Raw genomic sequence first — 72,089 nt, forward strand, 5'->3', positions numbered from 1 at the left:
TTTGCCTGGGGTGACGAGCCGTTACCAGGGATACCTCCAGAATACGCACTTCATCATCTTAATGTGGATCCACGAATGAAACCGATTAAGCAGAAAAAGAGATCTTTTGGCCCAGACAAAAACAAACATATAGCTGATGAAGTGGGAAAGCTCATAAAGGCCAAATACATCAGGCCTGTTTCGTACCCAGAATGGTTAGCAAATGTTGTGTTGGTCCCAAAGACCGGAGGGAAATGTCGTCTTTGCATAGATTTCACTGACTTAAACAAGGCATGCCCTAAAGATCTATTCCCTTTGCCTCGAATCGATTTGTTGGTCGACTCGACCGCGGGATGCGAATTGCTCAGTTTTCTGGATGCCCACCAAGGGTACAATCAGATAGGATTAGCCCCAGATGATCAAGAAAAGGCTAGTTTCATCACTGATCGAGGGATCTATTGCTATAAGGTAATGCCATTTGGACTCAAGAACGCGGGAGCAACATATCAGCGATTGGTTAACAAGATGTTTGAAAACTTGATTGGGAAGAATATGGAGGTGTACATAGACGACATGCTTGTAAAAAGTATCCGAGCGATCAAGCATGTGGAGGACCTTGAAGAATGCTTTGAAATATTACGAAAATATCGCATGAAGCTAAATCCAGAAAAATGTTCTTTTGGTGTACGAGGTGGAAAGTTCCTTGGATTCATGGTTTCACAGAGAGGAATAGAGGCAAACCCCGAAAAGATAAAGGCAATCTTAAGCATGACTCCCCCGCGGAGTGTGAAGGGAGTACAAGAATTAACTGGAAGGATGACTGCTTTGAACCGTTTCATCTCTAGATCTGCAGACAAAGGCTTGCCATTCTTCAAAGTTCTAAGGCAAGGAAAGGGGTTCAAGTGGACTGAAGAATGTCAGCAAGCATTCGAAGACTTAAAGAAGTATTTGTCCACACCGCCACTCCTAGCAAAACCTCGATTTGGGGATGTGTTGATGCTTTATTTGGCAGTCTCACCTGAAGCGGTTAGCGCTGTGCTCGTGGTAAATGAAGAAAGAGAGCATAAACTTGTGTATTATATAAGTCGGACCTTACATGGAGCCGAACTTCGATATACCAACATTGAGAAATTAGCGCTCGCCTTAGTAATTGCCGGAAGAAAATTACGCCCATATTTGCTATGTCACCAAGTGGTGGTGCTCACCAATCACCCTCTGAAGCAAGTGCTATCTAGTCCAGAGGCATCGGGTCGAATGGTTAAGTGGGCCGTTGAACTGAGCGAATTCGGACTTGAGTTTAAACCTCGCCCAGCTATTAAAGCACAAGTTCTCGCAGATTTTCTTGTTGAAATGACCACCAATGAGGCAGAAGGCTCTGTCCCGACTTGGGTGGTCCATGTCGATGGATCCTCCACTTCGCAGGGAAGTGGAGCCGGGGTATTGCTAGAAAGCCCTCAAGGTGATAAATTGATGTATTCCATTAAATTTCAATTCTCCGCATCAAATCATGAGGCCGAATATGAAGCACTCATAGCATGAATTAAGTTGGCCCTGTCGGCAGAAGCAAGAAGTCTGGTGGTGCACAGTGATTCCCAACTAGTCGTTAACCAACTCAATGGAACTTACGAAGCCAAAGAGGAAAAAATGAACCAATATGTGACCCGAGTTAACGAATTACTCGCTCTACTGGAGAGCTACGAGATAAAACAAGTGCCCAGGGCAAAAAATGAAGTGGCAGACCGTCTGGCCAAGATAGCCAGTTCCTAGACTAACATAGTCAACAGAACGATAACTTTCCTGACAATCAATAAGGAGGAGGCAAAGAAGGCCGGCTGCAACATCTTTTGCTTAGAAAGAGAAGAACCAAGCTGGAAAGAAGAGATTGTTAACTATTTAATGCGTGAAGATCTCCCTCGAGATCCCGTCGCTGCACGTAAGCTAAGGATAAGAGCTGCACGATTCACAATTATAGATGGAGAGCTTTATAAAAGAGGTTACTCTCAGCCCTTCTTGAAGTGTCTCACTCCGAGCAAGGCAGACTACGTTCTTCGTGAGATCCACGAAGGAATTTGTGGAAACCACTTGGGAGGGAAAGCATTGGCTGCCAAAACCCTACGACAAGGTTACTTTTGGCCAACCATGAGAAAAGATGCCATGGAATTGGTTAAGCGGTGTCGATCTTGCCAAGAGCACGCCAATCTCCATCACCAACCCGTGACGTTGTTACAACCACTTGGAAGCCCCCTACCCTTTGCCCAGTGGGGAATAGACCTGGTAGGACCTTTCCCCCCAGCTACGGGGCAGAGAAAATATCTCATAGTTGCCGTAGATTATTTCACGAAGTGGGTCGAGGCAGAGCCATTGGCGAAAATTTCGGAGAAATACGTCATAGGTTTTCTGTGGAAAAACATAGTGTGCAGGTTTGGGATTCCCCGAGCACTAATCTCGGACAACGGCACACAGTTCTCTGGATCAAAACTAAAGGGGTGGTGTCAGGGTCTCTCTATCAAACAACTATTTACGTCGGTCGGCAACCCACAAGCCAATGGGCAAACAAAGGTAACTAACCGAACTATCTTGCAGCATCTGAAAACCCGTCTCGGCAACGCTAAAGGAAACTGGGTGGAAGAATTGCCGAGCGCATTGTGGGCGTACCGAACTACACCACGCACATCGACAGGGGAATCACCTTTCAATCTAGCTTACGGTGTTGAAGCTGTAGCTCCCGCTGAGATTGGAGAAACTTCATTGAGGGTGAAACAGTACAAGCAGCTTGAAAACGATCAGGCCCTTCGGGCCTCCTTGGATTTGATTGACGAATTGCGAGAGGAAACATCCGTCCGGGCAGAAAGGTACAGGGCACGCATGGCTAAGGTTTACAATGACCGAGTAAATCCAAGATCCTTCCAAGTAGGAGACCTTGTGATGAGAAAAGCTGATGTCTTGCGCCCAGTCGGAAAACTTGACCCAAAGTGGGAGGGCCCCTATAAAGTGGTAGAGATAATCAAGATGGGAACTTATCGTCTCCAACACCAAAATGGGAAAGTACTACCTCGGCCGTGGAATGTAGCAAATCTGAAGAAGTTTTATGCGTAGAGGGACACAGTTGAAAAAGAAAACAATAGTTTATGTTTGGTTGTTTCTTGTGTCCTTGTATCTCCGTCATTACAGTATTCAATAAGATTATCAGTTATTCTCCAATGTTAGCAAGGAATTTTTTCATGTGAAATACTCCGAATACGTATGCTTATATCGTAACCTACCCATGTAGTCGTCGAAGGCTCCCAAAAAAAAAAAAAGGGTTTGGCCAACCTCGTGGGATTGCTAACATGACGGCTCTGGAGAAGGTAAACGATGAAACAAGTCCCGGGATACTTCACCACCCTTAATGGGGGTTTAGGACTTCCCCTTGAGACAAAATCTTGGGAGGTTGATCCCCTCCCAAGTACACATGAAAACAAGCATTACGTCATCATATACAAATCTACCGCATATCGCACTGTATAAAGCAAATTTATAAATGAAGTCATCAAATACGAAAGTTGAGCAACCTCAGTGCTCAAATGAAGCGACTATCCAATCCGTGCGAAAACACAGTAAACAACATTGCGATAAGTAACAAATGAAAATAAACAAATCTAAGGAGTAATAATAAATGCAACTTAATGCTATGCTTCCCCCTCAGTAGGGACAAGATCCAAAGCTTCAATCATCTCAGCATTGTCTGAAGGGAGATCGACCATGGAGCCTCCACCCACCTCCGAGACACTGGGCTCAATCATCATCACTATCTCTTCAGGCACAAGTTTCTTCCTCAGTTGGTTTCGACAATCTAGCACTACCTCATCATGTATGATCATGGCACGATCTAGTACCTCCTCTCGAAATGCGGAGGATGCTTTGAAATTCTGAACGCCTTTCTCCTCAGTACTTTTCAAAAGATTATTGCCCGCCTCAGAGTCAAGAAATTGACGACCAATCTTCACCTCAGCAGAATACTTCTCTTCAAGGATTGTAAATTCTTTTATCTTGTCCGCAAGCTTTCCCTGCACTTGCATCAGCTCCACGTTGGCCTTTTCTTTTTCTTGAGTAAGATGAAGCTTTTCTTCTTTCTGCCGAGTAACCTCTTCTCGCAGCTTATCTTGATAATTGCGCAGTTTTTCCTCCCGAACTCGCACAGCACTGGCTAACGACAAACTCTACGAAGACAAAACCAAACGATAAAAAAAAAAAGCAGACATAACCTACAAGATGATAACTTAATAAATGCAATACCTGACACGAATTCCATGCAAGGGAATGAGCAAACGAATCCGTAGACAGCGAAACCAGACGGACCATGTCATAATCTCCCACAATGCTTCGTCCTTTCTTCCATCCTATCTCCGGATCATCCAAATCCCAGAAAGAGTCAGCCTTCTCGTTATGGTTCACCCCGTCAACATATATATGCTTAACACGCGGAGTCTTGGAAGTTTTTCCTTGGTCATCCGCGCGGGTCCTCTTAGGATTTTTCTGTGCTTCCTCATCCATTTTCTTTTCCACCCCTTCATGTCCTCGTTTTTTCGCCTCTCCTCCTCCCCCACTCAAGGGCATAATCTCCAAAGATTTGTTTGATGACAAAGAGTTACTTTTATTTTGCGAGTTAGAGCCCGACCCACGGACATGCTCAGAGCGTGCTGGTGGGAGTCCCCTACACATAGTGTCACGAAAATCATGAGCAGCACGATCCGCAGGTGCTCTACCATTCCCAGCAAGCGGGGATTGCCTCCCCAAAGTGGTCTTGCGAGCCCGGATCGTGGCCAAGTCAAATCTATCACCTGCAAATAAACAGTCGCCGACAAAGTCATATAAATAAGAGATAAACAACAATTTATAATGCAAAATTGAAAAAGAGCATAAACGAATTACAAACACAGAGCACAAAAAATACCAGCAGTAATTAAATTCCTAGGTTTACAAAGTTCTTCAAAAAGACCTAAGTCACGACATTGAAGTTGAAGTGCATGGTGAGTCCCTCTCATCGCAATCACTCGAAGTCCAGAACTCCAGACCACGGGTATACCCCACCCGCAATCCTTAACATAGAAAAAATGAGACTTCCAAGAACTTCTAGGAGATGGAATTCGGGATAAAAATTTACATTTGGCCCGAGGTTGGAAGTAAACGTGCGAATCCGGTTTGCTTCTACGCACCGAGAAAAGTGAGTGGAACAATTCTACGGACAAAGGCATGTGAATTTCCTGCATCTTATGACAAAAGGCCGAATAAACTATAACGGCATTTGGACTCAATTGACTAAAGCTCATGCCGAGGCTTTTTACCAACTCCACTAATAGAGGTTGCGGAGGAAACAGAAGTCCACCAGTAAAGTATTCAAGGAAAAGGGTGAAGTAACCCCGCGGCGGGTTATGACATTCATCTCTAGGTCTCGGAACCTTAATGTCACACTCGGGTGGTATTCCAAGCACTTCGCGCAAACTCCCGACATCTTCGCCAGACAGAACATCCTTATCGTGACCGCCTAAAGGTTCGCTCCATATAGGATCATCGCCCGCCAAGGAATTTTCTAATGACGTGGATCCCCTGGGTAATCCACGAGAGGCTACCGATAGAGTCTTGGAGTCACTAAAAAAACCAGACCCAACCGAGAAGTCGGCGGCATCAGATTTTGAAGAGTCACTATCAGAATCATAACTCTCGCTTGAGCTACTTATTAAAGTTTGGCTGTTCCGGCGGATGGCCATTAACAAGGAATACTCCTTCCCTCGAGGAACACAACCTGCACATATTTTTCATTTTTAACAAAAATAATACCTACAAGCAATACCCAATCAAGCAAATCCAAAATTATATCGAAATTTTTTTTTTAAAGTCATCAAGGAGACATGTTGGATGGTGATGTTCCTTGGAACCAATACAGTCATGATACCACCAGTAGTTTCAAGACCAACGGAGAGAGGAGCGACGTCCAGAATCAAAAGACCATGCACCTTCTTGTTACTGTCCATAAATTTTCTGAATAAATCCATGTTGTGTTCTGCGAATCAGTCACGTTTAATGGTGAAGTAGATGCCAATACCCTCATGGAGTGAGTCAATCTCAATAGTAGTTTGGGCAGTAGACGAGAGGATTCTCTTTCCTCTCCCGCAAGCAGTCCCCAATCTCCTCAACGCTCTAGGGTCATCACTGATGACTTTCTTGTTCTTCCCCTTAAACGCATGAACAAAGCGATTCACCATTCTGTTGTCAAAGCCTTCACTTCCAAGGTGAGCATAACTAGCAATAGCAGTAGCTATAGGCTCCTTGATAATATGAAATTTTGCCATGGTTCACACCCATCCACGTTTAAATACACTGCGTGCAGAGGCCACCGAAGTTTCCACCACCGTGCTCTAGAGAAGCCGTCTCATGCTGTACCACGCTTGGTTTCCGCCACCACCCCCCGCTCTCTAATAGCGCTGAGAGGCCGGATTATTCGCCTTCGTTTTCGCCCTCACCGATCTCTTCCTCATACTCTTCTTCGGCGCCGCACGTGCTGTTCACCCACAGCTCCGCCCCGACCATCACTTCGGATAGCAGTATCGCTCAAAGCTCAAACAACAACAAAAAAACACAAAAAAGGAGGAGCCTTCGAATTTGTTCCAACCATGAGCAAAGACATATAGCTATCAATACTACAATAAATACAATAATAAAAAATAGCAGACACAATAATAACGAAACAGAAAGGACAGTGCATGTGAGAGTCATAAAACAATCCAAAAAGTAATGGAATAAGGGAAAAGATAATGCATACTCATTCTTTCAATTACGTTGACTCAGTCTTTTGGTTTTTGTTTTGTCTTCTCTTGTTTTATTACATACCTACTCCTATTTATGAGTGCACGGATGAGTTTTGTTTTCATATCAATTCAAAGGAAAGATAATCATTCCAAATATATATATATATATATATATACACACACGTATGTATTATTTTTAAATATTGTGCAATATTAATTTGCAAGACAAAGAAAACGTAGGATAAAAAAAAAAATAGACCATAAATGAAGAAATCAAGGGACACTATTTACGGTTGAATCAATTACGCAGTTAATGTTTTCAACTAGTATCCTATGTAAATATGGTACGTAATAATAATACCAATATTTGAAAGAGAGATAAATACAATGTAAGACAAAAGTCATGCAATATATTTCTCAAAGATCTCCAAATCAAAGACACTTTTGTACCTAAATCTTTATATTTGATTGTGTAATTTCTTTATTAATTTTATACTCTCCACCACCTCCACTTACCTGCAACTGCTCGAGAGTGGGGGGCCTATGATGGGTATAAGACTAATTATTTGTTGGGTTAATAAATCAATTGGGTTTAGCACTGTTGAGGTCCAAAATATTGATTATACTTGCAGAAGCCCAAGCCCATTAGACGCCCTTAAAAATCTATAAATAGAGGAGGTTCCGGACAATTGAAGGTATGCTCTCATTTTTATAAAAGTTCTTTAGTTCTGAGTTTTCTTGGAACTGCTTACTGACTTGATCGTCGGAGTGTCTACGTCGGGAACCCTCCCGACGCCCACTTAACGAGTGTTCGTGACGCAGGTGATGCCCCGCAAGTTAACTGTGTCTTATCTACATGGACCCGTTTACCAGCCAGGTGAGCTCATTTACGGGCCAAGTGGACCAGTTTTCTAACCAGTCAGATCTCGCGTCCGCAGTCTATGCGACCCATTTATTTTAGCTGCATCAGTGTGATAGATGTTGAAGAAAATAAATATGCTTTCCGTTTTAAACGCACGAAATTCGTTGACGATGCGAGGAACGATGGCGTGAAGAACCCTTGAAACTTTTGAATTTTTCTTGTTGAATATGATGTTTGTGCCGTGAGTTATAAGGGGAGAGTGTTTTGATATTGTAGGGGTGGTGGGCGTGAGGTTGGGTAGGGTATGGGGTAGGATTTGTATATTAAATAGTTAATAAAATTCTAATTAAGCACTAATTGTTAGTTTAGGTCTATTAACAATGTTAATTAGGCTCACTTAGCTCATTAGTGTTTAATTAAAATATTTTGTTTAGAAAAGTTTGTGAATTTATTAGCCGGGTTGCAAATGCGTTCGTATTTTTGTTGAAAAACCAATATCAATAAAATTTACGTCACATCGTATAAAATCACCTAAAAACCCTTTATTTTCAAAAATAAGAAAAAACATCAATCATATTTTAAATAATTAAAAACAATTATTTAATAAAAAAATTTTCAATTTTTCAGCCATCGGTCTCCGTTCCTCGATCGCAACTCGAATAACCCTTAAAAATACATTTTAATGCATGTAAGTAGAAAAACTATTAAAACACCATATAAACATATCACATAATCAAATTAGCAATTAAAATAAATTAATTAACCATTTTTCATATTCCTTAGATTTGCATGCGGTTGGATTACGTCGTCTTAATTTTGGACCTTACTGTGTCTCTTAAAGAAGCTTCCAAGAATTTAGCGGATGAAGAAATTCCAAGAAGCTAGTGGCAAGTTGCAACCGTTATAGCCACTGACTTGATAAGCTTTGCTGAATGAAAAGAATGAAAAGACTGTTTAAGACTTGTTTACCGGATCAAAATGTATGTACATAAATATGCAAAAGTTGAACAGAAGAATTCATTACTTAAATTCACTTTGAATACACAAAAAATTGTGCGAGAGAAGAGAGCTGTGAAGAAGAGAAAGACAAGGAAAACTTGGTCAATAGATTTTTTCTTATTTTCTTTTGTAGGCTCTCTGTTATACAGTGCTTGTATCTGCAAATTTGTTGTGATTATTCAATAAAGGATTTGGGTTGTTATCCCGTGGATGTAGGTCGTTCATGACCAAATCACGTAATTCGCTCGTGTCTCCATTTTCTATCTTGATTGATTGAATGCCCTGAGTTCAAGTTTATGCAATGCATGGTATAAACCTCCATGATCATATGTACAAAGTCCTAGACATTTGCTTCATAAATTCAAACACCATATGCAAACGTCCTGTTGGTTTATAATTGGAAGTCTTGGATGTTATTCTGGTACATCTTTTGATAACATATTCCAATCACATTCCCAACAGTTTATTCAATTCCAATGTTACAATCATTTGTGTTAAAAAAAGTTGAATAGGACAAAGTCTAATCTAGAGATGTCAATAGGGCGGGTATAGCTAAACCCAAGACCCGCCCCATGAAGAAAACTTTGACCCATTACCCGTCCTACCCCGGTTAAATATTCTTCGGACCCACCCCACCCCACCCCAAATACGAAATGGGGTCGGGTAGACCCGCGAGACCCGTTAGACCCGAATTTTTTTTAAATGAAAACTGTAATCTTCTTATCACATGACTGAATTATGAAACAAACAAGTATCTAAATAAAACATAATAGAAAACTAATTCATGTCTTCGACCACACTTAATAATAGCAAACAAAGTATTTTCACGACGAATTACATTAAAAAAAAAGTTACTAGCTCACCAAAAAAAGTCTTGTCATCCCCAAAAATAACTCATCAGAACTTAAACAGATTAATGTAAAATCAGCGAGTACGCAATATTTTAGACACATTCTTCATGATCATCTTCCTCTTCATCAAGAATGGTAGGACAAGTTAGTAAATTACTTGAAAAATTACCTACAAAATTAAATAGAGAAAATACATTGAAAAAATAAAATTGTAATTTAAAACCATAAAAAAATGTAATTTAAAGAGAGAAAGTATAATAACAAAATTAAAATGAAAGTACAATAACAAAATAAAACTGTGATTTATTTACCTTCCACCTCACCCCACAACCATCTTTGCGAGCATATCAATTTATATCCACATATATGGGGAGGGTATGAGGCGGGTATTATAGGACCCATGACCGGTCCCATACCCAGATGGGTCTGAAAAATAAGACCCGAGACCCGTCCCATGACCCATTTAGTATGCCCAAACCCGCCCCAGATGGGGTGGGTCCATTGTGGGTCTGGGTAAAACCCGGACCCATTGACATCCCTAGTCTAATCCAGCTAAAAGAGACATAAGCACCTCAAAATTCCTTTATATATATATATATTCACGTACTCTCAGGAGCCTCAACAATAAAATTCTCAATATGTGTACCCTAACACACGCTAATCAAACGTTGACGGTAAATATATATACGCAAATCACATTATATCTCTGCAATCTTGGCCAATCGAATAGAATAATATTGTGGATAAGACGACTTGGAATTCCATGCACTCTCGCTACGTCTATAAATACTCGGGTATTGTATAGATAAATTTAAGTAATTTTTCAGAGTTCGTCCATGCATGATAGTATTTCTATTTTTTCAATATCTGACTTAAGCGTATAATGAAATTTTTTGGGCAAAATCCTTACTCCGTTTCACATTTCTCAAACGTTCTACTACCCGAAAATCACCGGAGACAATATTACTGTTGCCGGAAATCGCTACTCTTATCGCCATTACAAAATTCACTAACCCCCATAAGTAGATTATTCTGTTTATTATTGAAATAACAAAAAATAATGTATGAGTAGACAAGCTAACTCACTGGACGTTGATCCTCTTCCATCATCATTGACAAATTGGCCGCAAGTGCACTATATTAATTCACTAGTTTTCCATGCTCTATATATATATATAATCCATGTCTCGATAATTTTTATGGAAGCTATAAATTTAAAATACTTTAAATATTTCATATTTAAATACAATTGTAAGAATTGTTTTTCAAAATCTCAGAAATCCCTCTTTTTTTTTGCTTCTAGATTTTGGTATTTTTAATAATTTTTATTTTTAAAATAATTCACTCTAATATACTCTTGCATCATTGAAATTCCTATCTGCATCAGTTTTGGTATAAAAATCAATAATTGGATAGCCACTGTTTCCATTTTCACACTTACAAGGAATTTTTAAGTTTCATAAGAAAATATCTGTCTTAAAAATATCGATTAAGTGTTTAGTACAATAAATATCACACATTGATATTGACTTTCACCAACCCACAATTCACTTAAACTAAGCCTAACTTGAATAGACACACCAAATTTCCACGAGGTTTTACAAGAAAAAGGCTTCAAAAGAAGCATGAATATGTGCCTGAATCTTTTATAGGTTTTAATAAGTATATCTTCTGAAACTTAAGGAAATCATTTGTAACATAGGATTGAACGCTTGCCATTTTACCAAAAAATATTGTTGACGATAGAGGTTCAACTCAAATCTTTTAAACAGTACAGAAACTTAAACACCACGTTTTGATCGCTCTACTCAGGAAGGAAAATTATTGCACTCAACAATCTCATTCTCAATAATTACACTACTTGCAATCAATGAGAATCGAACCCGTGATATCGACTCTGATACTAATTGTAGGACCGAGCGCTTGTCACTTTATCAAAAGTTATAGTTGGTTGTAATGGTGCAACTCAAATTTTTTAAACAGTAGCTCAGCTCAAGCACTATGTTTTGATTATATAATCTAACAAAGATAATTATTTTATCATAAGAGACAAAAACTAAAACACGAGATAAACATTATAAACTTTATTACAAATAAAAAACAATGATTTGCAATCTATTTCCCATTATTATTACTTACATGCAATGTTTTTTTTTTTTTAAAATGATATATATTTATGAAAATTTAGTCTTTAATTTTTCGTTCTTTATAGTTTTAAGTTTGTCTTATAGACAAAAAGTTTTGGCCATACCATTATTTAAGTTAAAAATAAATTTCTAATACAAAAAATTAATTAAACAAATTAAAAATTAGATTAAGCAACTTTAGATTATGCGTCCAGCGAGCCAATTTGTAGCTTAGACTTTATCGAATTTTATGTAAAGAAATATTTATTTTAATATTATTTTATCATTTTATACAATTATGATATTTACTTTATCTATATATCCATGAAAGCTGAATAGATAAAGTCATTGATTATATTATAATACCATGAAGTCTATCTTGCAACGTGGATCATGAAATTCATTAAGACGTGAATTATATATTTTAAATTCGATCCTAGTTGATTAAGTCGCATAAAATACAGAAAAATGTCATTCGTGCTCGAAACTATCATTTTTTATGTTAACATCAAGTTTCATTGGTATCGGTATGAAAATGTCCAATTATACAAATGAGTCATCACATGATGCTTGCACTGAACATTCACTCGGATCTTCCGAGCGGTTATCACTTATCGAGTGGATAAGTGCGCGTTTATGGTTATACATTATTACTCTTTTGACCAAGAACAACATAGAGGCTCTGTGTGTTAGTGCTTCACTTTGACTCGTTTACCGACTCCCTGAGGGTCTTCGGGGGACGAGGTTTTGTGTAATTTCGACGTACTTAAAATCCAATTCATTGTAGTCGTTGATTTATCGTTCACATAGAGGTGTGGATATCCTATGTGATGCGATGGGTTACTGGTACAAAGAATCTCTGGCCAGAGTATGAGTTGTACATTAGGGAAAAAAATTTCTAATTTTAACACACAATGTCACTATGATTACTCAAAGATACATCACATCGTTATCGAATTCATTTGCAAGTCTCGAGATATACAGGCACTATCAGTGATACATATGAGTTCATGAGGCGATGCTACTAAATGCTCTTATTATGATCCGATAAGTGCGATCAGATTTAAATTCAGACGTTCTTGATGAAATTGTTGATGAAAAGAATGAGTCTAATTAGGATAAACACGAATAAGAAAAAATATTGTCCTTAATCACATGAAGTTGAGAACCTACAGCTAGTTGTATCCCTGAACTATTGAGGATTACACAAATATTTAATTATGTGTTGCTGTTAAGATAATCGAATTCATGGAGTTGAATGTGATAATTAAGTTTGATGTAGATCAAACATATTTCTTATAAATGGGTGTATAAGTAGATTTCATATTCAAAAATTGTGGTAGTTAGTGAAACGTCCACTACTTGTTTTTCTTTAAAATTTTCTTCTAATTTTTTTTTCTTTTTCTTAAACTTTAGGCCGAATATGCACAAATATATACATATATATTTTTAAAATATTTTTCCACCATTTAAAAATAACCAACCAACCTATTATTTGAAAATCCTAAAAGTACGCAAATGCAAAATGTAAAATCGTAAATGTCAACCAACCCTAAGCTAACATTATTTCCAAAATAAACTTAACTCTAAATATTTTTCCTTTCATCATATACTTTTTCCTTTTCATCATATACTTTTCTTTCCTTTCATCATATACGTATACGTTTCCCTTTTTATTGAATTCAGATCCTCAATTGTGACTTCGTTTCAACTGTAGGTCGATGGATCTATCTACGTATAACATTGGTACCAGGCGGCGGGGACATCAATGATACTCTCACCCGTCAACTGAACATTGACCTTACATATCGTCATGTCATTTCGATGAAAATACGATCATCGAGTCCCCTATGGGGCCTTCTCCTGTAAATGGGCTCCCTCTGGGGTTTTTCCCGCATATGGGCTCCCTTTGGGGCTTTCTCCCACAGACAGGCTCTCTCTGGGGCCTTTTCTTTCACGATATCCCCAATCATATCTGTAGAACCCGTAATTAGACTGCATATAAGCCATGCATAATTCTAAATTTTTTTTTAATTAAATTGACTTCATTGCATGAGTATTTAAATGCATTCTTTGAAGCTAAGTATTTTATTCAATAGTTTAAATTTTATTCTTTTCAGTTCATTAAGTGAGACCGGACCGGAGTTGGAGTAAAGAAATAAATTTTAATATTAAGAAAATATTCTTAGAATTTATTTAAGATAAATAATAAATCATTTTAAAATAAAAGAAGGTTTAGGGATTTATTTAATTTACTTGAGATAAGTAGCAAATAAATTCTTTATGTCCAATAATTTAATTAGTAGCCTAAATTTAAATATGTGACCAATTGAGATAAATTAATCTAGACTTATTTTAGTTAAGAAATTATAATTTATCATGATAGTAAATTTACCTTTAAGATTTAAATATCTAACCATAATGTTATTTCTTAACTAATTAATTAATTCACTAAAATACTTAATGGGTAGATAAAACTTTAAATATTTAAAATACATGAATTAAGCCATATTTCTACCTAATTTAGCATTCAAAATTTCGGCCCCCTCATTATCTAACCCAATCTTGATTATTTTGGCAACTCTCCATTGATATCATTTCCTTAATCATTTCTTGGTTTGATAATTCCTACACTTTTAATCCTCATTAATTGATTATTAAACAATTTTCCTACCCCATTTATTTAGTAGAATAATCGGCCATCACCCCATTTAAAATCTCCTTCAAATCATATCATCTCATTTCCATATCTCCCAAACCCAAAAGATAACAAGATTCATTCCTCCCTTTTATCTAGCACCTTCCCTCATGTCTCCCTAACCATTTCCCCCCCACCATTTCCACCGAAATTCAGTAGGTTTCCGAGATAAAATCGTGTGAGGTTGACAGAAAAACAAGAGAGAAAATTTGTAGAAAGAAACAACTCCGTCTCCTCTGCGCCACGTCGCCGTATTCTTTCGTTTTTCATTCAAACGACATCAAGGCATGTGTATATCTTTCTTGCTCTTCAATCAAGCCTTACTATTATTTTTAACATCACATGTGCACGATTTTAATCATGAAAACCGAAATTTTCATCAATCAAGAACCAATAAAATTCTGTGCAAATTTTCTATTTCCCTTCATGCTTCACGTTTGGGTATGTTCCTTTCGATTTTAGGAATGGCTCGTTCCAAGGGCTCGAGGCTACTTATAGACATGTACTAGGACATGTTAGGGCCATGATAGATCGTGGGTTTCAGTTCCATACACGCTGGAACGCGCATATGACAGCAACTTCCCATTTGTGTCCAAGTGTGTTTCGAAAATTGCAGGTTGCTGTCAAAGGGAAAAGTTTCTGATCATGGTTGCCCCAGGGGCCTATAGCCATGGTTAGATCGCTTCCCTAGCATGTCTAAGAAGTGACTAAGTCGCCCTTTTGGTGGCTTGGTCCATGGTGCATCGGTTTTTAAACACAAAGAAAGAACAGCCCCTTCGCCCCTTTTTAATTCTGCATGTGCCCCTCGGTTTTTGATGGTATGGGATGGATCTTGGTTGGCATATGGCCCTTAGCCACGGTTCATACCATACCCCAAGATGTCTAGGTCGTGCCATGGTCAATGAAATGGCCACTGGAACGACACGAGACAACGAACAAAGCAAAACACCCCTCACGCGCGCAAGGGTGCTATCGGGTGGAACTTTTCTGATGTTGCTGGAATAATTCGAATGGTGGCTGTCCTAGGGCCCTTAGACATGGTTCAAATCATTCCTTGGGATGTTGTTGAGAGGCTCTGGTTGGTGGTTCAAGCCCCAATGGCCAAAAGTCTCGCAAACGACGCGATGCAAGCGAAGTTGCTGCTGCTGGAATTTGACAGCAACTTGCTGTGACGGTTCGGAGACTCGTTTGAGTTCTTGGTTGGCTTTTAGCCTATGGCCTTGGACTGGACAGTGCCTCATCGAGTTAATAAGGCCACGTTTTTTGGCCGTTCATGATTCGGATCATTTTTGAGGTCGTACGAGAATTTACGAAGCGATATGCCAAATTGACTCTCGAGAGAGCGTTTCATGTTTTGGCCTCCATTCACCTAGATTTCGACCCTCACTATTTTAGGAGCATAAATTCATAATTTTAAGCGTATTTTAATCATGACTATACGATGGTTCAGTGTTGGTTCGGGGTGGTTCAGAGTCATGATTAAATACGAAGTCGTCAAGCGTCATCGTCTCATTTCTGAACTTAAATTGCATAGTTGGTCAAGTAGAAGCTATTGCATATTTTCATGGCATATTTAGGTTGCAGCAAGCCTGAGAACGATCCAATCCAGTTGGTAAAATAATACAGGATATTTCATTATGCAATTTAATTATATTACGTGCATGAAAATAGAAAATACTTATTTTGAGATTTATGTGATATTGCTTGTGGTCAATTCACTATTTTGGGAGCACTATTTACTCGGTCGCCAGTGACCGATCAGTTCAGTTGGTACCACCCGGTCGCCAGTGACCGGTCAGTTCAGTTCAGTTTGATACTCCCCCGGTAGCCAGTTACCGATCAGTTCAGTTCAGTGCAGGGGCCACATGCGTAGACCATAATCTCAACAGAAAATTATTACCAGTTATTTCAGTACAGGGCTCCAAGGAGCAACATTTTTACTATGATTTTAATTCAGTCATGCACGTATTATAATTGCTCAGTACAGGTTATTTTCAGTATGCCCCATGACATGATATTTTATCCCATGCAAAATTTTACTAGTATTTACTCGTTACCTACGATATATGCATGCTGAGTCTTTAGGCTCACTAGACTTGATTGTTGTAGGTACTGATGAGGTCAGGGCCGAGTGCGGGGACCAGTGAGCCAGCTTGGGTCAGCAGTAGTGGCACCCGAGGACCTCAGTTCAGCATTTATTATTATTTGATTGCTCAGACATTTTATATACCGTTGCATAAATTTCTAACTGTTGTTTCAAAAAAAAATGTTAATTTCTTCCGCTGTCACTTTGAACATCAAACTTTATTTATCAGTTCAATTACGAATGGGGCAATTTTATTTATTTAAAAAGAAAATTTTTAAATTCTCCGCAATTTTTCAAGCACGGATTTCTAGGCCTTCACAGTTGGTATCAGAGCATATGTTCTTGTAAAGGGTTGCACTACTACTGACCACGAGAAGCTCACGAAGCCACGTCTTCGGTCTGTAAGTTTTACATTTCAGCATTTTATTTAAAGCATGAATTATTTTGCCAGCATGTTTCCATGAAATGTTTTACGATCAAATCTTTTCAGTATTTCAGTATTTATTTAGAATAAATTACGGAATTATGCATGTTAGTTACGTATGGGTTATGTATGGAAAAGTATGCCTCCTAGACACCAGGTTGGACGCCCGAGAAGTAATGAAGAGCGCCGTCATGAAGACGGTGAGGATCAAGGACAGGGGGGATTCGGACCTCCACCTCCACCTCCACCTCCACCTGACATGAATGCCCAGATGCTAGCTGGGATGACTAGGTTCTTTGCACAGTTTGCGGGGAACAATGCCGCAGCTGCAGCCAGGCCGACAGGGCCCGAGGCTGTCTATGAAAGGTTTATGAAGATGCGTCCGAAGGAGTTTTCTGGGACTTCTGACCCCATGATTGCCGAGGGATGGATCAAATCCCTCGAGGTTATCTTCGAGTTCATGGAGCTTGGAGATGCAGACAGAGTCCGATGTGCCACCTACTTATTCAGTGGAGATGCCCGCTTATGGTGGGAAGGAGCAGCAGTAGCCCTGAACTTGGCTACACTGACTTGGACACGCGTCACGGAGGTTTTCTACTCCAAATATTTTGCTGAGGAAGTGCGCACCAGGTTGACCACCGAGTTCATGAGCTTGAGACAGGGTGATATGACGGTTACGGAGTTCATCCGTAAGTTCGAGAGGGGCTGTCACTTTGTGCCCCTGATAGCAAATGATGCCAGAGCTAAGATGATGCACTTCCTGGTGGGTCTACGGCCGATCTTGCGCCGTGATGTTAGGGTGTCTGACCCTACTACTTATGAGGTCGCGGTCTCGAAAGCCCTAGCCGCAGAGCAGAATCTGCGGGATAGCGAGAGGGATCGCCAGGGCAAGCGCCCAGCCCAGGTACCACACCGCCCTCCTCCTCATCAACATCAACAGCAAAACAAGAGGCCTTTTCATGGGCAGCCCAGAAACAGAGGCCAGCAACAGCAGCAGCAGCAGCAGCAGCAGCGGGGACGCCCAGCCCCGAGGACCTTCGAGCACCCAGTCTGTCCCAGATGCTCACGCTGCCATCCTGGAGCATGTATGTCTGGCTCTGGAAAGTGTTTTAAGTGTGGCAGTCCTGACCACATGTTGCTGCAGTGCCCTCAGAGGAATCTGCCTACCCAAGGCAGAGTTTTTGCTCTCCATGCCGCAGAAACAAACTCGGAGACTATGTTGTTGACAGGTACCTTTAAGCTTTAAGTTATTATTTGAATTTCCGTGTTTTGGGAACCAGAATTAAGATCTTGACCTTAGAAAATGATATAGGATTGCATGCTCTACTCAGTATTATTTTGGGAATTTAAGCTAGAAGAACTTTGATTTTTGCATGTCTATAAGTTTAATTCTTGTAGCTATTGGATTCAACTTAGAGTTCCGATCTTTCAGGAAGAATTTTTATATCTGGTTCCGCTACCAAGGCCTTGATAGATTCAGGGGCCACTCACTCGTTTTTTTCGGAGGTCTTTGCGAACTTTCTTAAGATCAAGACCATTGGGCTAGACACAGCCTTTTCAGTAGTGTTGCCGTCAGGCGAGGAAATGGCAGCTACCAATGTGATCAGAGATATAGACCTTGAGCTGCATGGAAATCTTATGTATGCGGATCTTATCGTGCTACCGATGCCAGAATTTGACATCATCCTAGGGATGGACTGGCTATTACGGAACAGAGTGTTGATAGACTTCCAGCGGAGATCTGTTCTTGTCCGACCGCCAGGAATGGAGCAGTTCTTATTTGAGCCAGACAGGTACTTTCCTCTACCGCGTATTATTCCTTATGTTCAGGCTAGGAAGCTCATGCATAGAGGGTGTCGGGCATTTCTAGCAACCTTTTTATCTGTCCCCGAGGCACCCAGCCAGTCAGCCTCAGATGTTCCGATTGTCAGAGATTTCTTAGACGTTTTTCCTGAAGACGTCTCTGGTATGCCACCTGAGAGAGAGGTGGAATTTTCCATTGAGCTTATGCCAGGTACGGCTCCGATCTCAAAAGCACCGTACCGACTTGCACCGACAGAGATGGCAGAGCTTAAGAAGCAGATTCAGGAACTTCTTGACAAGGAGTTCATTCGCCCTAGTTTTTCACCTTGGGGCGCGCCAGTCTTGTTTGTTAAGAAGAAGGATGGCTCTATGAGACTATGCATTGACTACCGGGAGTTGAACAGGGTTACAGTGAAGAACAAATACCCACTTCCGAGGATTGAGGATCTGTTTGACCAGTTACAGGGAGCTTCGATTTTCTCCAAGATTGATCTGCGCTCCGGTTATCACCAGTTGAGGGTGAGAGATGCTGATGTTTCCAAGACTGCTTTCAGGACTCGTTATGGTCACTACGAGTTCCTTGTGATGCCGTTCGGTCTGACGAATGCGCCAGCGATCTTCATGGATCTCATGAATCGCGTATTTCAGCCGTATCTTGACCAGTTTGTGATAGTGTTCATAGACGACATTCTCGTCTACTCCAAGAGTCAAGAGGAGCACAGCAGGCATCTGACCACAGTTTTACAGACCTTGCAGAAGCACAAATTATTCGCAAAGTTCAGTAAGTGCGAATTCTGGTTAGAGAAGGTGGCGTTCTTAGGCCACATTGTTTCTAGCAGTGGTATTGAGGTAGACCCAGCGAAAGTTGCCGCAGTCAGAGATTGGGTTGTGCCGCAGAATGCATCAGAGATCCGCAGTTTTCTTGGGCTAGCAGGATATTATAGGAAGTTCATTAAGGGATTCTCCTCTATTGCCGTTCCACTCACATCTTTGACCAAGAAGAATGCTAAATTCGTGTGGAGCAAGGAGTGTCAGAAGAGCTTCGATACCTTGAAGCAAGTTCTTATCTCAGCACCGGTGTTGGCCATGCCGTCAGGGCCCGGCGAGTTTGTCCTTTATACCGATGCTTTGAAGCTCGGTTTAGGCGCAGTATTGATGCAGCATGGGAAAGTGATAGCGTATGCTTCTCGACAGTTGAAAATCCACGAGAAGAACTACCCCACCCATGATCTAGAGTTGGCCGCAGTAGTGTTTGCCTTGAAGATTTGGAGGCATTATCTGTATGGAGAGAAGTGCCAGATCTTTACCGACCACAAGAGCCTCAAGTATTTCTTTACGCAGAAGGAGCTGAACATGCGTCAGAGGCGTTGGTTGGAGCTTATGAAGGATTACGACTGTGACATTAGCTACCACCCGGGTAAAGCTAAGGTAGTTGCAGATGCATTGAGCAGAAAAGTCGCAGTAATGGCTCATTGGACGATTCAGAGACCTCTTCAGCTTGAGATGCAGAGGTTTGATCTAGAGTCATATCCTCAAGGTAGAGTTCCCCGTCTATCTACCTTGACCATTCAGTCCTCTCTTCTTGACCGTATTCGCAATGGTCAGTCAGCAGATGAGCAATTGGCACAGTGGAAGAGGAGAGATGAAGCCAAGGGCAGTGTCTTGTATACAGTCAGCGACGGTATTGTGAGATACCGAGACAGGATATGGGTTCCTAGCAGTGATTCTATCCGAGCAGACATCTTATCAGAGGCCCATATGTCGCCGTACTCCATTCACCCTGGGAGTACGAAGATGTACAAGGATCTGCAGCTATTGTATTGGTGGCCAGGGATGAAGAAAGACACCAGACGTTTTGTATCTGAGTGTCTGACTTGTCAGTTAGTGAAAGCAGAGCATCAGAGACCAGCAGGGTTGCTCAAGCCTCTTCCCATTCCCGAGTGAAAGTGGGAGAATGTTACCATGGACTTCGTGACCGGTTTGCCGAAGTCAGTCAGAGGATCAAATGCCATCTGGGTGATTGTAGATCGTCTTACCAAATCAGCGCACTTCTTGCCTATTAAGACGACTTTCACCATGATTCAGTATGCGGAGTTGTACATCCAGGAGATAGTCCGACTCCATGGTATTCCCGTTTCGATAGTATCTGACAGAGACCCCAGATTCACTTCCTCTTTTTGGAAGAGTTTGCATTCGACTATGGGTACGAAGTTGCTGTTTAGCACAGCTTTCCATCCTCAGACAGATGGTCAGTCAGAACGAGTTATTCAGATTTTAGAGGATCTTCTCCGTGCTTGTGTGATTGACTTCTCAGGGAGTTGGGAGTCGAAGTTGCCATTGGTCGAGTTCACCTATAACAACAGCTTCCAGTCGTCTATTGGTATGGCTCCATATGAAGCTCTGTATGGCCGCAAGTGTAGATCTCCTATTCATTGGGATGAAGTAGGAGAGAGAGCAGAGTTGGGTCCAGAGATTATACAGCAGACTGTCGATGTAGTAGCCCGGATCCGCGATAGGATGAGGACTGCTCAGAGTCGACAGAAAAGCTATGCAGATCAGAGAAGGAGAGACCTAGAGTTTGCCGTCGGCGACCATGTCTTTGTGAAGATAGCACCTATGAAAGGTGTTATGCGATTTGGGAAGAAAGGAAAGCTCAGTCCGAGATTCATTGGACCCTTTGAAATCCTTGACAGAGTTGGGACGCTAGCTTATCGTGTTGCTCTTCCGCCGAATCTGGCCGGAGTACACAATGTGTTCCACGTCTCCATGCTGAGAAAGTACATGGCGAATCCTTCGCATGTGCTGAACTTTGAGCCGTTGCAGCTTACCCCGAACCTGTCTTATGAGGAGAGACCAGTGCAGATCTTAGACAGACATGAGAAGAAGCTGCGGAACAAGTTGGTTAAGCGAGTCAAAGTCAAATGGCTCAACCATTCAGAGGAGGAAGCTACGTAGGAGTCTGAGCCAGAAATGAGGAGTCGGTACCCCAAGTTATTTGGTGAGTTCTAATTTCGATGACGAAATTTCTTTTAGGGGGGGAGAGTTGTAGAACCCGTAATTAGACTGCGTATAAGCCATGCATAATTCTAAATTTTTTTTTTTATTAAATTGACTTCATTGCATGAGTATTTAAATGCATTCTTTGAAGCTAAGTATTTTATTCAGTAGTTTAAATTTTATTCTTTTCAGTTCATTAAGTGAGGCTGGACCGGAGTTGGAGTAAAGAAATAAATTTTAATATTAAGAAAATATTCTTAGAATTTATTTAAGATAAATAATAAATCATTTTAAAATAAAATAAGGTTTAGGGATTTATTTAATTAACTTGAGATAAGTAGCAAATAAATTTTTTATGTCCAATTATTTAATTAATAGCCTAAATTTAAATATGTGACCAATTGATATTAGTTAATCTAGACTTATTTTAGTTAAGAAATTATAATTTATCATGATAGTAAATTTACCTTTAAGATTTAAATATCTAACCATAATGTTATTCCTTAACTAATTAATTAATTCACTAAAATACTTAATGGGTAGATAAAACTTTAAATATTTAAAATACATGAATTAAGCCATATTTCTACCTAATTTAGCATTCAAAATTTCGGCCCCCTCATTATCCAACCCAATCTTGATTATTTTGGCAACTCTCCATTGATATCATTTCCTTAATCATTTCTTGGTTTGATAATTCCTACACTTTTAATCCTCATTAATTGATAATTAAGCAATTTTCCTACCCCATTTATTTAGTAGAAAAATCGGCCACCCTTGTTTAAGATTTAAAAATATTTGACAACCCATTCCTTTGATTCTTTCCTAATCCTTTTCTTGTTAGATAATCCCCTAAACTTTTATTCACCAATAATTAACATTTAAGCAATTTTTTTTCTACTCATTAACTAGCAAATAATCGGCCATCACCCCATTTAAAATCTCCTTCAAATCAAATCATATCATCTCATTTCCATATCTCCCAAACTCAAAAGATAACAAGATTCATTCCTCCCTTTTATCTAGCACCTTCCCTCATTTCTCCCTAACCATTTCCTCCCCACCATTTCCACCGAAATTCAGTAGGTTTCAGAGAGAAAATCGTGTGAGGTTGAGAGAAAAACAAGAGAGAAAATTTGTAGAAAGAAACAACTCCGTCTCCTCCGCGCCGCGTCGCCGTATTCTTTCGTTTTTCATTCAAACGACATCAAGGCATGTGTATATCTTTCTTGCTCTTCAATCAAGCCTTACTATTATTTTTAACATCACATGTGTACGATTTTAATCATGAAAACCGAAATTTTCATCAACCAAGAACAAATAAAATTCTGTGCAGATTTTCTATTTCCCTTCATGCTTCACGTTTGGGTATGTTCCTTTCGATTTCAGGAATGGCTCGTTCCAGGGGCTCGAGGCTACTTATAGACATGTACTAGGACATGTTAGGGCCATGATAGATCGTGGGTTTCAGTTCCATACACGCTGGAACGCGCATATGACGGCAACTTCCCATTTGTGTCCAAGTGTGTTTCGAAAATTGCAGGTTGCTGTCAAAGGAAAAAGTTTCTGATCATGGCTGCCCCAGGGGCCTATAGCCATGGTTAGATCGCTTCCCTAGCATGTCTAAGAAGTGACTAAGTTGCCCTTTTGGTGGCTTGGTCCATGGTGCATCGGTTTTTAAACACAAAGCAAGAACAGCCCCTTCGCCCCTTTTTAATTCTGCATGTGTCCATCGGTTTTTGATGGTATGGGATGGATCTTGGTTGGCCTATGGCCCTTAGCCACGGTTCATACCATACCCCAAGATGTCTAGGTCGTGCCATGGTCAATGAAATGGCCACTGGAACGACACGAGACAACGAACAAAGCAAAACACCCCTCACGCGCGCAAGGGTGCTATCGGGTGGAACTTTTCTGATGTTGCTGGAATAATTCGAATGGTGGCTGGCCTAGGGCCCTTAACCATGGTTCAAATCATTCCTTGGGTGTTGTTGAGAGGCTCTGGTCGGTGGTTCAAGCCCCAATGGCCAAAAGTGTCGCAAACGACGCGATGCAAGCAAAGTTGCTGCTGCTGGAATTTGACAGCAACTTGCTGTGACGGTTCAGAGGCTCGTTTGAGTTCTTGGTTGGATTTTGGCCTATGGCCTTGGACTGGACAGTGCCTCATCGAGTTAGGAAGGCCACGTTTTTTGGCCGTTCATGATTCGGATCATTTTTGAGGTCGTACGAGAATTTACGAAGCGATATGCCAAATTGACTCTCGAGAGAGCGTTTCATGTTTTGGCCTCCATTCACCTAGATTTCGACCCTCACTATTTTAGGAGCATAAATTCATAATTTTAAGCGTATTTTAATCATGACTATATGTTGGTTCAGTGTTGGTTCGGGTTGGTTCAGAGTCATGATTAAATACGAAGTCGTCAAGCGTCATCGTCTCATTTCTGAACTTAAATTGCATAGTTGGTCAAGTAGAAGCTATTGCATATTTTCATGGCATATTTAGGTTGCAGCGAGCCTGGGAACGATCCAATCCAGTTGGTAAAATAATACAGGATATTTCATTATGCAATTTAATTATATTACGTGCATGAAAATAGAAAATACTTATTTTGAGATTTATGCGATATTGCTTGTGGTCAATTCACTATTTTGGGAGCACTATTTACTCGGTCGCCAGTGACCGATCAGTTCAGTTTGGTACCACCCGGTCGCCAGTGACCGGTCAGTTCAGTTCAGTTTGATACTCCCCCGGTAGCCAGTTACCGATCAGTTCAGCTCAGTGCAGGGGCCACATGCGTAGAACATAATCTCAACAGAAAATTATTACCAGTTATTTCAGTACAGGGCTCCAAGGAGCAACATTTTTACTATGATTTTAATTCAGTCATGCACGTATTATAATTGCTCAGTACAGGTTATTTTCAGTATGCCCCATGACATGATATTTTATCCCATGCAAAATTTTACTAGTATTTACTCGTTACCTACGATATATGCATGCTGAGTCTTTAGGCTCACTAGACTTGATTGTTGTAGGTACTGATGAGGTCAGGGCCGAGGGCGGGGACCAGTGAGCCAGCTTGGGTCAGCAGTAGTGGCACCCGAGGACCTCAGTTCAGCATTTATTATTATTTGATTGCTCAGACATTTCATATACCGTTGCATAAATTTCTATCTGTTGTTTCAAAAAAAAATGTTAATTTCTTCCGCTGTCACTTTGAACATCAAACTTTATTTATCAGTTCAATTACGAATGGGGCAATTTTATTTATTTAAAAAGAAAATTTTTAAATTCTCCGCAATTTTTCAAGCACGGATTTCTAGGCCTTCACAATATCCTTTTATGTCACAATCAAGTCACCTCCTTCAACTTTTCATTATTTTCATCACTTATAAAAATTCTTGTATATGCATATCATTTTTCTTTTAAAACTAAGCATGCAACACATCTTTTAGCATTATCATTTTGTCACAAAATTCCATAAAAATTTAAAATAAGTATTTTAACATTCATTACAGCATTCAAAACACTGTCAGGACGTCTAACATTTTTTAGATGTAAAATGACTGTTTTGCCCTTGAAACCCTAAATTCCACAATTTATCCTTAGACCTTAAAACGACGACCCAAATCACTCCAAACTTAACATATCACCTTAAAATACACCCATAAATATTTCTTAGACATAAACTTAAGCTCCTCAACTAATTTTTCAATACGTTTTAAAGCTTAACCTACGCCTCGGTTTTAACTCGTATTGACCCAAAACTTAACCAAACCTTACCAAATTTGAACCATAGCTTATTAACACCTAACCATACCATATACAACCCAAATCAAGCCAACTATAAGCCTAGAACCTTGCTGGAATTTATGCACCTATTATCTCGAAAGTCTAGCTTCACTTTCCATATATGCACCCCTTCGGCCCTAGCACTCAACCAACAAGACAAGCCCCTATGAACCCTTCCTAGGACCATGACAGAACCCTAGACACCCTGTTGGACCGAGCTTAAAGGACCTAGAACCCACAACCCTCAAACCCAATCGTCATGGCATGCGCGACCCCAACCTTCAGCCTACAGCTCTCATCCTTGCACCAGCACCCCTTTAACCCCTCTAGGACCATAATACAACCCTCCCCTGGACGTGTCCCATATGCAGCACATAGCCTTGTCCTTCTAGAACCCAAAATTCGTAAACCTTAGTTTATCAAAAACCTAAATTTTCGTTTAATATTTTGCCCTACCTTGTCCAACCTTTAAACATGCATCTATAGACCCTTAAACATGTGTAAAAACATCCATTCCCATAGCCCTACCATGGAAGCCCCTTTGTGCAACATAAGCAAGATTTTAAAAAAAAAAATGAAAACTCTAGTTTTATCATGTTTATGCCATAAAAACGAAAATATACAAAGCATACCATGTTTTTCATGCGATCGTGTATCAAAACATATAATATGGTGTGAAAGATGAGTGAAAGATTAAGGAGTGTCTTTGTGTATTTTACACAAGAAAAACAATTTGAGATGCGAAAAACGTCGACGGAGAGATGCAGGGTGAATCCTTGCTGAATCCCCTTTGAAAATTTCGTTAGTTTGCCTTGAAAAGTGAGTGTGTGCTCGTGTAGGCTGCTGGTGGGAGAGTCCTAGGGTTTTAGGTGCTTGTGTGCGTGAGTTGTATGGTGTAAAGTAAGGTTTTTGGGCTAGTTTTTATATAAATAATAAGATACAAATTTTAGGCCCAAAAACATGGTATAATAAGCCCATTAGACCCATTAGATAGTAAATAAATTATTTCATTTAGAGAAGTTTGTAAAAATAATTCCCGAACCATTAAAAAATTATCTGATTTGATAAAAATCGATTACCGATTAAAAATAAGACTCGACATGTAAATTAATCTAAAAATACACAATTTTCGAAAATACCTATTAAATACATCATATATTAAATAATTAAAAATTATTATTTAATAAGATGGTTTTTCTTAAATTGTCCACGGTTCTCGTTCCACGTTCGAGCAACGATTGGTTCTAGAAAGTCATATTTCATGCATTACAGTAATATATTCAAATAAACATGAAATCATGACTTAAACATGTATTTAATGCAATTAAAATAAATTAATTAAAATACATAAGAATTTGATAACTTAGCATGCATGTGGTTCACATGGATATTCAAATTTTTGGGATGTTACAGTTAGCTTGATGGCTAATTTAATGAGTAGAGTGCAACTGTCTAATTTATTAAAAAAGTTCCAAAATAGGCAGCTGTGAAAATTGAACAGTGGAGAATTTTAGCCTTAAAATTTTCATTTTTCATTAATACTAACGAGTTTTGTACTTTCATAATATCGGCACAGTCTAATCGTTGATTGGAAATATAATGAATCTACAATCCTAAAACAATTAATTAGTACACGTGAAATATTTATTCTAATGTTGATTAGTTGATTTTACCAAGTCAAGTTGCTAAAGGAATATTTTAGAAAAATCTAAAATTAATTAATTAAGTAATAATTATTTAATTATGTAATGTATTATCAAAATTTGAAAATACAACATAGAAGTTTTGAAAATGGAAATCATCATATAAATATTATCAAAAGTTGATAACACACAACACAAGATAATCTAATCTTGCATTATCTCTACTTTCTCTCCTCACCACCAAAACTCGACCACCACCTTACTTTGAAGGTCACGACCGAACACCACCTTCCACCGCCACGCACCGCCGGGGTACCGCCGTATCACCACCACCTTCCAGTTGTTGATCCTTACGCGAAATTTCATATAGATCTCTAGCGCAATCTAAGCGGGAAATACATCTTTCAATCGTGGACTTGATTTGGAGGATTAAAGAACGGAGAAGATCTAATAGATTGTTCGTAGGAACTTACAATAAGGACTATCTCCACTTAAAATTCAAATAGCTTGGTGTCTAGCGTTTAAAACGCAAATGTAATCTAAATCTAAACATCATATATACAGATTTGAATCATATGACGTCCAAGTCATTTTTTGAATGTCAAAGCTAAAATTTTTAAATTTCCACTACATTTTGGTACGAGAAAACGGTATTCCAACAGTGTTGACATTCAAATTTTAGTGTTAGTTAAAATAATTTTTTGCGAGCATTGATTAACAATGTTGGGAGCGTAACGATCGAAATATAATATGACGATTGAGTTGTTGTATGATTTAAAAGAGTTGAGTTATGTTACACAATTGCCATCAAATATAACTCCTGATAAAAATCTTTAATTTTACAATTGATATATATTAGAATGAAGGTCATGTGTTCATATAAGTTACAAGGTTGGGTAATTACAGGGAGAGATTGTTGGAGAAAACAATTGTCTATAATATAAAAACGATTGAAATATGATGTTTAAAATATTGTACAGTTTAAAAAATTACAAAATATGAGATGTATCACACAGGCGGAGGTTGGAGCACATAATGGGTACCAGCTCAATATTCGATTTTCGAATTTTCAAGCTAGTTTCTTTGTAATATTAATTTGATGTACGTATTCCTAGTTTATGATAAATACAATAGTTAAATGTACAAATGATATTAAATATTAGCCTAGGAAATGGCATTTTGCCTTTAAGAATTATTTCGTTGGTCGGATAGGATGATAAATAAAATATATAAGAATAATAATAATAATAATAATAATAATAATAATAATAATAATAATAATAATAAATTAAAAGACATATAAAATGGAGGGATGTATATTCGTATTATTATAGATATTGAGTCAAATATTGAATAAAACAAATATGTGAAAACAAATAATTCATTATCATTCGCGTCATGACGGAGTTATTAATTTTTTAAAATCAAATTTTTAGTATTATAGAAAATTAAATTCTTTTCCATGAGAAATGTTTGAAAAGTAATTTTGATAATATTTGGTTTGATTAACAACATGAACAATGATTATTAAAAATAAAAGTATTTAAATATTATATGTATGTAGTTAATGCTATGTACCTAATACATATTTATTTAAATTATTTGGTTAACCAAATTTCCACCAATTCAAATTTATTAATTTGGAGAAAGAACATTTGGGAGAGAATTTCAACGCTCACTGATAAAAATGGAACAAATTTGTCAGTGTTGGATGACCTAATTAAACTTGACCCTTGAAGGATCGAGCTTCAACAAACATTTCGATATAAACTCATTATATTATACAGAATAAATGTTTAAATTTACATAAATAAATACTTTCAAGAAAAAAAATACATTTAAGGTATAAAAATAAATTTAATTTCACTCGAATTACATAACTTAGTTCCAATTGCATATGATACTCACTGAAAATTTAGTGTTCGATTCCAGCAAGTGATACTAGTTCAAACGCAGGCTTCGAATTTGCCCTGAGCCTAAAATCACGAAGAAGGGGGCCGAAAGAGTGTCCCGCCGTAGCCCCTCGGACGCTCAAGTCAGATACTGAGGATATAAGGAGAGAGCAGCTAAGAGTGCTGCTGAAAAACAATATAGTTAATGAATAAATTAGACACCAAAACCTGGTATTTATAAGAAAATACTTTGGGCCCGTGATGGGTCTCCCATCTTGGCTGGAGATGGGACAGGGGTCCCGGATTTGGTTTATGTCTAACCCTACTGGGTCCATCCAAGGGATATCAGCGTATATTAAAACGAAACGTGAGTGGGGACTAGACCAAAACCTTCCAAAAAAAAAAATTTACATTAACTAATATCCAAGTTATATCTCAATATATAGAAAAAATTGATTAAATAACTCATAAATTAATCATTGTTGTTTCAAAAATAAAAGATTAATAATAATAATTGGATTTAGATTCAAATATCCAATTTTCATGTGGAACAAGCCCGTGACTTCCGATAATTATTGAGGAATTGTATGAAAGACGAGGGGTAGGTTGAACTAAACCAAATATTCAACCAAATACCTATCGTTGACATTGTATTAGAACTTTCATATAACAAAAGGTAGATAAAATGAATTAATTTATATAATTATAATGGGTGACGAATCTCCGTACCAACAACTTTCTATGAGAGTTTTGTCAAATTTAAATGATATATTTAGCAAATTATACGTTTCAATTAACCATATAATAATTATGTAATATCCAATTTGTAATAATTTAATATCCAATATGTAATAATTTAAAGTGATCTCAAATTGTTGCCCACCCATCCATCAATTTTTCGTTGATTGATGACAAATATGATTTATTATATCAAGCATCACATTTTATTCTAAAATAATTACAAATACAATATAATATTATATTTAATAAAAAAAATCGTCCAAATTGTCTACCCTTATGATTCGTGCATACAATTGGGATAATTTTAATCTTTATGTCAATCATTTTGGTCCGAAGTGTTCTGATCCCTCTTATTTATGGTATGACAAAAAAAAAGGTTTATCAATTTATTTGAAATTTAAAATTTTATAATCCTAACTGTTAGATGAATTGCTAGAGTATCGATTTCTCGCTCCCAAGACGTTGTGGAAGTTTAAAAATTTTGTAATTTGACAATCAAATCATGTTTGGACGTCATATGATTCTAAATCCACCAATAGGATATTTATTGAAAGTTTACCTTCAACGTTCAACGCTTGACTCTAACTATTTTATATTTTAAGCGGATATATATCTTCTTGTATCTCCATATGAACAATCAGCTGGAAGTCTTATTTCTTCAATGTCTAAGAATTGGGTCCACGATTGAAAGCTTTGCTCTTTATCTAGATCGTACTAGAAATCTGAAAAAGATTGTACATTGAGATCAACGACTAGAATAGGCGAGATTCCAGTGGCGGCATGGTAGTAGTGCGATGGAGCAACGGTGGCATGCGGTGATGAAAGTGGTGTCTGGGTCGTGGGGTTTGTTCCCAAGGGTGGTGACCGATTTTGTGTGTTGTGACGAAAGAAAGTGAAAATCTAGAATTTTTGAAATCGTGATCTTGATGTATTGTGAATAATCAACCTTTGATTACATTGATTTAATATCTCAAGTGTACATGTATACTTCTAAAACTAGGAGTTTTCCCTTTGTCTAATCTCTCATGTTTATCTTATCGACTTTTGAATAAGGTTTGATAGAATATGATAAACCATTATTCATCCATTGGATTTTAGAACCTTCTAGAATTTTTCTTGGGCGATTTGACTATACTAGTCATTGTTTGATTAAGAAACTCTAATTTTAATTAATTAGACAATACATGATTGTGGTTTCATCGTAATCTCGATCGATTTGACATCATCGATGTGATGATGGTACAAAACTCATTATTATGGTATAAAAAAATTTAGAAAAATAAATTTCCAGTGATTCATTTTTTGCAGCCATCAATTTTGGAATTCTTTCATAAATTTTAGGCAGTTGTACTCTCTTCACAAATTTAGCAGTCATGTTAACTCCTGCAATTTTCAGATATAGAATCCATACATAAAAACCTTTATCAGTCATTTGTTTAATCTGCATCAAACTAAATCACCAAATTCTACTCCTTGAATTTGACGGTCTTAACGGGAACACATAATCTAATATTTGTGTAATTCTCAATGGTTCAGATATACAATTAGTTGTGGGTTCACAATTCATGTGATTCGAGACAACATTTATCTCTTATACGGGCTTATCTTTGTTTGCCTCATTTTGTGCATCAACCCATTGATCACAAGAATACAGAAACTCAGTTTTGATTGTACCTATTGGATCATGGTAAGAGCATCTAGTATCATTACTTCATGACCATCTAGGTATCACTGATAGTGTCTGCAAGAACCAGTAGGTTATGATTATATTGTAGAGTAAGATCCCTTCAACTCATATGTAACGATCGAATTTGTAATCATTATTTTATCGAGATTTACATATAAATTTGATAACGGTGTGATATATCTTTGAGTAATCATAGTGGCATCATGTGTGCAACTAGAGAAACATTTTTTTTCCCAGAAGCACAACTCATACTCTAGTCAAAGATTCTTTGCATTATTAACTCATCAGATCACATTGGATATCACCACTCGTAGGTGAGCAGTGAATCCTCGACTACAATGCATCGGCTCTTATGTATGTAAAAATTACATCCAATCTCACCACTTTATGACTCTCACGAGTCGGTAAACGATTCAAAGTGCAATACTAGTACGTAGTCTCTATATTTTCGTGGGTCAAATGATTAATGTACATAACTATAACCGAGGACTAATAAACCCGATATGTGATAACCACTTGAAAGTCTAAGGGAGAGTTTTTCAATGACTTGTCATATGATCACTGATTTATATGATTGGACATCTTCATTTTCACACCAATGAAACATGACATATAATATCACAGATGCTAGTGTCGAGTTCGAGAGATTTTTATCCTTATTTTAGGCGGCTGAATCGACTAGAAACAAATTTAGAATACACGGTAACTAAAATGCGCTTCAAGATAGATGTAACATTTACGATCTCATTGTACTACAATATATTTAAGGTCACACAATGCATTTAATTCTAAGGATTACAAATATTTAATTCAGCAAAGTCATGGTTAATTTAACATAATCCATAAATTTTTGCTAGGTTTTGATGTATATCTAACTATGAGTACTATAATAAGTACTTAAATGTCATAACTTAGGACTACGAAGTTAACTTACGAAATCTATCATTGCCAGTTGACCGAAATAAAGTTGTAAGTTTTCTAATTATTTAAAATTCCGCCTTAATTTATTTTATTTATATATTTATTTTACTGCCAAAATAATGTCATGTTAGTATGTTACTAAATACTGCTCACATAGTATCGTAGATTGTTGATAAAATATTTATTATTACAATACTTTCGACGAGGAAAAAGCTAAAAGTGTGAAAGTAAAAAGTTGGAATATTGGGAATTTCGATGGCAAGTCCGTCGGAATTTTTCCTACACGATAAAAAGATCATAAATCTGAAGACAAAAACTTATGTGAGACGGTCTCACGGATCGTATTTGTGAGACGGATATCTTATTTGGGTCATTCATGAAAAAGTATTAATTTTTATGCTAAGAGTATTACTTTTTATTGTAAATATGGGTAAGATTGACCCGTCTCACAGATTAAGATCCGTGAGACGGTCTCACATGAGACCCACTCAAACCTCAATTATTGAAGCCTATAAAATAGGAACACAAGGCTCCCCACGTCCGAAACTTCTAATGTCAAATAGAGCATTAAAGTGCGTCAAAACTATGAAAATTCCATGCAAAATTCTTTTCATGAAAAAAAAAGAGTTATAATAATTAATAATTAATAATTAATAATTAATAAAAGCCCCCCTTAAAAAAAGTTATAATATTTAATAATTGATAAAAGCCCCCTTTAATGTGAACACCTTTATCCATGTATTTATTTTAAAAATAAATATGTATTTTAAAAATAAATATGTGTTTACTAAATTAAGAAGCTTCTTCTTCTCTGCTGAACTCACAAAAGGGACTTTTCGTCTTTCATGCCTCGAAAAGTCAATTCTGCCACCTAATGTGTTGAATAAAAGCATGTCGACAACAGCTCCACCTTCTAAAGAAAAGAAATCTACTAATTCTTTTTTGAAATATAAAAAAACATATTTTTTAATAATATTACATTAAATTTATATACAGTGTATGTTATAATATATTGTTATATATATAAATCAGATTTCCTACTGACCCTTGAAATTAAGATTTATTAATATATAATTATGATTAATTAGTAAATAGTGAAAAAGTTGGTTAAAATTTGTGTTTAGACCTATAAAAATTTTAACATTATCTTCCCATAAACGAGACATATTAGAAATCAAATGCTCAAAATAAATAACATATGTTCTCAATAAATACAACATAAACAACTGTTGGCCATACACAATCATGACATATACAAACCAAAAATATCATAGAGCGTACAAGGCTCGATAATAACATAATACAATCATACAAATATATATACTTATAGTATCTAGGAGACGACAACACTACGTAGTACCTAAAAACAACTGAGCTCACTATCAAAGAACTCTGGTACTTCACCTGAGGTCGAAGCACATGTACCACATGTCATGTCCAAACACAAAAGACACAACAGTCCCTTCTCGGGGGTTAGAACCTCGATACATCAAAAAACCATAACATATGACATAAAAATGCAATGATGTCATCCATGAATGCAATGTATGAATAGATGTAAGATATCAAAATATCACGAGTCAAATGATCGATATCAACAATCATGTATAATATGTTCGAGCTGGTCCACAACTCAGTGGAACGTGCCTAGGAAATGGCACAGTCTTGAAGTCAGCAATTACCTAAGCCAGACCGAATCAAAGTAGTCGAATATTTCAATGACACAATATCATATCATATATATAATGGATCTCAACCGAAATATAATTGAATCTTAATAACAGACATGCTTAATATGATTTGTTCAATGATATTGATATGTCTAAACTAAAATAAAAATATTTGCGTTTAATTTAATTTTACACCTCAATTACCAAATGATAATATGTTATTCAACTTTAATACCACATAAATTAACAAATAACGAATAAATTATACATATGAACATTATATGCTTCTGTCAGACATCGTGAAAATAACTGATATCTACAACCTCAACCAATTTATCCGTAATTTAAATACTCAAGAAATCATGGAAATGTCAACTAAAAAAAACACCTGAATATTAATTTAAATAGTCTTAATATCATATATCAAATTCATAACCATTTAAATTCAACTAAAATTCTAAATTCAAATATTTAGGCATTTTAAATTCCTTAAATCTCAATATTGATTAAAATACCTAAAATCAATCTTTATATTATAGTTTGTTGCAAAATATTGTTTTTAGTTTTAAATAACGCTAAACTAATATTCAAGCAACTAATTTTTCTAAATTTGCAAACTTTAAATTTTATCAAAAGAATTCACAATATTCGAATTCAATTATTTTATTAATGAGATTATTTGTAATTAAATTCCATAATCATTGATATATAATTAAATTCTTAAATATCACCACATTATTAGTTCACGATAAATTATCACCGCGCACGTCACTGGTTTGCATCATTCTATGATCGATGCCATTGTTATAAATCACAATATATTTTTTGTACGACTAGAATTTTTTTATAAAATATTTATATATTTCTAAATTAAAATTATTTATTATTTCTTGAAATTTAAATTCATTAATATCTCATCTCTATCTTTTTTGGAAAAAAAATTACATCTAGAAGTCTAGGAATTGACTTTCATATCATAATAATAAAAATATAAAGAGCAGTGGATATTTGATACTTATAGAAGTTTCCAAATATAAAGTAATATAATATTTTTTATTTTATAATTCTACCATTTTTTATTAATTCAAAATTATTTAACTTTTTATATTTCAATATATTAATTCACATTTTATTAAATGTAGTAAAATATGTTAAATTTTAGTAGTATATACATTCATTCAAATATTTTATATTAATTAAATACAATAGATAAATTATTAATTTACATATGAATAATTTTTTTAAAAATTTATCAATCAAATTATTTTATTTTTGTGGAAATTAATAAGATAAAGTAAATTTTTTGTGAGATCAATTCATTAAATAAAACTACTATATTTATATTAACATTGAAAAATGATATTTTGATAACAAAATTTAATCTATACTATTATATTAAGTGTGAGGACATGATAATAACTACCTAGAGAGGACACCAACTTTTTTTTTCTAATTTTACCCTTATATGGTATTAATATTACACTTTTGTTTTTTGTTTTAATTTCAACACACAATTTTATTTTTATTTATTTTTATTTCAATAATTCAAATATCAATTTAGTCCCTCCATAATTTGTCAAATTTTACTTTAATCCATCGATAATAACAAAAAAGATTGTACACACGCATAATAACTAGTTGTAAGAAAGAATTTGTGTTAAATAAATGTCCATTGTTTTTCCTATTCATCATGTATAAATATGCAAATTAAATGTCAAGACCTTCCCATTAGAACGAAACTATGCACCCATTTCTATGCAAAAATCGTCTAAAATTATTCGATCCAAGTTCTTGATACGAATTAAATCATGCAGTTGAAAGGCTTTTGCTTCATCTTACCCACTGAATTTGAAGAACTTGATCACAAAAAAGTCCAGAAAGCCGCACCAAAGCAGTCATCCGATCGCAACTGCGGCCTTTTAATTCTTGATTTTCTCCGTCAATCACTCCACCGCCTATACAGATCCAAATGGACACGTATTTCTCATCAAGAATTTCAGAAGAAACAGTACTCCGGCCTGTTTGTCGATGCAGAAGGCGTGCAAATTCAAGAAAAAATGGGTGGCGAAAACCCAAGAATTTTCAGCTATTCTGAGCTGTTTATAGGTTCCAATGGATTCAGCGAGAAGGAAGTGCTCGGAAGTGGAGGATTCGGCCGAGTTTACAGGGCGGTTTTACCGAGCGATGGCACGGTGGTGGCCGTGAAATGCCTGGCGGAGAGAGGGGAGCGGTTTGAGAAGACGTTCACTGCGGAGCTGATGGCTGTGGCCCATCTCCGTCACCGGAATCTTGTCAAGCTGCGAGGATGGTGTATTCATGAAGAGGAGCTTCTTCTTGTTTATGAATACATGCCGAACCGGAGCCTCGACCGAGTACTCTTCAGACGGCCGGAAAGTTTGGATGCGGCGTCGCCACCACTTACGTGGAACAGAAGAAGGAAAATAGTCCATGGATTAGCAGCTGCCTTAAATTATCTCCATCAACAGCTCGAAACTCAGATCATACATCGGGACGTGAAGGCTAGTAACGTCATGCTCGACTCCCATTTCAATGCACGGTTAGGCGACTTTGGCCTCGCTCGGTGGCTCGAACACAACGTCGAACACGAGCCAAAGACGCCACCGGTGTTTAAAGATAGGCAGTTCCGGCTTGTGGAAACGACTAGAGTTGGAGGGACGATAGGCTACTTGCCTCCAGAGAGCTTTCAGAAGAGAAGTGTGGCCACGGCTAAGTCCGATGTTTTCAGCTTCGGTATTGTCGTGTTGGAGATTGTTTCGGGTCGACGTGCGGTGGATTTGACTTACCCTGATGATCAGATCATTTTGCTTGATTGGATAAGAAGACTTTCTGATGAGGGTGCCCTGCTTCAAGCAGGGGATGCTAGAATTCCGGACAAGGATTTTGCTCAATCAGACATAGAACGTTGCATAAAAATCGGGCTAATGTCCACGTTTCATGACCCGAATTCGAGGCCTAATATGAAATGGGTGGTGGAAGCTCTCTCAGGCAATGTATACGGTACATTACCTGATCTTCCATCATTTCGGTCATACCCTTTATACATTTCTTTGTCGTCCTCGATTAGCACGAGCATGGACTCGAACTCAAATGTTTCAAAATCGAGTACCACCAGCAGTAGCACAACTGCTTTTCACTCATCGAACTTTGTCACAGCTAACGCCGAAACCATTTACATGACTGCTGAACCCGAGGCTGGAGGTATTGCTTCATCGGGTAGTAAGTGTAGCCCCCAAAAAACTTTTCCTGTCGTCGAAACTCCAAGAATCTTTACATACGAGGAGATCATCTTAGCAACAAGCAATTTCTCTGACTCACATAGGGTAGCAGAAGTGGACTTTGGGACAGCATACTATGGTTTTCTTGACAACGGTCACCACATTTTGGTGAAACGATTGGGCATGAAGACTTGCCCTGCATTAAGAAGTAGATTTGCGAATGAATTCCAAAACTTGGGAAGATTACGCCACAGAAACCTGATACAACTCCGGGGATGGTGCACCGAGCAAGGGGAGATGCTGGTCGTTTATGATTACTCTGCGTCCCGACTTCTGAGCAACATTATTTTCCACCATGAACCCAAAAGAAATAATTTGATCTTGAATTGGAATCAACGTTACAGCGTGATCAAATCACTGGCTTCAGCCATTTACTACCTTCATGAAGAATGGGATGAACGAGTGATCCACAAAAACATCACATCTTCTGCAGTGTTTCTTGATCCGGATATGAACCCACGACTAGGTTCCTTTGCTCTAGCCGAGTTCTTAACAAGAAACGAACATGGCCATCACGTAGGTGTCGATAAGAAAACTTCAGTCCGTGGGATATTTGGGTACATGTCACCAGAATACATGGACTCAGGTGAAGCAACGACAATGGCTGATGTTTACAGCTTTGGGATCGTTCTCCTTGAGGTGATCAGTGGAAAAATGGCAGTCGACTTTAGGCGGCGTGATGTTCTTTTGGCAGACAGAGTGCATCAATTCGAGGCCCGGAAAAGGCCATACAGAGATTTTGTTGATTGGAAGCTGGATGCACAATACAATGAAAGGGAACTGGTGAGGCTAATGAAACTAGGAATCGCGTGCACGAGTTCTAATCCAGAGTTCAGACCGAGCATGAGGCAAATTGTAAGCATATTGGACGGTCACGATCAGTGGTTTGTGGAGGCGGATAGGAAGAAGGAGAAAAAGGAAGAATGGAGACGAAGAAACGAGTCTTCTTTATGTCTCATTAGAAGAATTCAATCTCTTGGAATACAATGATCTTTCCCTTGGTTGTATTGGGTCATTTTGTAACAAAGTTGAAGTGTGTTTTTGTTCTTTTACTTTTGTAATATAAGAAAATTTTATGGTTCTCAGGGCTTTGATGGATTAAGTTGGTACCAAAAACATCAACCATAAGCAGAAAAATTTAACAAAAAATTGAAGAGCATTGACATATTCTTGACACACAATCATCTGTGCCCTCTATTTTCCTAGAAAAGAAGAAAACAAAAAGACAATCTACGTAGTTCCTAGGTACAAAGCAAAGGAAAGAAGGCCAACCGATTTTCGTGGAAGTCGAACAAAGCAGCGTCTGCAATTCGATTAGTCCAGTACATTGAGGGGTAGTTTCTGTATCCACCCATCTGTGTCTATGTAAGCATAGCTTGTGAATGAGAGGTACTCCATTGGACTTAGGTTCTTTTCCCACTTGACTCGGTTCGATTTATCGGATCCCGATCCGTTGCATTCATACTCAGCGAAGGTTAAACGATTCCTAGTTAATATGTGAGATGGTCTCGTGTGAGTTTTTTTTAAAGATGTAAATAAAAATGCCCGATAACATGCAAAGACACACGTACAATTCAGGGTAAAACATCGTCAACAGATACGGATATACACAAAATTTAGGGTGAAGATGGATATTTCTTACTCCTGGCCGACGAAGTCCCAAGCATCCCAACCTTGAGGAATGACATTGTCCGAGAGAAAAGAGTTGGAATATATAACCCTTGAATAGGATTTCCAAGCTCTTCCCAAGTATGTTGTACCAGTTCCTGTCACATTACAACGTTTGAATACGAATCCACTGCTATCATTTTCACTTGATCTTGCATTTGCAGCTATGTAACTTATTGAATCAGGGTTTGCAACTCCTCCATTCACTGATATCACACATTGCTACAACCAAAATATTCAATTATTAGTGACAATTATACAATAATATATGGGATTTTTTTTTTAAAAAAAAAAAAAATAGCATATGGTATTTTTGTTCTACAATTTAAATCGATTCCTTTAAATCAGGAATAATGATTTTATCCAAGTGCAGCCCGAAAATTTATCAAATATACAAAAAAATAACAATTACAGGTTTCATCGTCGCAAAAAAATAAAAATTAGTGATTTTAATAAATTTACCAAAATTATGATATACAATATTCACTCTTATCAATGTGCTATATACTTTAAATAATTTTTTTAAAAAAATAATGACAAATTAATCCAACGAGGGTCAAAATTTGAGAGGTTAATTTAAAAATTAAAACAAAATTTATGTAATTACGCATGATACACACACGCACATAGTACGTACATATGAGTGCGCACGTCTATGTATTTGTGTGTGTGTGTGTATTTCAGCATAGATTGTGTATATAAAATGCATTTTTTCTAAATAAAAATATTTATTTAATATAAATAAGAGTATGTCTAATATGAAACAGTCTCACATATCTATACCTGTGAGATTGATCAATTTCATCAATACATAGAGTCAAAAGTAATATTTTGTAAAAAAATTATATTTTTTAATAGGTCGGATTTGATATGAGATCCGTCTATATTTTGTTTTTATTTAATTCGATAAAAATATTTACGTTTTTAATTTTAAAGTAAAGTATATTTTGATTTCGTTTTTTACTTCAAAATATTTGATTTGTTTTGTTATTTAAGGTTTTATGGACTTTCACAATTTTAGGAGATTAGTTTTTTTAAAAATATTTGATCAAAAAGAAAAATTGTAAAAAAGTATTTAGTGAAGTCTTTACTTTCATAGTAATCATGTTTGTTTATGTGCTAGTAATCCTGTATCATAGTGTGCAATAAAATATACAAAAACTTTCTTGAGACGATCTTAACTGTTAATTTTGTGAGATAAATATTATATTTGAATCACTCATGAAAAATAATTTTATGTCAAAAATATTACTTTTTATTTCAAATATGAGCACGGTTGGTCTGTCTCATGATTAATGATTCGTGAGATCGTCTCACAAGAAACATACTCAATAGGCAAAAACTTGTGTGAGACGGTCTCACGGGTCGTATTTTGTGAGACGGATCTCTTATTTGGGTCATCCATGAAAAAGTATTATTTTTTATGCTAAGAGTATTATTTTTTATTGTGAATATTGGTAAGATTGACTCGTCTCACAGATAAAGATTCGTGAGACCGTCTCACAAGAGACCTACTCTACTCAATAAATTAGTATGTTTTCGTATAATTTTTTTGTACTAAAGTAATTTATATGTTAAAAAAATCTAAAGATTATATCCTTATAATGAGCTTGATAAATAATTTTTATAAGATTTTTTATAAAATTAATCGGAGTAATTATTTGAGAAATAATAAGATTAATTATTTAATTTGAATTAAATTCCTATTTTAAAGTGGGTCGAGTTTCTTAATTTAATTATGACTAAAACTCAAAAGCGAATCGGATAAGAGTCATAATTAGAATTAAGGAATTCATTCTTTTTAACAGTTTTTTTCAGCCACATGTTCATTAATTTTTTTTTTTGGATTTTGATTCATAAAGTCTTCACATGTTGATTTTGGTGTACTAACTTTGATTTTTTCCAAGAGACATTGGGAAATGCTAACATGTAGCTGAAAAAAACTGTAGCCATATCTTGAATTATTGACATGTCCGGTGTAATATCAACAGTTGAACCAAAATAACAAAAAACCAAGAGTCATTAAGCTATTAGGTTTTTTGTGAGACGATATGTGAGACGAATCAACTATGCCTATATTTACAATAAAAAGTGATAATTTTGGTATAAAAAATAAAAATTTTTCATGGGTGATCTAAATAGGATATCTGTATCACAAAATTAATTCGTAAAATTGTCTCACCAAAGTATTTGTGTTAAATCAAAACTAAAATTTGAAATTTTTGTGGATTAAAATTCAAAATTAAACATAGAACAAAATGTATATTTTCTCTATTTAAATTTGTGAGGAACCATTATTTAATTTTCTTTCATCACTAAATAATCATTATTATTTCCTTATATATTATTTGTTTAATTAAAAGAATTTTTTCGATTAATTATTAATTACCTCATAAATGGATTGACCACTTCCAAAGATGAAATCAGTGGATCCTTCAATCTTGCAACGCTTGAAATAATGTCTTCCCTTATCATCCAACAAAGTGTCTTGGTACCCCAAGAAACTACACTCGTAAAAGGCGGATTTGTCGCCGGAGATCATAGCTGCCACCGCAGGCTTCACCGGATTCTTATTCTCGTTCGGAGGGTAATTGTAAGAATTCTGTACAACAAGGCAGAAAGTCAAATTAAGTAACTTTTATTCTGGAAAACACAATTTCACTTAACTGTTTAATTATTACTTCCATTGGAAAGGACCTTGAGTTATATTTTCTCCAAGAAATTTGTGAGCCCACAAATTTTTGGAAAATATACTTTATAAAACAAAATTATTCACATACACATACGAGTGGGTCTCATGTGAGACCGTCTCACGAATATTAATCTGTGAGACGGGTCAACCCTACCCATATTCACAATAAAAAGTAATACTCTTAGCATAAAAAGTGATACTTTTTCATGGATAACCCAAATAAGAGATCCGTCTCACAAATACGACCCGTGAGACCGTCTCACACAAGTTTTTGCCTACACGATTAATTACCATTCTGATTATTATTTCATTTTTTATTAAAATATAATGATTAAGAGGACACTACTTGATTAAAGATAATATCAATCTTTTTTCCAAAAAAAAAAAAAGATTTCAAAAATATCCCAACTGGATATTTTGGCTCAATATATCGGAATTAAAGATTTGTTTGTTTTTTTTTTTTTAACGATAATAAATCGAAGATTGTACCATAAAAGTAATCCCAGAAACCACAATATTATCGGCAATCGAACCAAAAGTTGAAGTGTTCAACATATATTGATGAGCTTCCCACACGACATTGGTTCTCCCCATTCCTTCTCCTTTCAGATGGATAAATGGTTTGTCACCAGGAATTACAACTTGTTCACTGCATCAACAAAAAAAAAAAAACACAACTATAAACCCTAAAATCCTAGTAAAATCAAAGTTGAAACTGACATTTTTCAGATTTTTAGGTAATTTTGTTTAATAAACGACGGCACTAGGCGTGCTATCGAACCATTCAAAAGAGGGAGACCAGACCAAAACCTCTTACGTTCAAGAGAAGTGAATGGGTCGAGATCTGTTTTGCTCATTATTCAATAACAAAACAAGGAACAAACGAATCCGGGTTTTCAGTAATCTTGGCAAAGAATTACATGATTCACAAGACTGTTCTAAAATCGAAATCGAAAGCGAAGAACTGGCATTTTGTTTAACAAAGCGATAATCTCCCTCGACTTGTATAACTTATGCTAAGTGATCATGGATTATACATGATATAATTGCATTGAATCGATATATTTTACGCCGAAATTTATACGAAAGTGCAACCGGAATAATTATCGATCTTACTTGTATGTTCCAGCCTTGATGGAGATCAAAATCCAATCCTTATTGTTCGATGGGACGGAATCGATGGCTGCTTGGATAGTTGTAAAGCATGAATGGCTCGATGGATCCACATAAATTGTTCTTTCACCCAATAATTTCCTCATTAATCTTTCTTGAAACTCGCAATTTGAGAGCACAAAGCACATAAAAAAATTCACCAGCATAAATACTTGCTGTGAAATTTTCCCACCCATTTTTTTAAATTTTATTTTACCAAATGTAAAATAAATTTATGGTCTGTGACATATAAAGGAAAGTGATTTAAAGAGTGGACTTCAAGGGTTTTTTCAAATAAATATGTAATTAATTGATTAATAAAAGATTTCCTCTTTCTTACCCCCTCAGTTTCATTCATACGTTAGTTTTAAGTATTAAGCAGCTTAGTGTAATAAAAAAATATATATATTAAGAAGCTTAGCTAAGATTATATTTCAACAGGGAATTAATTAATGGTGAATTAATATTATTATTATTTTTGAAAAGGTAGTATATAATATAACTATGAATTAATTTCATTTGTATCTTAATTAAAATGTTAGCATTTAGTTACCCTATGTGGTCTTCGTAACACTTGAGTCAACCGTAACTATAATTTGCATTAAATTATTTAATAAACATAAATGTAAGTTTTAGAAAGTTGAATATGGAAATGTCACTTAAAAAATATGTAAGTTACAAGATATTCATGGAAATATATCTATGCTATATATATTAAGTGATAGCACTACTCAATAGTAACATTTTTGGTAAATCCTTTTTGAGTCCTCCGAAATAGGGGTGTTCAAACTTCGGATAAAATCGAAAAAACCAAAAATCTAAACCGAACATTGAATCGGACCGAAAACCGAATTTTATAATTCAGATATAAATATTAAAACGAAATTTATTTGGTTCGGTTTCGGATTATACATGTCAAAACCGTAACGACCGAAAAAACCGAAATTTCATTAAATTAATAATTTTATTTTTATTATATATTTTTTGAGATGATATCAGTGAATGATGAATTATTTTGAATAATATTTAGTTGATTGTTATTTATGTATTTCATTTAGACTTTATATTTAAATGTTTTACTAAGAAATCATGTAAAAAGATAACATATTATATTTTACAATATATTTATCTTATTAATTTAAATAATTGTATCAAAACCGAAATAACCGGCCGGAATAACCGAACCATTTTGGTAGAAAATCGAATAGAACCAAAGAAAAATAGTCTGGATATCGGATTATATATTTGTAAAATCGAAAATCGAAATAAAAAACCGAAAACTAAACCGAACCGACCGATGAACACATCTACTCCGAAAGTTCCCTTAATTTGCATTTTTTTTAACACTTAATTTGTTTTTTGTGCAAACTTTTTTCCAATTTTTTCTTGCCATGATCCACAAATCATTCGACTCAATAAGAGTTCATGTCCTTTTCTTACAAAATCACCCAAAACTGAAAAACTTCATAAAAGATCACAATCACGATTACTTGCGTGGTTACTGGTTTTATAATGAAGACATTGAGATGATTTAAAATAAAAATGAAAAATTAGACCAAGCAAATATTAAAAAATATATTGTATGACATATTTAACCTTATAGTATAAACATCGCATTAATAAAATCAAATGATAGTGAAATTCGAAGTGAGATTAACGCATGTTGATAAAAAATTGAAGCTGATTTTTATTTTCTCAACCAGCACGTTTTCTTTTATATTTTTTTATTGGTAAATCAAAATGTATATTACTAAAAAATGAGAATTCAAATATATTGAGCATACCCATATAAGAATGTACATGAAAATATGCGTAGAACTGAAAGCTTATCTCTTTATATACAATTCAAATATTTAAATCGTAAAACATCTCAAACGTCACATTTCAATTGTTATATCCAATATGAGTAATTAATGTACATAAAAAATATAATTTTATGTTTATCATCATTTTAATAAAGATATTTTTAATATTAGGAAAAACTCTTATGAGACCGTCTCATAAGAAAAATGTTATTCGAGCTCGAACCTATCATTTTTTATGTTAACGTCAAGTTTCATTTGTATGGGTATGAAGACGTCCAATTATATAGATTAGTGATCATATGATGATTGCATTAAATAACTCTCATTCGGACCTTTCGAGAGGTTATCACTTATCGAGTGGATAAGTGCGCGCTTATGGTTGTACATCATTATTCTTTTAATCAGGAACAACATAGAGACTTTGCGTAATACTGCTTCACTTTGATTCGATTACCGACTCTCCGAAAATCATCGGGTGGCGAAGTTTTGTGTAGTTTCGACATACGTAAAATTTGATTCATTGTAGTATATGATTCATCGTTTACCTACAGGTGTGGATATCCTATATGATACAATGAGTTAATAGTCTAAGGAATCTCTGGCCAGAGTATGAGTCGTATTTTGAGGAAAAAAAATTCTTAGTTTAACGCACGATGTCACTATGATTACTTAAAGATACATCACATCGTTATCGAATTCATTTGCAACTCTCGAGATATACAGGCACTATCGGTGATACATATGAAATCATGAGACGATTTTACTAGATGCTTTTACTATGATCCGATAAGTGCAATCGGATGTGAGTTCAGACGTTCTTGATGAAATGGTTGATGAAACGAATGAGGCTAATTAGGGTAAACCCGAAAAAGGAAAAATATCGTTCTGAATCACATGAAGTTGTGAACCTACAGCTAGCTGTATCCCTGAATTATTGAGGATCACACAAATATTTAATTATGTGTTCCCATTGAGATAATCGAATTAATGGAATTGAATTTGATGATTAAGTTTGATGCAGACCAAATATATTTCTTATAAATGAGTTTATATGTAGATTTCATATTTGGAAGTTGTAGTAGTTAGCTTGATGGGTAATTTAGTGAGTAGAGTGCAAGTGCGGAGTGCACGTGCCTAATTTATTAAAGAAGTTCCAAAGTAGGCAGATGCCAAATATTGAACAATGAATTTTGGCCTTAAAATTTTTTATTTTTCCTCCATACTAAAGAGTTATGTACCTTTATAATATCGACACAGTCTGATCGTCGATTGGAAATATAACGAATCTATAATCCTAAAAAAAATTAATTAGTACACATGAAAAATTTATTATAATGTTGATTTACCAAGTCAAATTGCTCAATGGATATTTTAGAAAAATATAAAATTTATTAATTAAATAATTGTTATTTAATTAAGTAATATATTATCAAAATTTGAAAATACAACATAGAAGTTTTGATAATGAGTTTGATAATGAGAAATCATTATGTAAATGTTATTAGAAGTTGATAACACATAACACAAGTTAATCTAATCTTGCATTATATCTACGCTTTCTTCACCACCAAAACTCGACAAGCACTTTACTTTTAACGTCAAAAGCATGACTTTTCATTGTATATGTGAACCGGGTCGACCTATCTCGCATGAGACCTACTCTTTGATAATTTATTAAAAAATTTGTATTAGATTGAATAATTTACCAAAAACCCCACCTTAAAAAAAAATTAGCTCTTAACTTATGTTTTTACCCACTTCTTATTTTTCTCATTTTTTAATAATTTATAAATTTAATCAATTCTTAAAAGAAGAATTTTTTGCAAATATTCCTGATTCAAATAGCTCTCAAGGCTTTATTTTCTCACTAGTAATTTTTTATTGCCTTATTACTTAAACTACTATGTTTACTCTAAAGTTGTATTTGGATTGAGGGATTTGGATTTGAAGGAATGATTTGGAATAACTCTATGTTATGATGAATTCGAAATCCATCACAATGACTCGATTTGAAATTCATTATCAAGTGGGTATGAATATTAAATCCTCAGCTTCAAATCCATCAAACCAAATTCAACACAAGGTTTGGTTTGGATTGATGAATTTCAAATGTATTTTTGATACATAGAGAAATAAGATCATAAACTTTAAATGCACGTCTCACATGTTCATATAGTATTTTATGTTAATTATGAAGAATTTCAAGTTCGTCAAATAATTATATATCATTTGAAATACATTATACTTTGTATTACTGAAATTTCAGTGAAAGAAAATATCCCATTACAACAAATCATACTATGAAAAATCAAGATTCCATGATCATTTGTATATGTGGCCATTGTAAAGCATAATAACTCAATGAATCATATAATAAACCAAAGAATAAAAAGCCATAATTGTTAAAAAAAAAAAAAAAAACTTAACAAATATCCAACAGCTATGTCATAAAAGCTACAAAGGGAAATACAAATATTTTCCCATATTTTAATTAAGATCAATTTGTGCATAATAATGCACAACAAGATATGTTCTCAAAAAAGAAAGAAATATAATAGGTTTTCGATCTTTCTTAAATGTCAAATAACTGCATTCTCCAGGCCCTTTGATGGTACAACTTACTTAAGCGAAGGTACAAACATTTTAAACTTCCCATCCTTGAACCAACCTTCATCATCAATGAATGATAATGTGGCAAATTTTCTCAACATATTTATGTTCATATTGTTGGCCCATTTCACTCTGCTCGTAGTGTTTGCTCCTAAACCGTGGCAATTATACTCAGCATAGGTCAATTGGTACCTGAAAATATTTCCATGTATGATCAATATTTCATCCAATCGAAAATAAAAATAAAAATAAAATCTTTAAAGGTTTTTTTGTTAGATTTTTCTCACAAAATTATGTTTCTACATATCTATAAACATGATAAACAATATGTTGAAGAGGATAGAGTGTTATCTCTAGTCATCAAATACTTTGTAAGTATTTATCTTTCCTTCGATTGAAGCATTCTAAGCACTCAACTATCATCGTAGATCATATATTTTTATTCTTATGAAGTGTGTGATCAGGGACCTCAATCACTGCTACTCGACAGTCAAAAGAAGAGGTGTATACATGTCTCAATTTTCTAAAGTTGGTGTGGCGCGTGTATCGCTTGTAAAAAATGCAGGCTTATGACTGTGACCATTTCTTACATGTTTATTCTTCTTTTGATATGAGCAATTTTTTCTTACATTTTCAAGTTGCTTGAGAACAAAAAAACGTTTTGATCCCTCTTCCATTAAGTAGTTAATATTAAGCACATATAACTTTGCCAAACGATTTCGACAACAAGCAATAGAGACAGAGAAAAGTGACCAACCATTTTCTATGCTACAACAGAGATGGATACTATATGTACATAAGAAGAGAACTTAGTTAAATCTTACTCGCGGCCGACGGAGAACCAAGCATCCCATCCTTCGGGGACGACGATCTGAGACATGGAAGTGTTGTAAAAAAGAACCCTAGCAAACCCTCTCCACGGTCTCCCTAAATATGTCTTTCCATTGCCGATTATGTTGCAATCTTTGAAAACGAACCCATTCGTCTCTATTGGGCTAGATCTTCCTTGAGCAGTGATGTAGCCAGGTGCTCCATTTAGAACTCCTGCTGTTACTGATATAGTACATCTCTACACAAACATCAATTTTTTAAAAAAAAAAAAAGTGAAAGGGAATTTTTGGACTCTAAACAATTGTAATACAATGATAAATATAGTGATTTCTCGTCAAATTGGTGAAAAAAAACGTATAGATATGATATAAAATGGAGAAGAGCAAACATTTTCGAGTGGTAAACCAACTGAACCAAAAATAATAGTCAGGATATGTGGGGACCGATGATAAAATTCTCTTTCAAACTAATAATATATATTATTTTTATTATACTATACGCGTTGGTATAGGGTTGTCAATTCGGATAGATTGGATGGGAACCCAAACCAACCCAAAAACTCTCAACTCGAATCCGAACTTGAATCAAACCGATCAACATGATCAATCCGATTTTGAATTTGTTTAAAATTTTTTAAAGAAAATTAAATAAAATTCAAATAATAATAATATTTTAATTTAAACACAAAATATCTTTCATATATATGATTTAAATTTGAAAGTCTAATAGTAGAAAAATAAAGTATATTTACCAAATCAAATAAACAATTGTTTAAAAAATAAAAAATGTTCAAAATAAATATTAAATTAAATTATGAAAATTTATGATATAAATAGACAATAAATATTTTTTCAGACATATAATATATAAAAACGTAGACAACATTTATTAATTATATTTTTTTAAAAAATTAAAATATTGACTCAGGTTGACCCGAACCCAACCCAACCCGATCATATTTTCGGGTCAGCTATCGGGTCTAACCTGATCTTACCCGAACTCGAAAATCCTAAGTCCAAACTTGATTTTTTCGAGTTAAGCCTTGTCGATTTGGTGAGTCGTGTCTGATTTTGATATCCTATGTTGTACTTGTTATACTCAGATCTATTGTCGCCAAGTAAGTATTTTGCCCTTGATTTTGTTATTCATGTTCTTTATTATCTTTTGCTTGGATTGGATAATTTTTTGTTATATCAAGAATTTACGATATTTCAATAAAACCATCAAAGTTTTGGGCACGTAACAAATAGTCAAAATCATTATGACAATGCCTGACGGATACACATTAAAGTTTTCAGTATTTAATTTTCGTAATAATTTCAATTTGCATAAAAAAGGAAAGAGAAATCAAATTATCTTGGCAAATATAATAATAATAATAATAAAAAAGCACATTTCATTAGGGGAAATCAAATTGGAAAAAAGGAAAACATTAAAACAAAAAACACACTAATTACACATTTCCATATATATATATATATTTTAATATTAACAATGTGTTTAGGAAAATGGAATTGGATGAAATTTTATGGGAGTTGGAATTGCAAATACCATTTCAGAATTTGGTAAGATGAGATGTCAAAATGAGATTGATAATTGATTGGATTTCCTTTAAAAAAAATTGGTAGGATTTCATAGGATTTTATGAGATTTCATGGGATTTGAGTTTTAAAAACAATAAAATTATTTTTATTATTAGATTTAAATAAATTACTTAANTATGCTAAAATAATTTTTTTTCCGGTAAAACAGATATAAGTTTTTATAGAAATATTATTAATAAAAAATAAGTAATACATATTTTTTTAATATAAGAAATATTATTTTTTAAATTTTCAAAATAAATTCCAAATTACATTTTAAATCTTAGAAAAACACCAAAATGGTTTCCAATTCCAAATATGTACAATTCCAAATCCCATTTTTCATACAGCCAAACACATTGTAAGGTTCGAACTACAAATTCAGTGAAAAAATATCAATTTCTTTTACTATGGTGTCATATGTAAAACCTTTTTTTTAATTGGTAAATGAAACTTATTTTATCCGTAAAATGATAAATTTTCTAACCAAAAGATGAATTTTAAGCCCTATAGACGTAAATGGTCATTTTTTTCCCTTTTCCTTTGGTACCTCGTAAAGTGATTGGCCAGACCCAAAGATGAAATCAACAGCTCCTTGAATAGTGCACAATTTGAAGTAATGTCTTCCTTGAACATCCCACAGTGTATCCTGCAATCCCACAAATCCACACCGGTAAAAGACCGATTTGTCGCCCTCTATCGTCGCCGCGACGGCTGCCCTCCTCTGGTTACCCGAACCACCCGTAGGAGGGTAGTTGTGAGAATTCTGCGAAATTTGATAGCGTAAAATAAGATGTCTAGTCTCATGAAAAAAAAAAAAAAACTTCCGTATATAACGACTTTTTCTTACAACAAATGTTATGCTTTTGACAACAATGTTGTCTGCCTGAGAAGTGAACGTAGCACTCGTCGCGATAGAATCGTAATCGCCCCAAATCACGCTAGTTTTTCGCTTCCCTTCACCTTTTAGGTATATGAATGGTTTATCGAAAGGGATATGAACTTTCTCCCTACATCAAAAAAGAAAAATAATAAAAAAAAATACGAATTTTATACTATTCGAATCCGGCATGCATAATTCAAATCTTGAATTGAAAAAACAACACTTAATTTCTGCTCATTCATTACCTATACGTGCCTTGTTTGATGTAAATACAGGTCCAATTCTGGTTGTTCGACGGGACCGAATCGATGGCTGCTTGAATGGTCTTGTAATGGCCATTCCCGGAGGGATCGACATAAATTGTTGGGAACTTCACACCATTTTTATGGTGATACTGTTGATGATTTCTTTGTGACTTAGAATAACAAATTGGAAGAACTAAGAAAAGGGCAATAAAAACACACAAAATCAATTGAAAACGTGACATTTTTTTTTTGGGAGAAATTTAGCACAAGAAAATAAAGAAGATCGTGTGGGAAGAGGAAGGGGATTGAATAAATAACTCAATTCTCGCCTCTTGCAATGTGGAGTAAATTATGTGCACAAAATCTGAAAACTCCGTAAATGTTTAACTGAATTATTAAATGATTTTGGTGAAATTATTTGTTGAAATTCTCATTTATTTCAGTTATATTATATATATAATTGGTGTCGATTTATATTTTTTGGATTTGAGGGAAGTCAAAAGGTAAGTGATGGAAATTGTGATGCCAGCTTGATTCTAAGAATCTACTTCATGATTATATTTCATAATAAATATTTTTGGTTTTCTTGAAAAACTTTTATTTATTTATTTTTTGTACAAATTTTGTACGTGGGAAACGAGAGAACGTGGAGTGTAGAAGTTAAAAGTCAGTTTTCAAGCCATTGATCTATTTAAAGTTTGTTGTGCTATATGTTTTTGTTTCACAAAAACTCTTATAAACATCACACGAGCTAATTTTTGTGATACAAATTTCTGACCCGAATCATGAAAAAATATTATTTTTTATGTTGAAATTATTATCATTCACTATAGATATAAACCGAGTCGATCCGTATCACATGAGATCTACGTTTTTTGTTTTTGCTTTTATTTGTTGTTCACGTTTATGGGATGCTTGGATTGTTTCTCAAAACAGTAATAATACGAATGCTAATTTTTAGTAATGAGTTAAGTATTGTTGTTTATGTACTAGTGTTAAAAGTGTTATGTGTTTGTACAATTTATATAAGATTTGTGATTATTTTGTTATATATTTTAATTATTATTTGGATCACAATAATATAATTATATTTAATACGTAATTTGTAGAAGATAATGTGTGAATATTTGAATTTAAAGAAAGTTGATATTAATTTGGAAAAGATAATGTGTGAATATTTGAATGTATCTTTGTGTGAATAATAGAACTATATTTAATATTAAAGTGAATTAGATATTACAGTTATGAGTAAATTATATGAAAAATATTACTTAATTAAATGAATAGGATATTTTCATACAAAATAATTAGTGTCACAAAATCGGATCCCTAAAAGTCTCAACTTTTATATATAGTATAGATATAGTAAGTATATATTATAAGTGGACATGAGAATAGGTTCTAAAAAAAAAAAGAAACGTTGACCGCTTTTGTTTATTAATTAAAAACGGAAGTTGAGGGAGTTTAGTAGGATAAAATACTTCATTACGATTTGTAAAAGTATGTAAAGAAATTTGAGAGTTTTTTTTTTTTTAATCATTTTCTCCTTTGAATATGTGACTCTTACATTAATGTTTGAGGATATTTATGTATAATTACAATGGTGTAAGTGTAACTAAGGATGTCAATGGGTCCTGATTTTAATCAGACTCAAAATGGACCCGCCTCAGACATAATAAATGGGTCATGGGCTGGGTCTCGGTTTCAATTTTTCATACCCGTCCGGGCATGGGGTGGGTCATGGGTGCTATAATACTTGTCCCGTACCCGGCCTATATATATGCATATAAATATTATATGGTTTTAGTTTTATTAATGTCCATTTGGGGATGTATATATTTTTTGGAGAGCTAGTAATTCTTTTTTTATGTATTTCATTATGTCGTGAAGATATTTTATTTGTCATTATTAAGTGTGATCGAAGAAATGAATTAGTTTTCTATTGTGTTGTATTTAGAGGCTTGCTTGTTTTATAATTCAGTAATGTGAGAAGAAAAATTACTATTTTCATTTTTTAAAAAATCGGATCTCATGGATTTAACCGACCCCGTTTTGTATTCGGGGCGGGACGGATCCGAAGAATATTTAATCGGGGTGGGGCGATAACATGTCAAAGTTTTATTCATGGGACGGGTCTTGGGTCTAGCCATACTCGCTCCATACCCGCCCAATTGACATCTCTATTGGTAACCAAGCTGGAAAAAAAAAATTAGTAAAAACCCTCTTGCTTTATATAATAGTATAAGCATGATCTGTTTTAATAATTATATATATTAATAAAGTGTTAAATTTTGATGTAAATCATATGCGGCTTAGGGAATAGAGTCTTTGTTTTTCAAGCATTAAGTTGTAAGTTCAATTCTTACTTTTTTGTTTCCTTTCTTTTTTCTATTTATTTTTTAAAATTTATATATCAAAATTACAGTTTAATCTCTCACTATTTCTTATAATTACATTTTGATTCTCATTTAAATATAAATAAAATGAATTCCCTTATAAAAAATACGATGTACTAGTACATATTACTCGCCAGTAGTATTTTAACTTTTGTGTGAATTAATATCTGACTTAAATATAACGATTAATATGTTTGAGAATTAAAATGATAATATACCAAAAAAATATTAAATGAGTACTGCATACAAATATATTTAAATCAATAACATTCAATAATATTTTAAAATAAGTTAAAAACGAACTATTATTCATAAACATAAAAAATTATTATGATAATAATGAAAATTAAAATATAAAAAAGAAATAATTATAAATTGTAAAAGAAGAAAATTAGTTTGAAATATATGAGATAGCTAAAAAAAGGAATAAATTTTTATAGTACATAATAATGCATAAATCACTTAGAGTAACTATATTTATCATATTAATGTATAGACAAAAATACTCCTTTTTCAATAAATAAAAAATATTTAAAAATTTATTTTAATAAATTCTAAAAATAACTAAATGATTTGTTAAAATAAGCCGTGAATATATTTATATAAAATGTCGAGAAAATCTTTTCTGGTATAACTTGTAAGGATCAGGTTTAAAAATTAGATAGGGTGAATAAACTCTTATAATTCTGTTCAAAATATTTACGTTTGCGATGATTCTCAAACTGGACTTTAAAATAACATTTTACACGATGTGGAATTGTTTTAGGAAGTTTCAAACTACCCTCGAATTTCCTCGAACCGACCGCACACGTTTCAACGATATACGTACTCGGACAACCTCAGACTTTGACTCAACGAGAACGACTCGATTTCAAAACTTTGAAAACACCAAAAATATCCAGTAGCTTGCTGGAAATTTAATCTTAGGGCCTACGTTTCAAAAACGACTCAATTCGCTTACCAAATGACTCGTTTCCCACCGTTTTCGCGTTTTCGGTTAAACAAATGACCAAACTACCCCTGACTCGAACCAACCCGAGACCAGACATTTATAAACATCCTAAGACACAATTTAAGCTGCTGGAATCTCCAAGCCCAATCCAAAACCGAAACATGGATTAAAAATTCTAACATAAGCTCAATTCGCCCCTTTTTTGACACGTTCGAGCAATTTAAGGCCCCGAACGGACCATGGCTCGAAACAACCTCTAACCAGACCCTATACCCCTTCCTTAGACCCTAAACAAGACCATGGTCAAACCATTTTGGAACGGACCAAATGCCCTAAGCTCTAAGCCCTTCACATCAGCAACACACCATATGGCTCTTCACGTTGAGCCGAGGAACAAACGCTCCAGCGGCTGTGGCTGCCCTTGGCTCGACTCTTGGCTCACATTATACCCTCACCAGGATCCTAAGGCACGACCCTAGCCCCTGATACAGCCCTTGAACCGAACCCTTAGCCCTAGGAACCCCCACGCTCCAAAATAAGCCAACACGCACGCCCTATGGAGTCACAGCCGTTGTGCTTCACCAGCTCGTCCAGGCCCTATCCGCCCCCAACTAAGACATTCTTAGGACCCTGAAAAAACCCTCCAGACCATGGCTAGGGTCCCATGCAGCCCCCATGGCCAATAGAACCCAAGCCGCGCCCCTCCCTTTACGCTAACAGCTTGCACGCGTTGGCGTGCAGGGCAGGACAGCCCTATGGGGCTCCTTGGTTCATCATTTGTCCCTTCAATCCTCTTCTTAAACATCTAGACCAGCCCTTGGATACCTTGGTTTGTATCCCTCCTTCAACAATTCACAAAACGTTAAGGATCCTTTATTAAAACTGAGATACACAAATATGGAATTGAAAACCATCATCCTTACAAATTTTCACACAACACCAGCATACATGCAATATTATAGATTGAATGGTAAATGAAAAAGGGCTTGAAAACATGCCTTGTTCCTTTATTCTTACGATATACAAGAGACGGCGCGACGAGAGACGAACGGGACGCAAAGCTTTCTCCCTTCCCTTCCTTCCTCTAGATTTCGGCCCCCCTAGAGTCCTAATGTGTGTGAGTTGTGTGTGCTGAAGGTGAAAATGACGTGAATGAGGGGTGTAGGGTGGGCTTTAGGTTAGTTATGAGATTGTTAATAAAATCATTAAGTTGTTAAGTAGGGGTGTAGGGTGGGTAGGTTGCATTTTGGCTTGCTGCTATGTATGGTCATGTTATGAAATGTGTTCAGGTGCCATTAGATGGTCCGGCAAGGGCCGATAGTGAAACGTCTGCTATTCGTTTTGCTTCAAAAGTACTAGAAATTTCTTTTTTTTGAAACCCTCACAATTTCGGCCTAACCATTACCTCAAATATATAAAATATTTTCGCACCATTTTTAAAATAAACAATCGACTAGTATTTGAAAATCAAAGAAAATAGTCAAACATGAAATCGCCAAAGGTTATACAAATCCTAAAAATAGCAAAGTCGCTATCAACTAACAACCTCTCGAAAACCTCTCAAAAATCATAAATAAATAGTCTTAAAATCTTTGACATAATCATAAACGTAAATCATAAGTGCAGAAAAGTAGAAGCGCTGGTCTTCGGATTATGTGCACCTTTAGTCCAGTCAAATCAGGCATCCAAGCCTCCCTCAACAATATTATCACACTCACCTGCATCAATCACACCTAATGAGTCTAAAGACTCAACAAATCATATTCTTGATACCAAATAATACGTATAAAACCACAAGCAACAGTGAAAATACTTTTACGTAAAAATAACATTTTCATGACATGCATAAACTTCAAACATAAACTTTTCATAAACATTTTCATATCATCTTCAACATATTCATATAAATATTATCATCAACATATACATATTTTTTTTCTTTTTCGTTGAATTCAGATAGTTAATTGTGACTTTTGTGTTCATCTACGTCTACGTGTTGGCGTTGGATCCATCTACATGTAACCACATTACTGGGAGGCAAGGACATCAGCAACACTCTCACCGGTCAACTGAGCATTTGCCTTACGTATTAACATATCATCGTACACATATTCGTATCCACAGAAATACGATCGTCGGGCTCTGATTGGGACCGTCACCCTCACGATAACTCCAACATATCATCGTATTAGTCACAATTACTTCACTTCCTTCAACGTTTTATATTCTCACCACTTAATAAAATTTAAACATGCATATAACGTTTTTCTTTTAAACCAAGCATGCAACATATCTTTTAAATGTCCATATTAAGTTATAAAATCCATAAACATTTTAAAATAACATTTTAACATATAAATATCCATGAACATTTAAAATAATCATATTAACATATAAAACATCAATCAGAGCACTGTCATGACGTTTACTAATATTTGGGTGTAAAATTACCGTTTTATCCCTAGATGTAAAATTACTCGAATTTGACTTTTTCTTACTTTTATTGACTCTAACATGCCCCAAATAATTATTTAAGCTTAGATTAAATTTATCAAAATTTTATTTAGCTTAAATACTAGGCTTTTAAATTAATTCGTAATTAGTCGTTTTTGAGGCGTTTTAATCCCGAAAAAATACAAAATTTAACATAAAATTTCTAACTTCAAAACTTAGACTTTTTATAATATTTTAGCCCTCGTGAACTACGACTCGACCCCCGTGAGCCGTGTTTCGATTCATTTTAACAAGTTAAAATCCCTAGACCTATGGTTCAAGCCACCTTTGAGCCAACTTCATTTTTTTCATTGAGCCGCACCCAAGCCAGCCCCTTCCAAGACCTTCTATGGACCCTACTGGACCGACATGACCCCATGAACATGACCCTAGCTCGAAACCGAAGCCCCAACTTCAGCTGCAAGCATGGCCGAGAACTCCTATTGTGCATGGACTCTATGTATGTGTGCCTAGGACTCTAGCCATCAACCCATCCCTTGAACCAGCCTGTTGTGCACCCAGCTAGGACCCTAAAGACTCACCCTAGCCCAGCCCGAATCCCCCTTGGCCAAGCCTTCACCTTGCGCGCTGCTGTCAAGAGACGCGTCTCCCTTGCGCTTCTCGGGTGGCTAGGACTCCTTTCCTAGCCATTGACTCGAGTCCTAGCATGGCTAGGACTCTCTCCTTGACTCGGACATGACCTTGGCTAGCCCTGGTCCCAGCCGTGCCATGCCATGCCAAGCCCTACACCAAAACCGAACCCCCTCATCCCTATGACAACAAAGTGGTTCTAGCTTGTAACGTTTTCATGTGCAACAATGATTGTGCATCCTAGGACCTCTTGAACTCGTGTAAAACCACCCTTGTTCATACCCTAATCATGGCAGCCCCAACAGAACATATTAAACATGTTTTTGGAATCAAATAACACAAGTTTAGGACATATATGCATGTAGTTGCCAAAATTCAACTTGCGTGTCATGTTTTCTTTTAAAACATGCTTAGATGATTACTATGGTGTGATAGATGTTTGAAGGAAAGAAATATGCGTGCCTTTGCGTATTTTACGCATGAAAACGAAGCGACGATGCAAAGAACGACGACGTAGACTTCTAGGCTGAATTTTCCTTCAAAAAGCCGAAGCTTTTCTCCTCTTCCTTGCATGTGTACGTGTGTTTTTTGATGAAAATTTTCGTGTGGGTTGTGGGGGAAGGGGGTGTGGGGTTGTAGGGTTAATGGGGAGGGTTTTGTATATTATATAGTTCAATTAGGACACTAATCAAGCCTTGAACCATTAAGAAGGTAAATTAGGCCCATTAGTGCTTAATTAAAATATAAAAATTTCTTTGTTTTAATAAGTTTGTGAATTTATTAGCCGGGTTGCCAAAACCTTCGTATTTTTGTTGAAAATCCAACACCGATAAAATTTATGTCCCGGAGTATAAAATCACCTCAAAACCCCTTATTTTACAAAAATAAGAAAATCATCAACCTTATTTTAAACAATTAAAAACAATTATTTAATAAAAAAACATTTTCTATTTTTCAGCACTCGGCTTCCGTTCCTTGATTGCAACTCGAATAACCTTTAAAAATACATTTTAATGCAACCATGTAGAAAAATATATTTTAAATATGTCAATATGCACAACATAATTAATTTATGCAATTGAAATACACAAAAAATTTAATAAATTGTAAGCATGTGGTTCGGGTGGACCTTAAAATTTTCGGGACGTTACAGATAGGCTGCTAGTGCATCGATGGTCGAATAAGCATTAGCCGTGCATAAGTGGAGATCACGGCCTTGGGAACGTGAGTTTACTTGCATGGCTGGACCAGGTCTTGTGGCTAGGGTCTAGGTGGGGTCTTAGGGTCTTGGGGTAAGCCTGGTATGGGTCGGTTAAGGACTGGTTGGATAGAAGATTGGCTGGAGTCGTGAAGGGATGTTTGCGTGCGTGAGGGCTCGAGTCTAGGGCTACGGCTTTTGTGTGGACTAAGGGGCTGGAACGGGCTGGACCAGAGTCTTAAGTGGTGTCTAAGGGTTGAGTCTAGGGCTTGGTTCGAGTTAGAATCGATACGAAGTTGTACAGAACGCATAAGTGTCATAGCGCCACTCTTTGGATAGCTTGTGTCTATATTGTTTGTTAAGTATGGTATGGGGCTAGTTTAGGGCCTTGGGCAGTAGCTTAGAATGTGTTTATGTATGAGCCGAGTCTCGAGTCGATTGGTACGTCTTAAGTGGTTTTGTTTAATTCGGGAGTCGTATGTGTCAAAATGCACCTCGCGGGCTGTTTTGGGAATAAATTTTAGTATGTTAGGGCAGCATGTCCAAGGACGATACAACGGGGTTTACGATGTTCGTAAATATGTATGACGTGAAAAATAATTATTTTTGAGGTATGTGATTTGTTTTGTGATCAAATTATGTTACGGGTTTGGAAGCCAGAGAAAGTGTCCAGGGGACCTCTCTAACCTCTTCGGAGGAATTATATTATGTTAGGGAGCGGACATCCAGTCCAAGGGCTGTGGTGATCCCCGCCGACCCAGTACTGTGGTTTAGTTTGATCAAACGATATATGATATTGGCCACTTGCATTGAACAGAACTCTACGCAAAATGATGGACGATTACGATTACGATAATGAGCACGTTAATATGATTTTATGAAAATGTTTATGCAGGAAAGTCACATTATACATATTTATGCTAATATCATGCTATTTATGAGCTATGTTTAAATTGCGTGGATTTTTACTACATATTACTTATTATTCACGATTTATGTATGTTGAGTCATTAGACACACTATATTTGATCGATATTGATGATGTAATTGAGGAGACGGGAGACGTTGACCAGTGAGCATGCTCGAACTAGTGGTAGTACATACCCGAGGACCTTGTAGCTTATGAGATTTATTTATGCACGTTTTAAAAATTATTTACTCTGATTTTATTGCACTGGTTTTGGTGACAAGTAAGTTGAACTTTTTATATTATGTTAGGCTTTTTCAAATTAGGGTGGAGGTTTTTAACTTGGATTTTTGGTTGTGGTTTTCAAACGATGGAGGTTTAATATTAACTTTATTTTTAGTACAAGTGGTGGCCGTGATTTATTTATGAGTTATATTTATAACAAATTATTTAATAAAAAAATTTTAAATTTTTCCACAAATATGAAAGTAATAGTATTTTAAGACACGATTCGTCACAGACGATGTATCAAGGATACAAGTCTTGTTCCTATAATGAAAAATGAAAATTTCGAAGATCAAAATTTTCACTTACGAGGCAGCTGTTAGTTTAGTGAACTCCTTCACCAAAACAGACAATTCCACTCTCTTTCCTTAGCTAGCAATTAAGCTAAATTCTATTTCTTCCATCCTATGGAATCAGCTTATAAACTTCTTTATAAACATCATGTTTGATCTCCATCAAACTATAAGTCGCCAAATTCAACTCCTTGAACTTTGACTTTCTCAACGAGAACACAAAGTCCGTTACTTGTGTGACCCTCAATAGTTCAGGGATATAGCTAGATGTGGGTTCACATCTCTATGTGATTCAGAATAACATTTATTCTTATTCGGGTTTATCCTAATTAGCTTCATTATTTTCATCAACTCCTTGATCAAGAATGTCAGAACCCATTTCTGATTGCACCCATCGGATCATGGTAAGAGCGTATAGTAGCATCGCCCCATGATCCCCTAGGTATCACTGATAGTGCCTGCAAAAACCTTAAGTCATGGTTAGCGTACAGTACGGTCCCTTCAACTCATATGTCCCGATTGAATATGCAACCATTGGTATATCGAGAGTTGCATATGAATTCGAAAACGATGTGATTTTTATTCGAGTACTAATAGTGGCACGGTATGCGCAACTAGGAAAACACATTTTTCTAAAGCACATTTCTTGCTCTGGCCAGAGACTCCTTGCATTATTAACTCATCAGATCACATAGGATATCTTCACTCATAGGCAAACGGTGAATCCCCGACTACAATACATTTGCTCCTACGTATTTCGAGGCTACACCCAACCTCACCACCCGATGACCCTTAATAGAGTCGGTAAACGGATCAAAGTGCATGCTAATACGTATAGTCCCTACATTATCCCCGGTCAAATGACTAATGGTGTACAACCATATTCCACTCGATAAGTGTAAACTACTTGGACAGCCTAAGGGAAGGTTGTTCAGTACATCATCATATTATCATCCATCTGTGTGAGTGGATATCCCCATGCTCTTGCCAATGAAACATGGCGTTTACATCACAGATGTTATTCTTGAACTCAAGCGATCTTTATCCTTGTTGTAGACAGCTGATTCGAATATAAACCTGTTTAGAATATACGGTACACTTTCTAATGAATTTCATGATCTTACGTTGAGAGGCAGACCTCATGGTACCTATTGTGTATTCAAGAACTTTATCTATGCAGCTTGCATGAGTATACAGACAAAGTATAATTCCATAATTGAATAAAATCGTATAATATTATTGAAACTCAAGCCACAAGTTGACTTGCTGGACACCTACTTAAAAAATTTATATTTTGTGCTTCTAACGGTAATATTTATTTTTTCAATGCAACAATACCATTGTCTACAGAGCTTGATGTAGTTCTTGTCTTTTCTTCATAGCATTATTGAATGTTTTGTATCTTTGTGTCAACAACTAGTTAATTGGATTATTTCATCACTTCACCAATAGTGATTTAAAATATTTAATTTGTATTTGAAATTATCGAATTTAAATCCAACTCGAATATGTTCGAACTTTTTTCGAGCTGAACTCCAGTCCAAATTGTTTTCTTCGATAGTTCACGAGCTTCAATATTTTAATAAAATAATATAATTGTATATTAAATAAATATATTTTGAGCTTTTAATTTGATTTAATTTGGTGAAAGGGAATGTGATTTCTCCTTGACCTTGTTCCTGCTGGGTGCGATTCTCCACCATTATAAAAGTTTGGTTGGGATTCTCTCATATTTATATTGTGACTTCTACTATTAAAATACTGCTAGAATATTTTTTTTGAAAGCTCCTTTCGAAATTACTCAAACACATGCATGCAATAAAAGCAGTCAATCATGTATTTTAAGAAATCATTCAACCACTGAATAAAAATAACTGCAGTTAAATAATTCTAAATATCATCCACTCCTAGTCTACTGTTTTGAAAGAACTCAACACTTGTCAAAATCATCAACATAAGAAAAGATGCAAAACGTATAAAACATTGTTTCACCCCTGACTCATAAACATAAAGTGCAGAAAGATGCAAGGTCCTCGGGTTATCGTGCACACTCCTAGCTCCGCCTACTCATTCTTCAGCATCTCCAGTCTCCACAATCATCACGCTCACCTGCATCAATCACACTAAGTGAGTCTAAAGACCCAACATACCTAAACTGTTATAAAAATTATATATACATAGCATGCAACAGTGCAAAGTACTGTAATTAAAATAAACTTCATGATCTTTAAGATGCGTGAACTTAAACATAACGTAACATAAACATATCCAAATCATATCTCATCATGTAATCATATACGTGTTCATTTTCCTTTATTGAATTTAGATAATTAGTTGTGACTTTCGTATCAGCTCTAAGTCGATGGATCCATCTATGTATAACCGCGATAGTTGGCGGCGGGACATCAGCGACAGTTTTATCCATCCACTAAGCATTGGCCTTACATGTTCATGTTCGTGTTCGTATTAGTCACAACCAACTCACTGCCTTCAAAACATGCCATCGTATTCATCCCTTATAAAATTCATGCATATACGTACTTTTTCTTAAAACCAAGCATGCAACGTATTTTCTCGTATTTTCATTAAAATTCATATTCATATTAAACATATATATTTTAAACATGCAATCTAAGTTATCGGGGCACTGCCAGGACTGCTAACTCGACCCAGTTGCAAAATGATCATTTTTCCCCTGAAAACCCTATTGACCATTTTACCCCTGGACCTCAGAATTTTGACCCGAAGCCAACAAAACTTAGCGAAGCACCTTAAAACATACTTTTAACCATATCTTAGACGTAGACTCGAGCTCATGCAGTAACTTTTATAATTCGTTTTAAAAATTGGACCAGGGTCTTCATTTTAATCCGAATTAATCGAAACTCAACCAAATCTTTCAAAATTTAAACCATGACTTAACCACCCATGACCAGCCCTTAAACCACATAATTCAGACCACCTAAGACCCTCGAAAACCCTCGACCAGCTGCTGGAAATTCTGCCCAAGAACCATTCGAAACCCTACTACAAGTGGCCTCAAGGTTACGGCTCTAGCCCCAAACCTCACGCGTCCAGACCTAGCTCGTCACCCTAGGACCACGACCAGACCTACGTGCACCTGCCTCGACCACCTACGATGAGCTATGCACGTGAGAACGCAGCGTCGCCCGAAACAACCAAATCTGAGTCCCACCTACACTCAAGCCCCTTCGACCTACTCCTAACCCGCGACCAGCCGTGCTTAAGCCACTCTAGGCCACGTCTCGGACCCACCAGGGTCTGATACATGGCCCTGAGCAGCCCTTGCACTGCTGCACTTCACCCAACACCCGATCGAGCCATAATGAACCCTAAAACAAGGACACCCAATCGCATCATCCCCCAACCAAGCACCGATCTGCTCTTAACCTTAGAAGACCACTTACTAGACACGACTTGAGTCCTATAGCTCTCGATCCCCTTAGCCCCATACACAACAAATCAAAAAGTGAGTTGTGAAGGATGAAAGTCCCATATATCCATGAAAATACATGAAAAATACATGCATAAATCGTTCGAACAGCCATGTCTATATTATAACATGAAAATACCATCAAAATACCTACTATGATGTGATCGAAGAGAAGAACAAGGGTTTAGGGTGTGTCTTTGCGTATTTATGCTCGAAAACCTTTACACAATCACGTAAAACAGGCATCGGAGGGACGGGGAAGAGTTCCTATGAAATTTTCTTGAGGAAACCTAGGAAGGTGGCTGCTGGAATTTTTGAGAGCTGCTTGACGTGAGAGGGTGGGGAGGTCAAAATATGAGAGTGAGATGATTAGGGTTTTGGGAGGGTAGGGTTTTATATAAAACAAGTGCATAATTGACCATAATTAAAACTAATGTAGATAAGTAGGAGTCTAGGCTCAAAATATTTTAAAATAGGCCCATTAGATCCAATAACCCTCTCGAAAAATATTTCATTTAGGTACTTTTTTGAAAATATTGTCCGAACCCTCAAAGAGTCTTCCATTTTACTAAAAATTACATACGGGTTTAAAATATGACTCGATGAGTAAAAATACCTTAAAAAGTTCATTTTCAAAAATCCCACATATTTACATCATATATTAAATAATTAAAATAATTATTTAATAAAAACATTTTTCCTTAACTGTCCTTAGTATCCGTCCCTCGTTCGAGCGTGAAATACTGCTAAAAGTCCTAAAACATGCAATCCTAATTAACCATGAAATAAAACACATAATAATGTCATAATCATGCATTTAATGCAATAAAAATAATTAAATGCACATTTTAACGAAACCCTAGATTTGCATGCAGTCAAGTTATGTCGTTCGAATTTCTAGACCTTACATATATTCTGAGATCTCACACTTTCTCTTGGTGGTTCCTGAGAAGATGAAAATGTTATGGTAGGTTGTTCACCCCTCATTGTGTTCATTTTTAGATCTAAAACCTTGAGATTTGCAAAAGATTTTGCAAGGTCTTGGAGGTCCCCGAGACCAATCCTTTCTAACGTTGTCATCAGATTAATTTCTTTTCCGAGACTGTTTTAATTAGATCGATAATTTTTTCTTCTTCAGTTAACGGTTTTCGCATCACTTTGGCCTTCCCTATTTGGTGAAATTTTTTTACTAGAACTTGATTGTTGTTCTAGGTTTTGAATTCTTGTTCGAATATCTTTCAAAATTCCAAGAATTTCTTCTTGGTTTTCAAGGATTTTCTCCACATTTTGTGGTACATAGTACAATATATTACCATAATTTTGTACTGTCTTTTGAATTTCTCTAAGATCTCCAAAGAGTTTAAAGGAATCCAGAACTGTTTCTAGGAACCTGTTATTTTGAATCATAAGTTTACCTTAGGACTATGATAAGTTCTTCTGTTTTCCTGATATCTAACCTTGGTTAGATCTTCTCCTTTGAATATTCCAAATTTTTGGAATAAATCATTCGAATAGTCAATCTCAAACCTGGGTTCGGATTCATATTATTTGATAAATTCTCCTCCTCAAACATTTAATTGCTTGTGTAATAATAAATTTTTATGTTTGAAATAATTTTACCTAGGCTCTGATACCATTTCTCCCAGGAAAATCAATCATTAACATTATAAGGGTATTTTAGTCTTTTTAATGTTTTAGGGGAGTAAAAACAAATTTTTTTAGGTATAGGAAGTTAGAATAAAGTTGAGTTTAGCTTTAGGGATTTATCTAAAATTTACCCTACTTTGTGCTTCTAACAATTATATTTATTTTTTCAATGCAACAATACCATTGCCTAGAGAGCTTGATGATGTTCTTGTCTTTTCTTTATAGCAGTAATGAATGTTTTGTATCTTTGTGTCAGCAACTAGTTAATTGGATTATTGTATCACTTCACCGGTTGTGATTTAAAATATTTAATTTGTATTTGAAATTATCGAATTTAAACCCAACTCGAATATGTTCGAATTTTTTTCGAGCTGAACTCGAGTCCAAATTGTTTTCTTCGATAATTCGCAAGCTTCAATATTTTAATAAAATAATATAATTGTATATTAAATAAATATATTTCGAGCTTTTATTTTCGAGTATCTCGCCAACATGTTCGAATATTTTGAGTCAAACTCGAACTGAGCCTTGATTTGAACAAATTCGAAAAAATATTAAAATTTTCGAGCTTCGAATTTGAATTTTGAAGTGAACTCGAGCTCAAATATAACTAATTCGAGCCAAATTGAATCCTTGAAACTTTCTTCATATTTTTCTCAATTTAGTTCGTTTATATCCCAAACCAAAAAATAAAATCGTATAATTTGTTTATTATTTATTTCAAAAAAAAATTTGAAGCTATGAATTATTCTTCAACATATATTGAAATCTAGCAATCGACGCATTTGTAGTCATTCACATAAATAGATTTTTAAGTATAATAAAATTTTTTTGTAATTTTTATAATGATTAATCATGATTTAAAAAAGATTAATTTATCCTATATTTTACAAATTCAAGATTATAGATATAGATAGCGAGATAATTTAGAACTTTTGAGAATCTAGAAAATTAAAATATCAGAAATTGTAGTTATAGGTGGATGACAAAATATACTAAAATTAGTTACGATAACTTTTACGAATGAAGGAATATATATTTTTGTTAGGCACCTAAAATGACAAAAAAAAAAAAATATTCTAACATAAATATTGTATGAATAATATAAATATGGACTAATTTTTCAAAAATAATCATTATTCTTATCGATAAATTTAAGAGGCGCTTGAGAATTCAATTTATTTTTTTTAAAAAAAATTGAATTCAATTGTTCTTATCATTAATTATTCTTTTTTGAATTCAATTGTTCTTATCATTAATTATTCACGTTGAACCGAAGGGGGCAAGAATGGATGGAGTAGTGCTTCACAATTTCAAAAAGGTTGGATAAAACCCTAAATTTCTATTGCTTTTGTTTGGACGCATGGGAGCAAATGATGGGAAACATTGTTGTTTTGCATGTTCTTGGTTTCGCTTTTGAACTCCAGTTTTCTCTTATATAAACGAGCAACTCATGTTGTGAACTAAAAGTCTGAATCCCCTCAACTTTTGCTAGCTAGCTTTCTTCCCTACCTAAAATTCTATTGAGTAACAATAGTAATTATTGGGAGTAATAATTGATCGAGCTAAGAGAGTGATATAAACTTAAAACTTGAAATGCTGAACGATTTAAAAAACTTGAATTGCACAATTATACTTCTGGCTCTTGGGAGTTTCTTTGTAGGATACTTCGTCAAAGTGTGACCTGTGAGCCCATAAGTAATTATAAGATTGAGCGTTGATTTAACAAACCAATTCTTAAAAAGCTCGTCTCAAGAACTTAGTGATAGAATAGTTATTGATTAAAACTTCCGTACTTTATAGGTTTGACAAATATATCATGCTTTTATCAGTCTGTTTATGCCTTGATTCTCTCACTCCCCATCATCAGATGCTGAAACCCTCTCATTTCAGTCATTGGTGATAGCCCATCTACATCAATAAGTGAGGCATGACTTCTTTTCCAATAGCTATGCCTGAATTGAACCTCATACAAGACTTTCTTTCCGGCCTTACGTTTCCGAAAAAAGTTGAATAGCTCTTTCGGTCAAAGTCGATAAGGATCAAAGTCCAATAGCTAAGCTGAGATTGTCCTCTGTTATCAACTCGGAAAGATTATATAATCAACTATAACTTTCGGATAAGTGACAAGTTTTTGTCATACAATTTATTTTCGTTAATTGCAAGGTAATATAATTATTTTGAGAAAGATTATTGGACAACGATGACTTCAACTGTCATCAGACCGATCTAACACGACACTTGTGTTTTACGTTTTGAAAGATTTAAATGATAAGATTACCGACCGTTATAGTACTCGGTAAAACAAGTATTGTGTAATACAATAATCTCATATTCCATATTTACACGGTTGATATATTTGTGTCATTTGTATGTTAGTTACTATTAAAATGTTAAACGTGGAGTGGGATTAGAACAAACCCTTGGACAAACAAAGGAATAAACCCAAGAATTACAAGAAAGCAGAAATGGAGTGACACGATACACTAAAATTTAGAGGCAAAGCATCCGAATCACCCTTTGATTTTCAAATTTACTCCCACAACTACGTCGAATTGAATGAGATCCAAGAGACTATTAAAAACCAAATCAGGACAAATCCAGAGACTCAAATACGCAGATTCTCCCAATTCCTCTTCAGATAAACTTGCTTGATCAAAATCGATGTCGAAGGACTCGGACATATTGTTTCAGCCTATTTAATCTTCCTCCCCTTCAACCCAACTCAGGAAATTCACTTTTTTTATGACAATTTTGTAGAACAAATTTTTATTAAATTTTGCATCAACTTTTGCTCAAATATTATTTGAAGAACATTAACTATTAATTCTTCTTCTTTTTTTTTTTTGAAGAAAGCACCAAACGTATAAAAAAATCCATTAGTATTGTTGGGGCCAGAAACTTCGCGGCCCATTTGGGAGAATTTTTAGGTTTGGTTGACCAAAAAGGTTACAAATGTCATTTAACTTCCAAATGCTCTTCCAGTAGCATATTTGCTCTGGCAGAGTCTCTCATCTCTGTTGATTAATAACTCTAACTCAACGAAAAGCACAGGCAGCATACATTATGCTTGGAAATATTTGATTGGGAAAACAAGCCATTGGTTCAGGTAAAAATCTTCGATAAAGTATGACACATGAAAATCAAGGCGATGCAAGTTACTTGAAAGAAACAGATACGAAACAGACATCATTCTTCAACAAAATTGTCACTTAAAAGAACTGGATTGAAGCTATCTCAGTACTTGATAGGTGCAATAATATCAAGTTGGGAACCGAGCTTCTCTGCTGCGACCTTTTCGGCTTTGAGTCTCAGTTTTGTCAGCTGCTTCTTTCTCTCGTACATTGTCTGAGCTCTGTCTTTCCTCTTCTTCTCCAATTCCTATAGTAAACAAAATCACCGTGTTCACAAAGCAGAAAACAAACATTTTCCGGTAGAGAAATCATGAAATAATGCATGACAAATTTCTGTCAAGCTAAGATAAAAGATATAAATGATGATTTTTATATTATAGAGCATGACGATAAGGAAATATCAGTGTGTAAAACATAATGTGGCGATTGAAAATAAAAAAGAATTAATTGTCAGATAACCAAAACATTCGATAATTTTTTCCTGCTGTCAAAATGGGGTATGAGAATGAAAAAAACCAGTCCATAGTGAAAGGGTGCGGTCCAATTACTGAAGTCTGAAACATTGGCAGCAAGCAGAAAATCTTAAAAACACACCCATACAAGAGTTGAAAAATGAAGTGTCAAAGATTAAATCAACAGCTTGACAATAAGAAAGATAAGCCTTCTAAAGAACAAAATAAATTGTAACAGAGCCATATTTCAAAAGGTTATTAAATTAAAGAGAACAAATCAGCATTTAACATACCCTGATAATATCATAATGATTCCATCCAACCTCAGATGAGAGCCTACCCAGCAAACAATATTTGTGACCAGCTTGAAGCCTCAACACTCTAAAACACACAGCACCAGTAGTTAGAAATATAATAACACAAACTTTAATAGGTACGACTTGGTAACCAATAACTAACAGAATAAAATAAAAAGAAAGTCTATTGACTAACTTGAGGGCATCAGGAATAACCATCCTCTTAGTCTTGTCATATGGTGGAGGCACACCCTCGTATACCTTCAATCGTCCAAGCGCTGCAGCGCCTCGCTTAGTTTTGTGCGGAATCATCCTACATACATAATCCATAAAATGCATAAATGCCAACAAAAATCTACTTTGAAAAAAATGGAGTAATAGTACAGCCGAATGCACCTGATTCATGCCAATTGAAAACAGTTCCTACCGCTTGATGTAGTAGAGAACGAAAACGAGGAGCAAATAGCACCTCTTGAATACAAAAAATGAGAAACAGAGACATGTATTGAAATACAACTTCGACAGATATACAGTGCCTTGCTTGTTGGGAAACAAGTATGTCCTCTAATAAGAAATCAAGCCTAAAACTAAAGACATCTAAACTCAAAACCACAAGTAACATGAATTCACCGTCTTCATTTTTAAATCTACAGATTAGTTGTCAAATACACCAAACAATAATCCCAAACTCTAGCAGGACCATTAATTTTCAGCTAAGGTATCAACTATAGGATAATATACAACTCAAAATCCAAAAATACAGATCAACGAAAAGGCCAAAACTATTAAACATAACCGAAGATCAAAAATATATAATCTCTCAAACATCAATCTGAGAAAAATTTTCAGCCTATAACATGTTCATTGGTCTAAAGTTTGGCGAATTGAACAAAAGCGTGTAGAGCATAGAAACAATATGAATATTTGTACCTCAATCATCTCTATGGTATTCAACTAAAGTAGAAATATATGCAACTCAATTAAGCAAATTCAACATATGAAGAACAAATTTCCACAAATTCGAAAAATAAAATCCAAGGACGATCCAAACTGCACAATAGAACTTCAAAATTGACCCAAACAAACAGAAAGTAAAGAAAAATTAAAATAAATCAGATAAACAGATCGATGGCCAAGCTTGAAACGTTAACACAATACTTTCAATCAAGTTAAACTTCTTACTGGCAATAAAAGTTAAAATCACTGGAAATAACTAGAAAGAATGATATCACATCGACTGTTATCAAAACAAACACATTCACAACATCCACAAATGTTCCTCTAGCTTCACGCAGCTCAATGAATCAAGGTATCAAACTAGTCCACAAAACACCCATCTCTCTCAAACACAGTCCACCCAAAAAAAACACATAAATCATAAACCCACATCCCCTAAACACAGTAACACCATATTAAAATACCAAAAAAAGAAGAAGAAAAGAAGCATCAACTCATACCCACGGATTGTCCGCCACAAAATCTTGGAAGGAGCCCTGAAATGGATCGGCCCATGAGATGGCTTGGTGTTCATGCGCTTGCGGAGAAACCGCAAGAACTTCATCTTCTGCCTCACAAGCCCACCTGATAGACAGATTTCCTCGCAACGAACCACGACTACCTTTTGCCCATTCAGGAGTTCCTTGGCCAGAATTGAAGCCAGACGGCCGAGCATGTGGTGCCTCGCGTCCACCACCACTCTCTTAGCGCAGATCCCTGAACCCGAAACCATTTTCTCTCTCTCTCTCTCTCTCTCTTTCTAGAGGCGGGGTAAATCGAGGGTGACGAATGGATATTAGGGTTTTGGATTGAGGTATAGTATTTATACGGTCATTTCCACTGGGTTTTTAGTTTCTTGGTTCAGAGGTTCGGTTTAAGCCCATTTACTTGGGCTTTTAGTAAATGGGCTTCAGGATTAAATCACGCCAACAAAATTATTATTCAGGAGTCAGGTCCAAGTTAGGACGAGACCTCAAATCCGACCCTAACAAAAAAACAATATTTTAGATAATTAATTTTAATATACATAATAGTGTGATTTACATCTTAAAAGATAATATTATTAACACTGAAAAAATTATTAGTTACATTACATTACACTCATTCTTATCCTTACATGTTTCAAGAAAATTTATCCTTCTAAAATCTATTTTGTTTTAATAAAACTAATATTCAAATTTGAAATTTTTTATATAAAAAATCATCTTCAAATATCACATGTTATCTAGATTAGTGGATCGTGGCAAACGATGTGTGTGTTTCGTAAAAAAAAAAAGAATAAAATAATTTTTTATTTTAAAATAAAAATTATTAATTTTTAAAATTGAAATGGTTGGATAAAAAAATAAAATATAAAGAAAAAATATTTATGTTATCAAATTTCAATACAAGTATGTAATCTTTGTTATTTTGATAATTTTAGTCTTTTTTTCAACGTGAGGCTCACTGTGTGATGATTAATTGTAATATGAATGGACAAAGAATGGATGTCAAATTATAGAGTATCACGTGAATACGAGGTTGGAGTAGAGTCTTTCTTACCATTTGCAATAAAAAAAAAAAAACCTAACGATCCTAATGAAATACCTTGCCCATGTGCAAGATGTGATAATCTAAAGAAGAAAAATGTTAAAACTATAAGAGAACATTTGTAGTATAATGGTACATATTTGACATATCATACATGCTTATGACATAGGGAAAGATTTACGATAGGGAACTCAATGAACGATAGTGATCGAGTAAGGAAAGATTAACACAAATATTTTGTTGAGGAACCTATAGATATGGTGCATGTTGCTATTGATAATGTTAGGATCGGTTAACTCAGGTAAATTGTTCAAAAGGGGTTGAATAAGCACTTTGGCTTTTTGAGTTCTTTTTCGAATGTGAGTCAGTTTTTTGAGGAACTGGTCTCGAAATCTTGTATGAAAATATCAACCAGTTATTTAAAACAGTGCGGAAATAAACCAAGAGATAGATTTGAATATTTTGTCAGGGTACTGTAAAAACTGAATGTAAGAAAAATGAACACACGGATTTTTATGGATGTTCGAAAATTTCAAACGATCATACTATTTAGACTCAGTAGACTTGATCGTTGGAGGTTAGGACGAGTATGAGGAGACGAGAGACGGGGATCAGTGAGTTGGCTCGGACTGTGTGGAGGCTAACCCGAGGACCGCTTTAGTTTCAAGATTTTTATGCATGATAAAATTGTTTACTCTGATTTTTAATGAAATTACTTTATGTTGTTTTAAACAAGTACTCGT

General features: G+C 35.4%; 6 protein-coding genes across 9 annotated transcripts in view; 2 read left to right on the forward strand and 4 right to left on the reverse strand.

Annotated features, from left to right (window-relative positions):
• The window catches only part of LOC140960870 (uncharacterized), a 4,120-nt gene extending 2,595 nt beyond the window's left edge, over positions 1-1,525 (forward strand). The window contains exon 1 of the mRNA XM_073419181.1: positions 1-1,525. This exon is cut by the window's left edge and continues 2,595 nt beyond it. Within this exon, the coding sequence (XP_073275282.1) occupies positions 1-1,518 (1,518 nt within the window). The 3' untranslated portion in view covers positions 1,519-1,525.
• Positions 1,526-3,480: 1,955 nt separating this feature from the next.
• Positions 3,481-6,690, reverse strand: LOC140961174 (uncharacterized). Of its 3 annotated transcripts, XM_073419500.1 has the most exons (4): positions 5,973-6,690; positions 4,913-5,761; positions 4,255-4,799; positions 3,481-4,178 (listed from the first exon to the last, which is right to left on the reverse strand). In XM_073419500.1, exons 2-4 carry the CDS (start codon positions 5,724-5,726, stop codon positions 3,648-3,650), a joined length of 1,890 nt encoding a protein of 629 aa, XP_073275601.1. In that variant the 5' UTR covers positions 5,727-5,761; positions 5,973-6,690; the 3' UTR covers positions 3,481-3,647. The 3 variants fall into 3 exon arrangements, with proteins under 3 accessions (XP_073275601.1, XP_073275602.1, XP_073275600.1); XM_073419501.1 differs by having other exon boundaries at positions 5,123-6,690; XM_073419499.1 differs by having other exon boundaries at positions 4,913-6,690.
• A 28,982-nt stretch (positions 6,691-35,672) lies between these two features.
• LOC140962027 (receptor like protein kinase S.2) lies at positions 35,673-38,342 on the forward strand. Of its 2 annotated transcripts, XM_073420870.1 has the most exons (2): positions 35,673-36,975; positions 37,132-38,342. In XM_073420870.1, exons 1-2 carry the CDS (start codon positions 35,766-35,768, stop codon positions 38,241-38,243), a joined length of 2,322 nt encoding a protein of 773 aa, XP_073276971.1. In that variant the 5' UTR covers positions 35,673-35,765; the 3' UTR covers positions 38,244-38,342. The 2 variants fall into 2 exon arrangements, with proteins under 2 accessions (XP_073276971.1, XP_073276970.1); XM_073420869.1 differs by having other exon boundaries at positions 35,673-38,342.
• A 126-nt stretch (positions 38,343-38,468) lies between these two features.
• Positions 38,469-42,894, reverse strand: LOC140962029 (probable pectinesterase 29). Its single transcript, XM_073420872.1, has 5 exons — positions 42,730-42,894; positions 42,103-42,262; positions 41,311-41,523; positions 38,896-39,143; positions 38,469-38,739 (listed from the first exon to the last, which is right to left on the reverse strand). Exons 1-5 carry the CDS (start codon positions 42,870-42,872, stop codon positions 38,568-38,570), a joined length of 936 nt encoding a protein of 311 aa, XP_073276973.1. The 5' UTR covers positions 42,873-42,894; the 3' UTR covers positions 38,469-38,567.
• A 4,125-nt stretch (positions 42,895-47,019) lies between these two features.
• Positions 47,020-51,084, reverse strand: LOC140962028 (probable pectinesterase 29). The gene is made up of 5 exons (XM_073420871.1): positions 50,723-51,084; positions 50,445-50,604; positions 50,145-50,360; positions 48,005-48,249; positions 47,020-47,372 (listed from the first exon to the last, which is right to left on the reverse strand). The coding sequence occupies exons 1-5, from the start codon at positions 50,962-50,964 to the stop codon at positions 47,189-47,191; spliced, it is 1,047 nt and encodes a 348-aa protein (XP_073276972.1). The 5' UTR covers positions 50,965-51,084; the 3' UTR covers positions 47,020-47,188.
• Positions 51,085-67,976: 16,892 nt separating this feature from the next.
• On the reverse strand, positions 67,977-70,607 carry LOC140961710 (large ribosomal subunit protein uL13y). Its single transcript, XM_073420373.1, has 4 exons — positions 70,278-70,607; positions 69,017-69,133; positions 68,818-68,905; positions 67,977-68,319 (listed from the first exon to the last, which is right to left on the reverse strand). Exons 1-4 carry the CDS (start codon positions 70,547-70,549, stop codon positions 68,176-68,178), a joined length of 621 nt encoding a protein of 206 aa, XP_073276474.1. The 5' UTR covers positions 70,550-70,607; the 3' UTR covers positions 67,977-68,175.
• Between the last annotated feature and the right edge of the window lie 1,482 nt (positions 70,608-72,089).

This window comes from Primulina huaijiensis, chromosome 16, assembly GCF_012295235.1.
Source record: "Primulina huaijiensis isolate GDHJ02 chromosome 16, ASM1229523v2, whole genome shotgun sequence".
Lineage (NCBI taxonomy): Eukaryota > Viridiplantae > Streptophyta > Magnoliopsida > Lamiales > Gesneriaceae > Primulina > Primulina huaijiensis.

Excerpts from the sequence above, each read along its gene's own strand:
- LOC140961174 (XM_073419500.1), bottom strand. The coding sequence starts at position 5,726 with ATGGCCATCCGCCGGAACAGCCAAACTTTAATAAGTAGCTCAAGCGAG. Across the intron at positions 4,800-4,912 it reads TAGGAATTTAATTACTGCTG|GTGATAGATTTGACTTGGCC; the intron begins GTATTTTTTGTG and ends GTTTATTTGCAG. Across the intron at positions 4,179-4,254 it reads TTGCATGGAATTCGTGTCAG|AGTTTGTCGTTAGCCAGTGC; the intron begins GTATTGCATTTA and ends TTGTCTTCGTAG.
- LOC140962027 (XM_073420869.1), top strand. The coding sequence starts at position 35,766 with ATGCAGTTGAAAGGCTTTTGCTTCATCTTACCCACTGAATTTGAAGAA.
- LOC140962029 (XM_073420872.1), bottom strand. The coding sequence starts at position 42,872 with ATGAGGAAATTATTGGGTGAAAGAACAATTTATGTGGATCCATCGAGC. Across the intron at positions 42,263-42,729 it reads ATCAAGGCTGGAACATACAA|TGAACAAGTTGTAATTCCTG; the intron begins GTAAGATCGATA and ends TTGTTGATGCAG. Across the intron at positions 38,740-38,895 it reads TGGGACTTCGTCGGCCAGGA|GAATCGTTTAACCTTCGCTG; the intron begins GTAAGAAATATC and ends CATATTAACTAG.
- LOC140962028 (XM_073420871.1), bottom strand. The coding sequence starts at position 50,964 with ATGTCACGTTTTCAATTGATTTTGTGTGTTTTTATTGCCCTTTTCTTA. Across the intron at positions 50,605-50,722 it reads ATCAAACAAGGCACGTATAG|GGAGAAAGTTCATATCCCTT; the intron begins GTAATGAATGAG and ends TTTTTGATGTAG. Across the intron at positions 48,250-50,144 it reads CTGGCCAATCACTTTACGAG|AGATGTACTATATCAGTAAC; the intron begins GTACCAAAGGAA and ends ATGTTTGTGTAG.
- LOC140961710 (XM_073420373.1), bottom strand. The coding sequence starts at position 70,549 with ATGGTTTCGGGTTCAGGGATCTGCGCTAAGAGAGTGGTGGTGGACGCG. Across the intron at positions 69,134-70,277 it reads TTGTGGCGGACAATCCGTGG|GATGATTCCGCACAAAACTA; the intron begins GTATGAGTTGAT and ends TTATGTATGTAG. Across the intron at positions 68,906-69,016 it reads GTTATTCCTGATGCCCTCAA|AGTGTTGAGGCTTCAAGCTG; the intron begins GTTAGTCAATAG and ends TGTGTGTTTTAG.